The 72,089-nt window shown below is 39.0% G+C and overlaps 1 protein-coding gene across 3 annotated transcripts; it reads right to left on the minus strand.

Moving 5' to 3' along the window:
* Positions 1-720: 720 nt before the first annotated feature.
* Positions 721-55,081, minus strand: LOC115621121 (nucleolysin TIA-1). Of its 3 annotated transcripts, none has more exons than XM_030514665.1 (8): positions 54,045-55,081; positions 19,587-19,674; positions 15,756-15,831; positions 15,535-15,631; positions 7,915-8,104; positions 6,812-7,207; positions 4,935-5,088; positions 721-762 (listed from the first exon to the last, which is right to left on the minus strand). In XM_030514665.1, exons 1-8 carry the CDS (start codon positions 54,553-54,555, stop codon positions 721-723), a joined length of 1,554 nt encoding a protein of 517 aa, XP_030370525.1. In that variant the 5' UTR covers positions 54,556-55,081. The 3 variants fall into 3 exon arrangements, with proteins under 3 accessions (XP_030370525.1, XP_030370526.1, XP_030370524.1); XM_030514666.1 differs by lacking the exon at positions 721-762 and adding an exon at positions 3,126-3,257; XM_030514664.1 differs by lacking the exon at positions 721-762 and adding an exon at positions 3,190-3,278.
* Positions 55,082-72,089: the final 17,008 nt, after the last annotated feature.

Genomic DNA, 72,089 nt, shown 5'->3' on the forward strand with positions numbered 1-72,089 from the left:
TGCGCCAATAAGTAGGCAACACTTTCCATTCCATGCCTTAGCCCATTCAGGATTGCGCGCGTATGCGTGCCTTACTGCATTGCACTAATTATTATTTTATTATATTATTAAAACGAATGTCGGTACGTTTAGTATATATGTATGTATGTAAGCGTTTATTCTTCACATTAAAAATTATGTCTGCCATTTACAAATTAATTGATTAATGTTTTCTAACATGTCTATGTGTGCGTCTCCTTCGCGTCCAATATGTACGTGTGTGGGTGTTTGTTCGTTTTGCATTTGATGATATTTTGTGGCTAAGTCTGTTGTATTATGAGTATTTATGCTGATGACCTACACATTGAAACACGATAAATGAGTTTTCTCACATTGAACTGCGGCTGCTGGCTTCTTGCGACCTTTCAACATTTATTTTGCACTCTTATTTCATATTTATTTTAGTATTTATTTATTTATGGCTATTTTCCTTTAGCTAATATCAATTAATATCATTCGATGGCATACTTTGATTGTTTTAAAATATTTCTTGTGTATGTGTTTGTGTGTGTATGTGTGTGGGCGGCTCCTTCTTGTTTCTGTCTTCTGTTTGGGATGTTGCTAGTGTTTACATATGTATATATGTATATATACGCACGAGTTTATGTATATATACTGCTTGATCTATTTATTTTCTGTAAAGTTTGCTATATAATTTGTGTTTGGCCTAAGCAACGAGAACTAACACAATAAATTTGCAGCTAACCATTCATCTTCTGGCAACTGAAATAAAATAACGAATATTTTGTTCATATATAAGACACATATGCATATACTATATATGTTTATACGTATGTATGTATGTAGAAAAGATTGTTGTTTTTGTATAAATAGAAATCAAGGTAAAGACATATATATTTGTATATGTACAGCTGTACTTTGTGACAGATTTGTGAGTGTGTGGCATGACTATTGCTTTTTGTACATGTTAATGAGTAATAGGAAATCAAATTAAACCGGCAATGAGCAATTAAATGAACTAATATCGATGTACATACGAGTATGTTTAAAAATTGAGTATAATTAAATTATCAAAGCCTGCTAGAAAAGTTTGAACTGATAATAAGGCTGGGGCCTAGAAATCTGTGTGTGATCTGTGTTGGCTCTGAAACTTACGGCTCGAACTTAAACTGTAACTGGAACTGGACATGGGCTGGACTGGACTGGGCACTATAGGACTTATAGTATAGGTTTTTATTGTTGCAATTACGGCTTGCGTTTCGTTATCAAGTACTTTATAACTGCGAGTGCGTGCTTATGTGTGTAGCTAGGAGCTATGTTAGTTGCTGTGTGTGTTTGTGTGTATTGGTGACTGAGTGTAGACGCTTTAGGAACATGTCTCTTCAATTATCGAGTAATCACAAATTAAAGTTGCTAATAGGCTAATTCAATTTTCATTTTATCGTTTTATGTTTCGTTTTCTTTTATTTTTGTAACTTTCTGTTGCATACAATAGGAAAATGATAGCAGGACATGTTGATTTGTTTTACCAATTGTTAGGCTTGGCTTGGCATGGCAGTTGTTACTAAGTATGTATGTGTATAGGTGTGTGTGTGCAATGTATAGAAGGTATGACTGCAAGTGTGTATGTGCATGTTTGCAGCTAATTCGAGGCTAAGACAGTGCGTAGCTGTGTGTTTGTTAAAGTTTTAAGAGATTTACTTTTACCTCCATTATGTTTTGTTTTCTTTTTTCTTTTTCATCTATTATAATAGGCACTAGTGCTATATATATGTATATATATATATATAATCTGTTTTAGTTAGTTTAGGCATTATTTTATTTTATTTTTTTTTTGTTATAGAAAAGTGTCGTCTAAACAACTATATAACCCGCGCAAAAAATTAGGCAACACTGCTCATAAGAATTCGACCAATAAAAACAATGAAACAAACTTTCTCAGCTTTCGATGCACGGAGAATTAATCAAGGTGCTTTCAGAATAATTAAAATCAGAAACAAGGCTCGAAATTGAAGCGCACTGCTCTATATGTAGTATTAAATAAAAATCAGAAACAAAGGGATTTTTCAACAGACATCGAAGGACATCCCTACCACAGATCCAATACAGTAGCTAGTTAAAAAAATGCTGACAGAAAATTCGGCTCCATCTATTCAATAGTCGTCGTGGTTACTTATATCGGGCTAATGGCACACATACATACATACAAGTATGTATATATGTAAGAACACAAACACACACACGCACGCAGACAATCATAAATTTGTTCTGCGCATATACATTTATGTCTTTGTGTGAACGTGTTTGTGTGTGTGTGTGTGTGTGTGTGTATGCGCGTAATTAATTTTAACTCATTTTTAATTATATTTATTTTAATTTAATGCCGCACACTCCTCGCCATGTTTTCCGCTGGGTGTGCGTGTGTGTGTGTTTGTTTTGTGTGTTTCGGCCTGCCTTGCACAATACATACACGGAACACAACATATACTTATGTTATTTATGTTTTCCTGCCACCAACTTGTATTTGTTCTTTTAATTTATGTATGCATATGTATGTATACGAAGTGTGTTTTTATTTTTCTTGCTTCCTTTCTCAATTAATTATTATTATTATTATTTTTATTTGTGGCGGCATGCGCTATGCTTAAAACATTTATATAAAGTGTAAATTTATATGCCTATATATGCATGATATATGTATGTATGTATCTGGGGGATGTGGGCTGTGTGGTTGTGTGGTTGTGTGGCTGTGGTATTGTAAGCTTTTATATGCAGCTAGGGTTACAAATATGTAGGTATGTAGTTGTATTTTGTTGCATATTTGTATAATATTCGCATCTGGTTTTTGTTTAACGCTAATTCAACGGCCGTTTACAATTGTTTATGCCCTCTATATATAATAAGCATATATATATACAAATATATATATATATACATATACATATATGTATATATATACATGCATATATATGCGTGTACAACATATATATTTATTTTTTTTTACGTTTTTGGTTTTTTTTGTGGTGCTGCTACTCGTCAAACGCCAACTTTCCGTCGGTTGTTTTTTTTTTGTTTTTTTTTTATTATTTTTCGTCTGCAATTGTTTTCTGTTCTGTTTTGTTCTTTGGGCTTGTTCTGCGCTTCATTTATTTACAGCTCAGTTTGTTTACTTGTTTCTGTTCAGATATTCTGCTGTACTGTAAAAATTTGGTTTTGTTTTTGCATAGCAATTGCAAATTGTGTTTGTTTTACTGTGCCTGCAAAAGTAAAGGATAAACCTTAAAAAATAATATGGGTGTTAGTAAAAATTGGAAAAAAGTAGTAGTCGGAAAAAAATTATTTATAATGCAGAAAAAGTTTATGCAGCATTTTTTGAAAAAACAATTTACAGTATTTTATATGCAAAAAAGTGGATTGTGTGTTGTTGTTGTTGTTGTTAGGGTACTGTTGTTTGACAAACATTCTGTGCGAGCTTATAGTTAATTGTTTGGCTTTTTGTATGCAATGTGTGTATTACGCAGAAATCAAAAGCAACGATTAAAGCATTCAGGCTAAAGCTATCGCATGCATGCTGTAAAATATATAAAGTATTTGGATTGTGCGATTCACGATTAAAAACATGCATGATAAAGCATGAAAGTCTCCAATTAGAGAGAGAGCAATTTGTTTGAATTTGAATCTGGCTCGAAATTTCTTTTGGTTTTTGATAGTGGTTGATTGAAGCGTTTTTTCCAATTACACTCATTTAAAAAAGATGTAGTTATCGGGAACTACGGGAAATTTATTTCAACCGAACTTTCACTGGGGAATCCCAAAATGTGTTATAATAAATAAAACCATTGCCGTTTCAAGATAAAGAAAAACTCTATTTGTTTGTTTGTTTGTGAATACATTAATCTTTAATCCTTTCTTCAAAATCAATTTAAGCCAATTTAAGTCGTGTGTGCATTAATTTGTTTTATACTTTTCTTAAGTTATTTAAAAACGAGAAGAATCATCTGAAATTGTGTTTTTAATTTCTTAAATTAAATTAACGTTAACAAGCTTTCACGTCAATTCAACGGTATTTATTTTCAAGTTTCAAATCTAAGCTTACTGTGAAAATATATCTTCTAGAGCTGAATGGAAATACAAATATAAAAATATCTGTGTGGCTTAACATTTTTATTTTATTATTATTTATAAGTCACAGAACCTAGATTTAAAACTACAAATGCATTTTTTCTCACTTTTTCGTCTATGTTTAATGAAATTCCATCAACAACTCGAACAAATCAAACGTTTTTCTGGTTTGTGTAAATACAGCCCACATATGCACATATGTACTCGAATATTTCAATCCGAAAATAAAAATTGGCTCTGTGTGATGTTTTGAGCAATATTTGAACTATTTTGAGAACGCTGCATGCACAACACGAAGCAGGGAAACTCCAATTAACAAATTCTCAAACGAAGTTAATACATATGAACAAATATACACATTTGAAAATAGTATGTGAGAACCGCAATGCTCATGGAACATGCATGGAACATTTTCAAACATGCATGTTTTGTGTTTTTTGTAGGTATTATGAAATGCAATAAAATATTTTCGGTTTTAGCCAAAAATATGCAAACCAAAAACGATACCAACTAACAATGAGAGGAACAACAAACAGGCAAACAGAGTGTATGAGCAAACAATGTCGAAAAAAAGGAAAGATTCAACGAACCAACGAACGAGCAAATGAAAATGGAAGGAATACAAAATCATCGTCAATACAATTAACAGAATTGCATTCAGAACTACCGAACATCAAACATAGGAAAAATGTTTCAATGTTTTCTCCATTTTTTTTTCTCATGTGGTGTGTAGATGTGAGTGTGTGTTTGTGTGTGTGTGTTGCTTATGGTATTGGTTGAAGAACTGGAAATTGGAAGGGGGTGGTACATACCTGTGGGCTCACTTGAAACTGCTGTATGGGGTAGGCAACCACTCCGGCGGCCTGGGGGATGGCGGTGCCGGCAACACCCGTTGCCAATTGCTGTGCGGGCGATATCTGGGCCTGGGTGACACCCTGCCAGGTTGCTGGTATTTGCACGCCCATGCTGTAATGAGCGTTAGACGGGTTAGTTAGAAAGGAAGCCAGCGCAAGAGTTGATTGCATGAGCAAAGAATTGCCAAAATGAGAAACACATTTCGCCCAAATGCGTGTGTGTCTGTGTGCATGTGTGTGTATGTGTGTGTGCATGCAAGTCTGCGCCTGTTTGTGTGAAAGTCCCTGGAGCGTGGTGTGCGCACAATTATCACGGACAACAGACGCTGCGCCGATGTGCCCACAAAAAGCTAACGGCTGCCACATTTACAACGCCCTGCAGTAGCCGGCAATGTTGTTGCCTTTACCATTGTCGTCGCAGTTGTTGTTGTTGTTCTTGTTGTTCCCTCTGTTGCTGATGTTGCTGGCTGCTGCTGGTTGCTGCTGCAAATGTTGCCGGCATAAGCGGAAAACAAAATTTACGCGACGCAAATAGCACGTTATGTTGACAGCACGACACGCGGAAATATATTTCATGCGCCACGTACGCCCCACCGGCCACAGTCACAACTGTACAGACAAGGCGTGTGTGTGTATCTGTAAGGGTATGTGTGTGTATCCCAGGGCTGGTAACTAGTGAGCATTAACAGAGTGGCACAATAGGCAACCTCGAACTACTCTAAAAACGATTAAGTCAGACCTAAGAGCTTTTCAGACTTTCGAAATGACTTTAAATAAATCATTTTTTTGTTTAGAAGCCAAACGCAACAATAAATTATGGATAACTTTAGAAGCCTTTGCAAATTTTATAACGATTACTTCTGCACTAGCCATTACAAAATATATATATATTTAAATTTTGCCGTCTTTGCATACATATCTCAAGAACATTTTAAGTTGATTCTCGCTGTTTAACTACTTTTCCTCTTATATTAAGTATATTTCTTGTTAGAAATCAAAAATCCAAGCTTAAGAAACTTTGGTCTGAAGCTAACCAAAGCAATTAGTTTTAAGAAAATTCGTTAATTGTGCAAAGACGGCTGAGCGTCAAATTGCATAAAATAATTGAGCTTTGGAAAAGCATATTTAAAACTGATTCAATATATAGTTCGAAAATAGTTCAAATGTGCATCGAATCTCAGCAATATATAATTACCTTTTTTTTAGTTCTATAAATTAGTTGGCTCTATAATGATGTAGCATTTGAAAAAATATCATAAAGTCTCTTTTCAACTATTTTCAGTTTTCTGCATTTACTTAAGCTCCCACTGATTGAGTCTTCTTTTCAATATAAACATCACTCATAAATACTTTTTATCGTTTGCCTCAACTGCGATATGTATACTTATCACTTGGAAATGAAATTCTGTTGAAAATGCATGTTTGCTTTCCACCCCTGGTGTGTGTGTGTGTGTGTGCTCGCCCGCCACACAAATGAAAAAGTTTTGCAATTAGCAAATGAATTCACTCATCCGTCATGTTGTCCCTGCCGATCCCCGGTGGCGGTTCAATCATTTCGAAATGCGACACACACACACACACACATTAATATATTTATATCTGCTCGTATGTTTGTTGAACAGGTCGGGAAACGCGGCCGCTTAGCCGCACATTTTAGTGCAGCAAATGCCACTCGATGCGCCCGTTCGCAAACAGTCGACTCGCACGCAAATCAGCTAATGAAATAATTATGAATTTTTCAGCAACGCCATCGATTGAAATTGAATCGATGTCGAATTGTTTGGAGGATATATCCTCGTACCCGTACTCGTACTCGTATATGTATCAGAACTTACCCCATATAGCCCTGCTGGTAGCCGCCGTACTGGCCAAAATGATAGCCCTGGATGCCCTGCAGGAACTGATTCTGCACGGCAGCGGCGCTGGCGGCCGCGGGTGTGACTGCGGCGGCTGTGGCCGACGATGCGGGGTATGTGGGTGTGGGGGAGTACCAGCAGCCGGTGGCAGCCAACTGTTGGCCATATGCAGCTGCCGCAGCGGCAGCAGCGCCCACGCCATAGGGGAAGCCGGCTGCGGCCGCTGCGGCGCTGTTCAAGGCCTGACTGGCAATGGTCTGAGCATTGTTCGGATCGCCGCTCTCCTTTCCCCAGGAGCATTTCACGGGCTGTGCATTGATTTCGGTGTTGTGCACGCCAACAATGGCATGTGTGGCGGCCTCCTTGGTGGAGAAGCTGTGGAAAGAAACCAAGGCGAAAGAGACAAAGTAATGCATGCCCAGTAAAGCGATTATAATAAATATACTACTATATATGTATGTATTGTATGAATGGTTGGTCAAATTGAAGCTCGGCGGGACCCCTGGTTCCAAGCAAACCATATGGCTATTCCCAAATCAGATATAAGTAGAATAGTACAAGGTGCTGCCTGTTGTCAGCACATCGGGTTAAAAGGAGCTTGATTACGGAATATAAGACATTCTTACTATGCTTAGACGAAGCCAAAAATAATAGTCCCTAAGCAAATATGACTTACAATATTGCTTTCATGAAATTATAAAATTTTAAATTTTCAACTGAATATGGGGGGTCCTTCTGAAGATATTTGAGAAAACAAAAACATTAATGTTCAAGTCAATTTCCAGCTACTTCATCAGTCTAGAATTATATTTGTTTGTTTGTTTGTTTTTTTCCAGATACAATTGAATTGAAATCCTATACCCCGATTATATTGGCCTGCATTAAAAGTAAGCTCATTATTAAAAGAACTTTATCAAATCAAATATTAATGTTTAAAAATAAATATATATACATATAGAACGATTTTGAAAGACAACGTTTCTAAGCTGCATCAAAAAATTATTTTTGCAACAAGAACTTTGATTGTCTTAAATGTCATAAATTCCTATAAATAAGGAGGGAATTTTCAGTCTAATACGTACCGCACAAAGGCGTAGCCCTTGTCCTTGAAGACGCGTATCTCCTGTATCGCACCATAGGGGGCAAATGTCTTCTGCAGGACCTCCTCGCTGAGCGCGGTGAGGGCGCTGTTTACACCGCCCACATAAACGGTGCAATTGGAGGGACTGCTCTGATTGTAGACTTCATCGAAGGTCAATGGCTTGATGTTTTCTGCAAGGAGGAGAGAGAACAAAGTGTGAGAGAGAGAGAGAGATAGAGAGAGAGCGAGAGGATGATGAGTTAAGGGGCTGTTATTTTGATTTGAGGAGGGGAGAACGCTCGCTTGGCTTACAAATAATTTATGGGCGCAGTTTATGGGCCATATATGAATGTTTGTGCACACTTTTTACAACTGCATGATTAATATGCAAATTAATTAACGGTTTTTACCCGCAACAACGGCAGCAGCGCCAACAAAAACAACAACAGCAACATTAACAATGTTGGTGGCAACGTTGCCGTTTTTGGTAATTAAAACAACCGCATGCACTTAGTCCGTACTCGCATGGGTGTGCATTAAAGGTGTGTGTGTGTGTGTGTGTGTATGTATGAATGTAGGTGAGGGCACGACTGTGCGGTCGCGATATGACACCATTTACCGTTGCCTCTGTTGCTGTTGCTGTCGCTGGTGCTGCATTTTTAAAATTGTTGCGGCTGTTATTGCATTTTTTATTATATTTTGTGAATATATTTGTTGTAGTTGTAGTTGTTGTTGTTGCTGCTGTTATTTTTCGGCCTTTTGTAGTCAACAGCATTACCGTTCCTACAGCTGCTAGTGTATTTGTCGTTGGCTTGTTTATATCGTATGTATGCACGTATTTGTATGCAAAATTTACACTAATTACTTCCTTTGAGGTTAAAACAAAATTTGCACTTTTTTAAAATAATGTCAACTTTGCGTGTTTATGTCTTTGTTTAGTTTTAAACAATTTCAGCATTATAGCAATGCATTTTGAGACTACGGCAAAGTTTGTTAGCATTATTTTGTTCTATCTGGCCAGCCGTAACTGCGCCAAAGTGCTTGGCACCCTACTCGGTCATGTTCCTGCATGCTAATGACAGTTCATAATTTATTTATAGCCCCTTGTGTAATTTACATAAACTAACTTTGAAATGCACTCAAATAGGCGACATGCTGGTGAACTATTCCACGAAACTACATAGTAAAATATATTTGTTAGATGTTGGCTTTACAGAAATAAATGAATTCCAATTGCTTATACTGCACTAAAAAGCGAACTAATTGAGTTGCATTTTGATTACAAAAGCCATTATATAGAAAATGATACAAAAGTGAAAGAATCAGCGAACAAAATTGATTAGGAAATGTAATAAATAATACAAAAAATAATAATAAAAAGAAATTACAAATGTTATATAGGCAATGATTTATATTTAAAAATCCATCATTAACACATGCATCCGTATTATAAAATTATTGCCTAGAACACTATTTGTTGCTACTTAAGCAATCATCAAAGTTTCCCATTCTTTTCAAATAAATCAATAAAAAAATACACATTGTCATGAATGCCCATGTTTTGATTTACGTATTATCTATAATGTAGGAAATCTATTGGACTGCTCTCTCAGTTTTATTTAAAAAAACGATTTGCCAAAAAAAAACTGGCAAATAATAAATAATTGATTGCAATAATAATGATTATACATATATAATATCTCTATAATGCCTCTGACCACAATAATAATGATTATATATAATGTCTCTATAATGTCTTTGACCACATATGGCTGTGAATTGGAACACAGCTGGCTAAATGGCAGATAACTTCCCCCAAAGTATGGGAGGCATTAATAGACCTTATTGTGCAGTTTTTCTTAGGCTCTCTTATCTTCTAAGTTTGAATTATAACGTAATATTATTAAATATAAATATATATATATTAAACTAAATGTTTAATTTTTAATATAATAGTTTACATTATCGACCGCACTATTTGTTTATTTATTCGTATTTCTGTTTCCAAGTCAGGTTTTGGCACATTATGAAAGGAAACAAGTTTAAAAACGCACTCTCTATTTATATGGCTTTATTTTAATGAACTATATACAGCTATATGTCTATCAAAACAACCTTAATTGGAGCCCATTTCACTTGCAGAGCATTCCAAAACAAACAGCATAGTGTACAGTTGGAATCAAAACAGCCCAGCTGGAGTTGCGAGCCAAAGCACCCCTATCTGGTGCTACACCATTAAAGAGGCATTGAGAGAGCTACGGCCCCATGAAATACCCGTGAATATCTTTTGCTCGTTCGTTCGCGTTTCACTTAATTTCTGTGGTACACGGCCTGCTATTACAGCTCAGCGGCATGCACAGAGCATGCAAAACAAAACGTAAAAATATGACTCAATGACATGCAACAGGACCGCTATACAATGGCAGAACCCCAAACACACACACACACACACACACACACACACACACACACACACACACACACACACACACATGTTCTTGCATGTAGGACAATCAGTAGCTAAAGAACTCGGGTGGGGCGCACCAAAAACTAACAAGCTGGCAAATATTTTTGAAAGCTTTTGCCACAAATATATATTCTTTGTGTTATGCACTGCATGCACACACATACACACACACACGCGCGCGGGCACAAGCGAGCAGACAAGTAGTGTTGCATACTTTTGAGCGCCACATTTCACTAATTTGCACTCTGCTTTGTACCTGCGTTTTCTCCTCTCTTCTGCTAGTTTTCGTTTTTTAATTCCTTTTTTTCGCATTAGTTCTTCTTTACGCTTTTAAATACGTGTAATTAAATTCGAAAAAGAACGCCGCAGAGTCGCAAAGGGACCTCACATATTTTTGTACGTGCTTAGCCTTGGGGCGCGTTGCAGTCGGAATCGCAATCGCAATCGTCAGGTGGGTCTTGCTGGCTCAGCTGGCCAAAGGCGCTGCCTACATTTCAGTTCAGTTCAGCCTGAGTTCGTTTCCTTTCATGTCTGTGGCAAATTAAAGCACCCAGATGGTTGACCTGCCCTCTATTTCCTCGGCTCTCGGCATGTGTGTCCAAGTGGACATAATTATCGCACATTTTTGTCTGCGACAAACTACGACTAATGCACTTCTCTCTCACTCGTTCTCGCTCTCTATCTCGATCTATTTCATTCTATCCTTGAAATGACAAGCATCTAAATAAATAATGAGTGTCTAACACATGTATTCGTGTCCGATTCGTATACATACATATACATATGGCTGCTATTATACTATATAGTTAAATAGCTGCTTAAGGAGCGGGAACAGCATATGGGTGCATGTCAGCGCTTTTGGCCACCATCCACAACAAGGACCTTTTTTGGCTTACATTTTTAATGAGCAATTAAGGGAATGTAAAACTAAATCATAAAATAATCACAAACACATTAACATAAATTATTAAAACTCTTACATGGACCGACTCAAAAAACAGCAACAACAACAACAACATTTCATACACTTCAGCAAATTCTAAAGTAATTAATATGCATGAAATGTTCGGCCGTGCACGTTTATTTGGGGTGCACCCCTGTTTAAAAATTTTAGTCTTCCACTGCCCGTTCTGTTCAGCAATCCATACACACTAATCAGTTCTCTTGAAATGCTCGAAATTTTTATAAATAAATATACATAGTTGCAAACCCGTTTGTTTTATAATTCTAGTACGTTCAAGAAAAGTCCCAACGTTCAAAACAAATGTCCAGCTCGTTGAGACAAAGTTGAAACTTCCCACATTAGCTAGGAAGTAAAAAAGGACTGTCAATAGTATTATAAAATATCGCAAAATCCGCAAGTATTTGACTGAAATGGAAACAAATTGGACACCACTTTCCACCTGTCTGTACGATACTCGCGTTTATAATTCTTATATATCTATCAGCAAGTATTTCCAATAGCTCTTTCAGAAAATTATTGTACCTTTAACCATTTTTTCATCCATTTTTTGATTGGCCCAATTATTATATTATGATGTTTTTTAAATAAAATGTAGTTCAATGAAAACAGAACAGCTACAAAAAAATAAATTGCATCTCTGAAGAAATGTACAGCTTAGAATTAATGGAAAATAATTTTTTATTTTATTATAACTACTGGTCAAAGATATAACACTGATATCAAGATGCAAACAACATCGGGTACATTAGCTTATTACTTTTCTTCATTTTATATTCTTCATGTGACACAAAAGTTTCATCTACGAGTTTTCTTAAAAACATTCCAGGTAGTTCGTAATTGTGCGCAACTGTGCATAAAATGTTGATTTATTCCGTCGAGCCGACGACAACCTTAACAATTGTTACTCGTTACGAAACGACGCCCACAAGCCTGCTGCACCCAAAACTGTGCCTCAATCTAGCCCCCGGGCCAACCAGCTACCATTCCTCCACATACCTGAGGTAAACAATTTGCTCAAAGTTCCTGCTGCCTACCTAGCTAGGTAGATGGGGCTGCCATTTGCTCGCTACTCGTTGCTCGAAACGCTGCACTCAGTCAAAAGTCAAATAGTTTTGGCAAAGAAATTTGTCATTGCTGGAGCGGTGTGCATATTGTTTCAAGTTAATTAAGTTATTACCATAATGAGCTTGTTAGCATGTGCCTCGATTTATGGCATGCGCTGACACTAAAATAGAGCGAGCAACCTGTGCTCCCTCTCTCCACACCACCCCATCCCAACCCATCCCATCCGACACTCAAACATTCCGACATTCAACCGTAGTTGGCTTTGTGACATTTTCGTAGAAAAAGGGGAAAAAAGTTTTGCACGAAACTTTGCAAACAGCAGCTCAAAACAATAAAGAGCGACAAATGCGTTTGTTATAAACCCAAACTTTTGGACCACGCACGAAATTACAAAGCGGGCGGAAATGGGAAATTGTCACAACTGTAAAATGCGCAATTGCGCCGGCTCGTAAATCTTGGCACAACACAAAAAGCAGCAACGCACACACGCTCACTCACACACACACACCCATTTAGAGAGCGAACACACGACACATTTGAGTGGCGCACTAAACGTGCGGCTTGGCGCTCGACTGATTGCTCCAGTCGTAAAATGTGCAGCCTGCTTAAAACATAAAAAACGTTGAGGCAGAGCTAACCAACAGGGCTAGGCTAAGAAAAAAAGAAAAGCAAATATAAAAATAAAGAAAAATAGAACAGAAAAATCAACCAAAGTGGCAGCGTAAAACATCAAGTAATGCGAAATGAGTTGAATGTGTGCGCTGGAAAGTAAAATCGTAAATACGCCCAAAACTATGCAGCACAAGGCCTGCCGTAAAACATTTCGTAAACTCTTTGACAAAACCCATTAAGCATACGTACATACTTATACGAGTACAGTGAACCTGGCTAAAGCTGACCAGCTTGGATTTTAGGACATTTATTCGACCTGCGGTTTTAGATTTTGGTGAGAAATGTATAAGTGATCTTCATTCCACTATTACTAATAAAAGTAACATATATATAAGCCTATTCAGACTTGACATTCATTCTTTCTACCTACATTTAAATTTTGCAATAGAATTATACGTAAATAAATAGTTATTATAGATGTAGTATTAGCACAAATAGTTGATAGTAGACTGAATTAATTTTGTGTAAATTCTTATTTAATTAAAATTTCATTTAATTTTTGATGCAGAGATTGAAAAGATCTTTAACTTTTTACTTGATATGAATAACCGAAAATTTGTATATTTCGGTTTTTCTTTTTCTAATAAATTATATAGATTTTAAAAAGAGTGTCGCAACAAGGCGTTTTGTGCCGGAAACCATATTTTAAGAAACCTAAATAAATTTATAGTCTTTAGCTTAAGATTTTAAAGAATATAAATGATTGCCATAACAGAAGACGTTCGTAGGATATGGTTGCCGATCTAAATGCCTTTGTCTTAATGTCTTGATTAATTTGTAATCGGAAATTTAAACGGAATGAATTCACAAAACTACTGTGACTTACAACTGAAGCACAACAAAGATTTGTATTAATATTTTAGCTTGTAGTATATTGGGTTTTATTTGAAATCAATCTAAATATTGACTATCAGAGATTTCACTGTATATAGTAAAAGAACATGTATGTGTGTGTGCGTGTAACGTAAGGACATCTTCGATTTGGCTGCTGAGTCAGCGAAAAATGCATGTAAGCGCAGATTTTTTTTGTTTTGCCGTTGTGTCATAAAAGCCTCCAAATTATTTCGCTGCCAAATTGCTAATAATAACTTGTGTTATTACACATTCACACACAAACAAATACACACAGGGATTTCCACGCACACACACACACACAAACACAGACGCACATAGACTCGAAGTTAGACAAGCCGTGACACAAGCAAATAAACAATGAGACCAATAAAAATCCGCTTAAGCTTTCATAGGCGTTTTTTATGACAACAATATAAATGCAAAAACAAAATATCATAGTTTACTCCAAGTTCCAACCCACCTCCCCCCTCACCACACGGACCAAGCATTTGTCTTTTTACCTACCCTTACTGTTACTTTCGGGGCGAACCCTTCAACATTTCAGGCCCAAACACGATACATTGTACCTTGACTCCTTGATGGTGATGCCTGTATGCCTCTGTATGTGTGTGTGTGTGTTGGACGTAGGAATGCCAAATGTTTGTTCTATAACCATGAAAATTTCTGCTTATGCTACCCACACCTCGCTCCGCAGCCAACTTTTCTTTTGCCTTTTATGATAATAGTTTCGTGTTGGTAAAATTTATTTATCTGATTTCTACTACACATTCGTGTGTGCGTGTGTCTGTGTGTGTGCGTGTAATATAATAACAAATAAAAATTATGTTAAAACATGCAAATATGCGTTGGCTCTGATTTATGAAAGACAAACGGCGACTCAAACGCCCTCCTCCCTACAACCCCCGATGATTATTTTTGGGGGCAGCCTTTTATAGTTACAGTTAGTTTTGCGGTAAATTGTGACATTTGCGCAAAAGGGTGAAATAATGGCCGCCCCCTCCTCTTACCACCCCTCAGTATTGCACAAATCATAAATTTGGGCGTGTAATAAGCTCAAATGAAAATTGATTTGCCTTTGTGCCGCCTAATTGAATATTATTGTGGGACCGACCGACTGTCTATATCTATTTCTATTTCTATGTTCGGTGGCTGGTGCCGTGAAATGGGAAATGGAATTTATGCTAATTGAAAAAGTTTAAAGCTGCCGAAGAAGTTAAATTTGGCACAAACCATTACGGAAATTAAGCACATGCGGTTGTTTGCTTTTGGAAACACACAAAAAAAGCTACAAAATATTAAGAAAACATAATCTGGTGGAAAATTTTTGCGATGATGCGCTCAGACGCCGACATTGTTGTTGCTTCGACATTCATTGCCATAATTTCCTGTAATAAGAACGACGCGTCGCCGACAACAGCAAAGGCAACAACAACCACAACAACAACATATCATTATATAGAACAGAGTAGGAAGTGGAGGCGCAGGAGTAAGGACAAAAGCCAACGGCAGGTCGTCAGCCCATCTCCACGCGACTCGGGTTCGACTCGAACGCAGGCCGGAAGGCAACCCTGGCCAGGTGACAGTCATGATTTCCTTACCTTTACTCGCCGGCGGTTTCCGTGTGGCCCAATTCGTGCGAATGGAACGCGAGCCGAGCCACTGGCCGTTCATGGCCGTAATGGCACTTTCAGCTTCCTGTGAACGATAATGAAGAGAACAGACGAGAAGAGAACAGAACATTGCAAAATGAAATACAGATATACATTATACAAGTATGTGCATTTATATGTGTGCTTAAGAATGCATAAATTTTACTTACCGACTTCTTGATGAAGGACACAAAGCCATAGCCCTTCGATTTCAAGGTTTGCGGATCACGCACCACACGACAATCCCTGCAAAGATATAGGAAGGTGAAGAAGAAAGTCAGAAACAACGTCTTTAAATAAATGGTCTATTTGAATAAATAATTTCTTTTCGTAGGCTACTTTAAGACTTTATGCGGCCAACCAATATTTGGAATGCCACCAGCGTCCGCTCGCAAATTGTCAAACTTTAACATTTATGCAAATTTTTAATAAAGAAAACCGCCATCGGCAGCAGCTGCAGTCGAGGCCGAGTCTAAGGCTGGGGACGAGCCCACCAACTCAAACGTGCTCAAATATTTCCGCTTTAGTTTAAAACACAAATACAAAAACAAAGACAAATACTTCATTGGGCTGGACGCATTTCGGAAATTAGAAATCTGACCTCATGCTGAAAGTTTTTTTAAATTTTTATCACATAGTTTGCTTGTCTTCGGCATCAAATACTTGTATTGTCCAAAGGAATAGGAAGATCCCGAAAACATGGAGAAATACATAATAAACAATGCACGACTTATTTTTTGGGATTAAGATTTCGCTACACTTTAAATGCTTAAAATCGATAGATCTAGCAAAAAATTGGGATTGAAGTCAAGAAAAACGTTCAATATATTTAACAACTACTAACAATATCCGAGCTAATCCTAGCTCAAGAATAAACAATTTAAAATTGTAATAGATGCCGCAGATTTATTTGACTTTAATTCTTTTATACTTTCTAAAAAAGTACTAGAAGTCTCTTAAAATAATGGTACATTAAACCATTCGAAGTTGATGGACTAATACCAAACCAGCAGCCTTATATTTAAATTATCGATTTTGTAGAACTCGAATTTAAATTACTTTCAAATTATTTTATTCTCTTCGAACAATCCAGGGTACCTCCTCCTTTCGATTAACTATAATAATGAGGCACTTTAATGAGTCATGTGCTTTTGCTTGTCTAAAAAAGGCACTCTCGAAGCCACGAAGGTGCTGATAGCTCACACATTAAGTAACATTTGCTAAATAATTAAAGCTACACTTTGTAATTGGCGGCGACCTTTAATTCAAGTCGTATCTCATGCCGTGCCCATTAGCCCAGCAGCAAACTATTAACTACCTCTCGCCAGCCACTTGCCAGCCCCTTGCCAAACCCTGTTTGGTCAACTGAGGCATTCCGGCAGCCAGAAATTGATTTCCCACGGAAGTTGTGCAAAGGCACGAGTCCAAATGCCAATGTCCGTGCGGGAGCTAAGCCTGCGTAGAAACTTCAGCAATTACCCTCTCCCTCAGTCCAGTTTACTTTTCATTTATGAAACATAAACCACAGTGGCGGCGGCTAGCAACTTTTTTTTATGATTATTATAAGTAAACGCCAAAAGTTGCGTCTCACTGCCTAGCGACTTATTAAATATTCACACGCGCCGCGCATTTAACAAAACGAAACAAAAATGTGCAGGGCACATAATTCCAAAACCAGGCAACAGAGCCGCCAGCCAGCAGGAACAGCAACAGAAATAAAAGTAATAACAAAAATGTTGGCTAAAAATCCTCAGTCAGGCACAACAAGCAAAAAATAAAATAAAATAAGAAGAAGCCCCCACCCAGCCAAAAAAAAAAAAAAAAATGAAAAAGGGCAAACTCAAATAGAAAGCCAGCAAACAAGGACGCACGCATAAAACTTTTGACAAAGAACATGGAGGCGCTGGGGAAAAGAGCCTTGCAGGTCCCGCACGAATGACTTCTCCGTGCCCCGATCGCCATCCTACGCAGCTCGGCCACGGCTGTGCGCTAAGCGTTTTGACATGTTGACGCGCCAAAATAAAGCAAGTTATTTAAGCCCGAGCTGCAGACTAAGGCGTTTGCGGAACAGCCGCACAGTGGGTGGTTTTCATCAAACTACTGACGAAATACAATTATTTTCGCAGTCTAATTGACCAATACTTAATAATATTTTGACAGGCTCTTGTGTTAATCTATTATGGATAAGGCACTCGAACTGGATTATCTTCTAAATATTGACAAGCTAACAAGAAATGTATTCAACATATACGAGTAGAGTTCTATAATATCTACCGTGGGAAGCATCGCATTTAAACATTTCATGTGAGTTTTGTGAGTTTGACTTGCCCTCTAGCGAAGAATTTAAATTTACGAGCTTACATATGCATTTAATAATAGTTTAGTCAACTACCTTCCAAAGGTGTTGATTTGTTTTGTAACGCCTTTTTGTCTGCTCCGCTAAATTGCCTAAGCGGCCCACTGTGCAACACCTGGTTGCCTGCTCGCTCTGCTGATAATCAGCACGCGATGTGGGCTTTGTTGTTTCCGCGTCTTTGACTTTCTGTACTTTTTTAGCAGCTTTCTTTTTCTTTTTTGGGACATGTATCGGTGATAATGATGTCAGCGATATGTATCAAAGGTGGCAATCGATTGCTCAATAAAGCGTCAAAACGGCAACTCAAATGCGACGCAGCTGCGTGGCGTTATCGATACGGCTGATGCTGATGCCGATGTTGATGCTGATGGCGATACTTTGGGAGGTAGGGTCGACTCGATTTGAGTTGATTTCGTAACGCTCCGTCTTTTCAGCTGCCAAATGGCAATAGCGAAACGTGCACGAACTTGCGCATTCAAACGCGTGTTGATTTCGTTTCGCCTTTAATCTGGGCTTTATGTCTGTATTTGTGTATGTCAGTCGGTGTGCATTTGTGATGATTGTGTCTGTCAATTAAATTTTGTGGGTAAGCTGAGCGGAAAGGTGGCACTTTGATTTTTGGCTTGAAGTCATTCCTAATTAGGAACCATGCGCCGCTCATTAAACCAACTAAGAGGCTGGAGACTGGGTGGAGGCCTAAAAGCCTTTTAGCACTGTCAGAAGCATAAACATAATAATTATAATGAGTTCGAATTAAAATTCAAATTATCAAACTAGCAAATTGCCTGCTGTCTGATGAGGCAATGAATAGAATTACAGACTGGCTCACTGACTGACTAACTGACTGACTGACTGACACACCAATTGACTGACTCACTGAACGAGCGAAGTCAAACAAGCGCAAAATCCAAAAATCAAATACTTGAGCCAAAATTTTTGATAAGCGGCCTGCGGGCAGGATCTCCTGCCCTTCTGTCCATTCTAAAAACGTTGATGCAAAAGTTTTGCGCTTCAACAGAAGTTAATTAAGCAAAGTTTGTTGCCCATGCTACTGTTGTTGTACTTTCTACAATGTAACGATTGTTGTTGCTGTTGCTGTTCGTTGGTTGCTAGTGTCCCTGGCTAATATCCTTACGCGGAGAGGCAGGAACAGGCAGCACAAAAATATCCACTTGCTTGCTGTGGCAACATTTTGTGTCATCGCACCAGTTTTTGTATTGAGAGTGCTGGTGTAGCAGCTGTTTCTTCTGGCCAACACGCCAGCACACCTCTGGCCCCGCGACTGCCAACAAGTGGCGACAGTGGCAGGCAAAAGAGTTCGCCAACGTGAAATTTGCATAAATTCATTTTTGTCGCGCGGTTATGAATTTTGCATGCCCTGCCCAGGCAGCAAGCAGCTTACAGAAAGGAGCTTGAAAAGAAAAATGGTTTTCCATCTCGCCTCTCACACGCTTGTCAATAATCATAAAAGAACGGCGACGAAAGAAAGCACGACGATGCGTGCCCAAAAATGACTGATAAATTGTCAAAAAAAAAAAAAAAAATGAAAAGAAACAAGAAACGGCCTCCATGCGAGTCGCACACACACACACACAATGGCTGGCAACTTAACTGCAAAATGGAAAATTTGCATTTTAATACTTACGAGATCTCGCCGAATGGTGTGAATGCTTCACGCAATTGCTGAGTTTCAATTTCTGAACTTAAGTCGCCGACAAAAATGTGAAATTGCTCTGCAAAGAGAAGAATGGAAAAACGGCAATGCATGAGTAACAGTTTTGAGTGCAAAAGCATAAACAGAAGAACAAGCACAAGAATAAATTGGGGCTGGGGTGGGGTGGTATAGTGCGGGAGAGATTGGCTGCTGGCTTGGGAGCTGTTAAGTAAAGGGTTGTGTGTATTTTGTATTGTCATGGATTTTATTTAGAACGTCGCACACGCATCAAGATAAAAAGCAAAACATCCAAGTCATGTTCTTTTTGCTTCCCCACGTGTCGCTTACTTCATTATTTATTTACATTTATACATAAGTAAGTATTGCCATAGCCAGCAAGTTTCGATTCACATTTTTATGCCCCATAAGCACAGATAAGCCAATTAACCCAAAAAGCGCCACAGATTGATGAGCCACCCAATACAGCAAGAGTAGGTAGGTGAGTGGAGGCTATGAATTGCAGATCTTACAGCAGATTTCATTTAGCCCAGCTTCGTGGACTTCTTTTTATTTTGAAACCCACTCAAACCCTTTAGAAAAGATTGTTAAGCTAATAATATTTAGGTTCAAACGTGTACTCTGTGAAATTTTAAAGCAAAAAATATTTTGTTAAAGCTTTAAATCATCTTTGATGTTCAGTGAACAATTATTGAACATATATTCAAAATCAGAAAACTCTTCAAATGATCTCGAAAGCTTACAAAATAAATAGAAAATTTTACTAAAATAAAATATTAACTGTCTTATGAAAATAATGAACGGCTCAGATCTTTAGAATTTATGTGGCTTGTTATTTTTTTTATTCAAGCTAAAATGAAACTTTTTTTGCATTTGCAAACAACGCTTAATCTCTAAAGAAATATTCAGGATTTATGTTATTCAATTAATAATTTCAAATATTTATTGAAATGGGCACAGTATTCATCAATACTCCCACATAAACTCAAAGTCACGCTTTTGACTGATAATTTATATAACCAAGGCGGATCAATAAGTACTCCTATATTACAGAGAGCTGCTAGCATCTTATATAGATATGGATTAAAAGCTGTCATATTTAATTACAAACTGATTAGTTGATTACTTTTTAGTTGCACATTTTCCGCATTTATCGAGAAAATAGAAAAACCGCTATATGTGTTTGATATTTTGGTCGATGGATGGTAAGAGAAGCAACTACTAAAGCCAAAGCAGTGGTTGGACCGCTATGAATTGTTTTTCCATCTTAGTTTGTTATTCTGCCACCCAGCGCCTTTTTCTGTTCTTGGACTTGAACACGTAGCTTGGAGGAGGAAAGCATATTTTGGAGAGTAGGAAAATTGACATCTTTTCCAGAGGTTATACAAATGGGAAAACGGGGGAAGACGGTGTTTGAAAATAAAACATGAAATAACGTCATTTTGTCAATCACAGTTACTTATTGAGCAGCCCTCGTAGTAGTTTTACCCCGCAGAGGCTTCTAGCAGTTTATTGATAAAGAACTTATTCTTTCGGACTAGCCCGATTCCCAATGCTAAAGTTAATTCGAGCTGAACACTTTAATATTTGCTTCACAGATGTCTGAGACTAATGTCGAAATTCAACTTTGGTGCAACATCTGCTGCAATCTGGAATATATATTGCGTACATAATCTGAAATTCTTCTTCTCTGCCTGCCATTATATTTGCGACATTTGTTGTTGACAAAGTCCTACAGCCTTCGTGCGTAATGACACAGCTATTAATACTAATTAACCTATTTATTTGTGTAGACTTCTATATGCATATACAAAACGTACATACATATATAGAAATGCTTGTGTCTGTGTGCACATATGTGTGTAGGCACACTCAAATCTTGTAGAATTAAACCAAATATCATTTACAAAATGCGCTGAGTGCGCAATTTCAAAGCGGCGCTCTCATGCAGGCTGCACAAGTACAAATGCGAGAAGGACGATGCACAATGCACGCAAACACAAATACAACAGTCACACATTTATAATGCAAAGAGAGCACACATACACGCATATAAATATACATATATACTATATACAAATATATACATGTACGTACGTATGTACACAGCGAGAAAACGCAATCATTTATTATTATTTTTGTATGCTTTGTCTCTTTGACACAGAAAAAGTCGCGACGTTCTGGGGCTGTGACGACTTTGCTTTGCTTGCTGTTGTTGCACTTGCTGTTGTTGTTGTTGTTGCTGCATTTGCTGCTGTTGTTGTTGTTGCTATCGTTGTCCTTCGTGCGCTTTTGTGACAAGCAAAAAACCAAAGCGCGCAGACGCACATGGGGTGGGAAGCGTTTGGGGTTAAGGGCCATTGCAATGAGTTTTGGGGGTCGTCATACACACACACATACACGTATATTTATATATACGTATATAGAGAATCCTACCCTAAATAATTAGCACTATTCAGCAGGGGAATGATGACAATGACGAAGAAGAAGACGACGAAGAGAACGACGACGTGGCATGATGGGCGTAACTGCTGCGACTTTGACTACTGCCTGAGCTCCATTGCCAGCCTGGTGTCCTTCACGTCCTTCGTGACGTTCGCAAATGTAGTCACCATCGTCGACGTCGTCGTCGTCGTCATAGTCGTCATCGTCGTGGTCGTAGTCGTCGCCGTCGCCACGACTGCTTATTTTTCGCTTTCTGCACGTGCAGAAATTAACATTTCCGGTAATTTTGCGAAAATGAAAAGCAAAGCGAAAATTAAAGGCAGCAATGGTGGCGGGAAAATGCGGAAAGCTTTTGTGTTAAATAAATATTAAAAGGAATTTGCCAGTTACGAATGCGCGTCGAGGTTGGCTTTTTAAACAGCCAGCAATACGAATCAAGCCAAGGCAAGCCAAACGAAACGAACCCAAACGAGTAAATCTCTTACTCGTACGTGTTCTGATACTTCAACTGTAATGTTGAGTGCGTGCCCACTTTTTATTTAATTGGAAATTGCGTATACGCCACGCTAACGAGCCCATTGTAAAGGCAGCGTAGAGTCAGGTGGAGCAAGGCGCAATGCGAGAAGAGAGCAGTGGGGAGTGGAGAGTGGTGAGTGGGGAGGGAGGGGGGAGTGGAGTGCAAGCTGCTGCTTAGTTAGTTGCCATTCCGATTGCCTGACTGACTGGATTGTTGACGCTCTCGAGCGAGGCACAAAGTACTTGCTATTATTGTAAATCAATCGTCAGCATACTAGTAGAAGTTGTTGTTGTTGTTGCTATTGTCGCTTAAGTCAGTTTATTGCGTTCGTCCTTTACGCAACGTCAACTCAAAGGCGGCAATTGAGGCGCGCACGCAACATGCAAAAGGCAAAGGCTCAAGAGCCTGCATAACTAGTTGACTGGCTCAATAAAAGACAGACAGACAGACAGACCCACCGACAGATAGACAGAGGGACTACCGCCATGCACATTGGTTCGCATTGAGATAACATTACATTCAAAGTTTAGCAATTTCCTATATATTCAGGTCTTCTCCTTCTTGCTTCTGCTATTAGCAGGACGATTTTTGGCTAAAGGATATGAGGCCTGCTCGACTGTAACGCTCTATCTTGTTAATGTTGGCAAAAGAGCTTAGCTTTGTCTTTGGCCAATGAACCACTGTGCGCTTTGACTTGTTGTAATATTCATGAAACGTTGTTGCACACTCGATTGGCGGAGGGCAGGTGGAAAGGTGGAGAGGTGGAGAGGCAGGCAACCGGAAAATATTGAGCCTGTCAGTCAGGCTAGCAGGCAGGCAGGCAGGCGTCCTGGAGCTGCCAGGCAGACAAACCCGACCACTAATTGCAGTGAAAGACAGCAGCTTTAAATTTGCGCCGCTGCTTTGGGCATTAAGAAGGCTTGATAGGAGCAGGAGCAGGAGAAGGAGAAGGAGCAGAGTAAGGGCGCCATTTGGCTTCCGTGCTTTGTTGCCTGGGGTGTCAGCATGTCACGGGGTTGGCATCAAATTTTTCGCTGCCGCATGATCAAAACTGTGCGCCTTGTAATGAGTTATTTAAGGTTTCGCAACAACCCTCTCTTACACACACACACACACGCACAGACAGACACAACCACACACACACACACACACACACACACACACACCCATACTCGCACAGACGCACGTGCACACAAATTAATCATAAATCCTAGACGCGCAATTACACGTGTTTCCAAAGCACACATCGGCGAGTAGTGCGTATATATCTTTTCAAATGTTGATCTGTCTATTTGTGAGTACGAGTGTGTGCGAGTATGGAAGCATGTTATCTAGCCATCTGGCTGACTTCCCCGCTCGCTACACTTAGCGCCAATGGCCTAAGCAGCTTTATAGCTCTCAGTTCCATCTCTTAAAGTAGTACACACACATACTATATATATATACACGCATACACACACAGTACAGGAGTATGTATGTATGTGCATATATAATGACACGCTCCGGTTTGCCGGTAAGTGTGTCAGCAGTTGTAGGCCACGCCCCATTGTACCTTTTGATTAAAGACGGAAGCTTGGCCTGTTCACAGTTACTCTTCACATACATTTGTGTGTGTGCTTGTGTGTATGTGTGGGTGTGTATGTGTGTATTAGTGCTACCCATTTTGATGTCTTTGCCGCTTCTAAAGCTGCTTGTGCTGCTGTTTGTTGGTTTTAGTTTTGCCGACGCCGTAGTTGTTGTAAATTTTATGTTATCCGTTTTCATTGTTTGCATGGCTTTATTTATGTGCCAAGTCGTCGGCACCGTACCGTAGAGTATGTGCATGTGTGTGTATGCGTGTGTCGATTCAAGCATGTTATTTATGCGCCGGTGCTAAACCTTATTTCCTGTTTGTCTTACATAAGCTGCAACGCTTAATTACACGCACTCGACTAAAAGTTAAAGGACCAAGAAACTTTGTATGTAATTCAGAAGGCAGTACCTTCCACAAACTTGCCAATTACTTAATTTTTTTTGTTTCATTCAGGTGGGGGTTAGCAGCAACAGCCTCGATCTTACCTAACGAACTTAAATATGTTTTAAATCTGATACCAGATTCGATACATCAAACAACACAAAGAAATGGTTTTAGTTCAAGAGTTCAGTCTCTTCTATTCTACAAACAGTCTACCTAATACCTTTAAACGTATTATTAATGGATCCACTTCTTTCTGTCTTGTTATATTTGAAATCGAGATAAACTAATCTGTGGGATCTCTCTATATACCTGAAAAGTCTATCTTTCATTTTCAAAAATGTTAAGGGAAGCTTAACACTTATCCGAAACCTGTAAGACTTAATAAGTTTGATTTTTCATGTCCTGCTTTATTAATTCGACCAAAGCTAGTGCAAAATATCAAATCTGACTGTCTTTTATTTCCTTTCTCAATTTTAAAAGCTGAAGAAAAGTTCGATGGCAAAGTGAAATGTAATACATCAGTTTCTAATTATTTACGTCACTCCAACTTGTTCGAGTTTAATTGTCAGTTGGCATGAGTATCAACAACTTTAAACTCTACAATTTAAGCATTTAGTTAAAAGTGAGGAAAACGATTTAATGTCTAAGTAGCTGACTGACTGCTGAGAATCCCTGCTGACACATAAGAGCCAGCGACATGCCGTGGCTCAACCGCAACCAAAAGGCTCTCCCTTTCTCTCTCCCTAACCCAACAAATTGATGAATATGTAAGGACACATGCCCACACATATACACACACACTCGCACAGACAGTGGGGGGTTGGCCAACATAAAAAGGGATCAAAGCTTGGAGGCGTTGAAGGCGAAATGCGTTAATTTTGCTTGTAGTCAGCAGAAAAAGAAAAAACACATAGAAAAGAAGCAGCGATGGACCCAGATGAGCATACAAAAAGGACCTCTTGTCCTGCTTCCCCCTTCGCTCCGCATAGGACTGCCACGGAGCAGCCGCAAATTATATTGAAATGTTAATAATCCAGTTGCCAAGACGTGCTGGGCCGCTCGCCTGGGTGGGTCCCCGTAACGAAAAGGACAACTCAACTGTAAAAGGATATTTATGTGAAGATTTGTATGCGCGCTGACTTATGACTTTGATCAATGCCGAAGCCCAATTGATTGGCATTTGATAGTGGATGCGGGCGAGTGGGTGGAGGGGGGGGGGGGGGGAGGGGTTGCTATCTGTCAGATTTATTTGCTGTACATATTTGAGAGTCACTTATGCCCGCAATTTGGCAATGCGGTTATCCGCATATCTGCTTTGATATATGAGACTCACACAGACACTTCTTTCCCCAAGTGTTGTTGTGAATTTTTGCAGCTTTTGTTGATGTTTTTGTTGCTGTTGCTGTTGTCGCGAGAAAAGGCAAAGACTTTGGACCCCGAGTCGAGCTTAACAAATCTTTAAATTAAATTTGCTTGACACAAATCAGCGCGCATTATACTTTATAATGTGCTTTTAATTTCATTCATTTGCATGCAGCGTGCAAGGCACGTGAAGATAGCGAGACAGTGAGAGAGAGAGAGAGAGAGAGAGAGCGAGATAAAGTGAAGGAAGGGGGAAGTAAAAAATCTAATTAGCACTGCTGTTGCCCTGGCCAGGCTCTGGCAACTTAAAGCAAACTTTCCACTTTAATTTCAAGTTAATTACACTTAACTAAATGCTGGACTAGAAAATTAAAATTGCAAATGCAATGTTATAGCTTCAGCTGTTGTTATTGTTTTTGTTGTAGTTGTTTCGCTTATCTCTGCTCCATTCTGTGCAACTCAAAGCCAATCAACTCATTTAGCTTTGTAGCTTGCAGTGCAGCCGGCAGAAGCAGTCCCGACATCTAATGACACTGCAGTCTCCTTTGCTACCAACTGGTTTCAACTTTGGCCCAAAGCCGACGCCCTCATCCCCCATCCCATCCCATCCCACCCCTTCCCTTCTATTCCGTTCGTGGCTTTGACAACAGCATCGGCGTCGACGTTGTCACCATTAAGAGTCGTGGTCGTCGCCGTTGCCGTGGATGATGATAATGTTGATTTTTAATGTTGATTACCACAAGCTGCCGCGCACTTTCTATTCCAAGCCATTTCCAAGCTTTGCCAAGCATGCGAAGCTGCCGACTTTTGTCTGACGTATAAAGATGCCAGGAAACGAAGGCTGGAGCTACCCTTTTACCTGCTTACAATAAGCACAACAGCAATATGAAGCCAAAACCGCACAGTGGGAGCATTTTAAGATAAAGTAATCGCTCAAAAGTTAGGGAATAAAATTCTAGCTTATGTATTCCTCATAGTGAATATTCAATATTATATGAAAGGAATCTTTTAATTGTATGCAGGCTAAAAAATTTCGGATTTGAAATTCGAAGTTCTCCAAATTAATATATTAGCAGTACTTGGCCAATCTGTAAGAGATTGGCTCGTTTCTGCATCTGCTGAGTCACAAAAATATGAAACTATCCATGATAATTAAACAGAGTAAATGCTTACGAAAATGTATTGATTAAACAATCTCTATGTTCCTAATTTGGAAATACAAGTAAGACATCAAAGAATGGTGAATAGAACTTTTGAAAAAATAAACTTGTATACATAAGTGACAAACAAATTAATTTTCTTGTTATTTTAGGCAATTCGTAATATTTATATATTTTACATTTTTGCACTATCAGATTCACAGCTACTTTAAATTTATATCGATTGACTTTGGAAACAATCAACAATAAAGAGGATTATAAACAGTTAATGAAGCAAAATCTGTCAAGTATTTTTGAAAAAATCATCTATGCCCTGCCTGTGCTCGATGTATATTAAGAATACAGATTATCGTAGAATTATGGTCTCCTCGGATTTGTCTCATATATGTATTATCTTTTGGAGCTTCATAGATCTAGCAGGAGTAGATCAACTATCCAACTGGTGGATACCCACAATACATTTTTATTTATTTTTCAAAGTAGAAAAAAATGTAGCCCTTGCGACTGGAGTTTCAAAAACATTCAAATCATGCTGCGCTTGTAAATTAAATTAAAAACAGTGTTTAGTTTTTCGGGACCACTGTGTGCGTGGCTTGCCTCGAAAGTCGACACCACTTCCGCAAGTGTGCGTGGGATTTAAGTTGCCACTTAAATGGGGCTGCCGGTGCGGCGCCGTTGCTGTTGCCTATCCCTACCCTCCCCAACCCTCGTCCGCACCATTGCTGTCGTGGCAACAACCTTTTTCGTTTGAATTTCGAGAACTCTATTGTTGCCACTGTTGTTATTGTTGTTGCTGTTGTTGTTGCTAGTTGCCTGCAGGCAAGTGGCAGCAACATCTCCTCATCAAGAGCGACTCGTCGCACAGATCAAATGAAAATTTCATTGTGTTCTGTCGTTTATACACACAAACACATACAAACAAACCAACAACAAATATACAATGAGCTGCGCGTGTGTGTGTGTGTGTGTGTGTGTGTGAGCGTTTCTCGGTGCGTCGCAACTACAACTATAACAACAAGAATAACAACAGCACGAATAGCAAGTAAGAGAACGCGGCAAAGTTTTGCGCTACCTTTTCGTGCTTGGCGCAGAAAACTTTTTGGGTTATTGTACTACGACGTTGCACTATTCTTAGCTTTACAGTTGATTCGTGTGTGTGTGTGTTTAAGTGTGTGTGTGTGTGTAACTACTGTTGTTGCTACCGCCTGCCACGTCGCGCCCGTCTAACGTGTAAAACAATGACTCATTAAGACTCATCTAAATTCTAATGAGATTCAGTAACTATTAAAAACAAAACATGACAGCCAGCCAGCCAGCCAGCCAGCCAGCCAGCCAGCCAGCCAGCCATAGGGAAGGAAAAGGAAAAGGCAAAGGGTTGCTACCCTTACTCTCTCTCCCTCTCTCTGTTCTGTGCTGTTGTTATTGTTGGTGTCTGGTGCTTGGGGCTTAGACCATTTTGTGCTGATTTTGCGCTTTGTTATTGTCGACTTTAAATGCGTTGCCGTTTGCGTTCCAGCCTCAACTCTCAAACATTTGTATGCAAGTCACTTTTGTTGCTTAAACAAATGTCAATAATTTGATTTAAATTTTTGGACAGACAGAACAAAAAACAGAAAACAAAAAGCAACTAGCTGGCTGCTGTTTCTGCTTATAAAGCAATCAGCCCACACACACAGAATCACAGCAAGGACTTCGAGTACAGCACATGGCAGTTATATTAACTTAATTTGCACATAGACTTTGCCTTTGCCTTTGACTGGGACGGGGATGCGGATGGCGACAGGGGGAGGGGGAGGGCGTGGCCCAAGGCAATACTAAAGTAGCCAAGTTGTTGGTCTAAACAACAGGGCGCGTGCAAATTTCACATTTAAATGCCAGTCATAGGCGCTTGTTTTCCAATTTTCAAGCGTAGGTACACTCAAGAAAATCACGAAGAGCTGTTTCCTTCAAATTACAAAATAATCACCTTTTAAATGAACTAAATGATTTCGTTATTTAAAGGAATTGTTTGTAAGCTTTGCTTGCAAGTTATATGCGATAAATACATACTTCTTTGTGTTTAGCATTTTTAAATTTTTAATTATCGGTAAAACATTGTTCTTTTGAGGCCAAATTCTAGAGGGTCAAATGCTAGGAAATAAGTCTAATAAAATCTAAAACGATGCTTTCAAGAAAAATAATTGAATGTTTTGGTTCATACAAAACAACAGGAAGAAAATATTTGCACCCGCAATGATTGGGAAATGTACATATTTTTTAAAATTTATCCTTTTATACACTCTTTGAAGTTTATTTAAACAGAGTTTAGGAAATTTGCCTTCTCATTTCAGTAATATTAAATTCCTATGGACAGAATTGTTATTGGGTTTTTCTGAAACTTTTTTCCTGAGTGTAATCTTAGGTCTCGTCGCATTTGCATTTGCTGTGTTGACAATTTTGTAGAAAGCCTCGCAGTCAAGAAAACTGCAGCAGGAGAGTGTGGACTTAAGTTGAAAGGGAGGGGTCAGGAAGCTAATGCAAAAACAAATTTGCGTGTCAGAAATCGAAAACAGAACCGAAGAGAGTAGAAAGCATGGTCTAAAGAATGCATTAAAGAAGTCCCAGGGCGAGTAACCGAACATGTAGCCTTATAAATTAGAAAGTACACAAAGACACACACACACAAACACACATGTGCATATACAAGTATATGGGAGTATATAGTATTTATAAAGCATACACAACAACGCACTCACGCAATTGCATTGAGGAGCACAGAAAATGAAAATGAAATGGAAATTGCGTATATTTGGTTTTTAAGGGGCAGTTCTACAAAGTCAACAGCAACTGCCACTGGGGCTGTGAAGGGCAGTTCGGGATACGGTGTTGGGTGTTAGAGACAAGCGAAAGCGCTGGTAAACAAAACAAAGCCAAATGCAAGCTCTACACAAACACATGCACATATCAATGGACGCATGTGTGTCTCCGTATGTGTATATATAAAAAAAAAAAAAACAAACAACAAACACACGCGGGTCAGAGACAAAGCTTAAGAGTCAGTTTGTGTGACCATGTGTTTGCTTTGGATTTTTGGGTAGTTATATCAAGCGCACACCCAGCAACCAAACACACACACACACACAAATATGCACAAACACACAGATGCACGCATCCCCGGCAACGAGCATTTAACATTGTTGTAAGCGTTTTGGGAACGAGGCAGACACACACCCCGACTATTGTAGTTGTTGTTTGTGCTGATGTTGTTTCTGTTGTCGTTGCTGCCGGCAGCACATGTTTGAAGTAAACGCGAGGCAGGTGGAGCGCTCCACCCTCACACATACCCAGAAATACACTGAGAAAAATATAATCACATAAACAATAAGAGAGGAGTACTTGTATACGAAATATTTCTAAAATATTCAACAAAATAGCGCTGTTTTCATACAGCCAGCTTATTTCAAGAGCAAATTACTACATAGTTCTAAAATAAAATATTGCAAATGAAATGAAACTAAATTGAAAACAAAATTTACATACAAACAATAAAAAGTTCAAATGGTGAAAAACAAAGCCATTGAATATTAAAAATGTAATTCTTTCTATTACATTAATTATATACATTTTTAGTTACTTTTCTTCTTTAGACTCATTTCAACAATTTTAATCTCCAATGTCTTGCATATTCATTCAACACTTTCTTTGTTTTCAGGTTAAATTCTTAGGAAACAAGTAATTGGCTCGATTAACTGTATCCGATCAGTATGTTCTGGTAAGCAGCTTAATGTCTTTATCATAAAATATCGATGAATGCAAATTTTCGAATCTTGCAAACTTTTTTAAGGTGTAGATTTAGTTGTTCACAAACCGCGTATTTATTAGTTTTTCTCCGAGTGTATACATGCAATCTGCATATTTGTCGGGCGCCACATAATGTAAAGCAGGAAAAAACTTGTGGCTTGGGTCGAAAGTGCGGTTAGACTCGGATTTTGTACGATCTCCCAGGAGGTTATTTTTTTGTGTTGTTCTACAAACAGACAAATACAAGTTCACTCTTTCATACTATCCCTGCCAAGTCGAAGGTGTTGATGTACACACCTACACACCTACACACACACACACACACACGCACACACACTTGCATACGTGTGTCACTCGTAACGTGCCTAAAAATGTGCTCTACTTTTTTGTTTGCAGGGGCCATGACATGACTGGCATGTACATATGTATGTCTGTACATAAACCTTTGTACACACATACATATGTATGTAAGTTTGTACGCATATATGTTTGTATGTACGTGTGGGTGGCTTTCTACACATGCATGTGCGTTTGGGTTGGCGGAGCTCGTGCCTCGGCGTTGGCACGTTAATTGTAAAGCTCTACCCCAAATTTGTGGCTCACATGACATGAGGGGTAGCGAATTTTCCAGGAATGTGCGCCTGCAAAGTCACTTTATTTAGTTTTGCACGTTTACAGTTAATTAATTTAGCCAAAGGCAAAAAACATGTGAGCCAAAATAACGAGCCGAAAAGGGAAATAATGGTCAGTCGGCAGCGCTGGGTGCGGTGCGTAAGACAAACGATATGGGTTGCACTGATATGCGAAAGTAATTTTTAACTCTCGCCAACCGTGTGTGCGTCCCTCTGTGGGTGTGAGTGTGTGAATAGGGAGAATGGCTTATATACGCATTTATGTGAACTGTGCGCAATAGAATATGCAGAAGCAACAGTAAAGATTTCATTGAAACCTTGATATAGAGTATATTCAATATATTTTATAGATAGATAGATAGATAGATAGATAGATAGATAGATAGATAGATAGATAGATAGATAGATAGATAGATAGATTTATAGATATATTATTTTTGGTTTCATCCCCACCACTCTGGTAGCACCTCTGGTGCATCTATTTTAGGAAAATTTGAATTTTTTGCAGTTGTTTCATGCTGATAATTTAAACTTTTCCAATTTCTTAAAACATTTTACAAAACTTTCCTTGAGGATCGTTTGGAACACTATTGCATGTGGTTCACTTTCTAATTTAATGGAAACTAAATTAAAGGAATTAATATCACTTAAGTAAATAGTGCTCTCAATTGGCTTTATTTTAAGCGAGCTTTAGAACTGGATTTTTCAATTACTTTGTCATTGATTAAGTTTTATAAAAGTGTGTAGTAATTTAAAGAGAAATCCGAAATAGTTGAATTACTTATAATCGCAATTGTTGTTACTGAAGCGATTTTGAAATCATGGAAGTGGCAAATATTACATTAGGAAAAATGTAACGCTTTCTATTGTTTTAAGAAATAAGATGGAAAACTATTTAAAGTTGCATTACCCTGCGTTTTTCTACGGCACAGCTCTGACATGGCATTTGATTGGAATACCTTAAATGTGTATAGTCCTCAGCTTCTATTATGTTTCTATATTTTCCAATTTGTTGCACCTTACTTGTAAGCACGGGCAACAATGCATTAGTATTCGCCCCCTCTCGAACCTGAGCCCTATCTAATATCAACAAAGCCCGATCCCCACAAATCGATTCAATTTTCAACACTGCAGCGTGAAAAACATCAATAGGCCATGTCATGTGTGTTATGTGCGTTTAGAGCGTGCATATCCACAGTCCCAGTGTATAGACATGCTCGTACTCTTACATAAGGGCACAAAAGACCGTTTGTTTGTAAATGTGTGTGTGTGTATGTGTGTGTGTGTGTGCACAATAAGCACTTTCAATGCACGGAGCGAAAAAACTCTAAATTCAAATAGAAAACAAACAAAAAAATTGTCGTTTTTGCTGCAGTGGCTGGCGTTGAATGAAACATTCGAATTGCAGCCCTGCGCATTCACGGAGTCCCTGGCAACAGCAACAACAACGACGCCTGTCACTAGCAAAGTGTTCTCCATTGTTGCTCAGCACAGCAGCTCGCAAGCACACACACACACAAACCCATACACTCGCACCACGAGATTCCACCCGTACATATATGTATGTATATATACTTCGTATTAAAGGGAGTAACAGCTTTGGCATGTTGCGTGCAACTTCACAGCAAAGGTATTTCATTCACCAACCAAATATATAAACGGGGGCTTATTTATAAATCGTATGCCTCGTATATTTATGGAATCATAGACATCACTATACACCTAAAGATATTGCAAAATAATGTTCTCAAAAGTGCCGAGAAATGCGGCAGCGCTTCCGGTTCTACCAGAATCGGGAATCGTGCAGATCGAGAATATCTGCAATTTTCCTACATGGGAAATGTGTGGGTTCAATTTTGATTAAATAGCTATCTGGTTCAGACATTAACGATCTACTTATACCAAATAATCCTATATATACAGATTAAGAGCAATTGCCACTTTCAATTGATTCTTTGCAGATCTTTCCTCACTTAAAGTGAACTTTTATTAATCTGTTCAGAGCTTATCAGAAAATGATGTGCACTGCAATCGATTTTAAATATGTATAAAGAAATGATCCCAAAAACTATGCTCGTAAGCAATTCAGAATATAAAGCAGGACGCTCATGAACCAACCAAGCTCGAATTAGCCAAAAATAAAACGAAGGTATTTAAAAATATATAGACCATTAATAAATAAACGTATGCATTTTTTATGAAACTACAAATTTAAGCTAAAAAATAGTGTATGTTGCTGTCGTTGTGTGTTAGTTGTTTAGTTGTTGTTCCTTTTGGCTCAGCAAGCTGCTGCGCGGCTGCATTTAATTTCAGTCTCCACATTTTTTTGTAGCAAATCCTTTTTTTGTTGGCCAACTCCCGTGGCTTGTTTTTGCCGTGTTTCAACTGTGTGTGTGTGTGTGTGTGTGTGAGCCGCGCTTTTGTGTGCAAGTGCGGTCATTTAATTTCGATTTGTGTTTTAGATTGTTTTGCGTTGAATTTGTTGATTTTTGCCATTTAAATAGAAATTTTTATTTTCTGCACGTTTTTTTCAGCGGCAGGCAGCCAAGCACAGCCATCGTTGTTGCCGCAGCCACTGCCACGGCAACGTTTTGGCCGACAGTTTTTTGCGCATTATTTTTTCTTTTATTTTGTTGCTGTCTTTTTGGATTTGTTGTTTTTGTTGGCTTGCAGTTTTACTTTTGTTTTCATTAACGCATGTCCATGGGGCATTGCCAGCGAACGGGCCTGGCAAATTGGATTTCTTTTTTGGACATTTGAAACGGACGAGTGCCGGCTGCGTCAAAGCTCCAGACCAGAGCAGAGCAGAACAGAGCAGACCAGATCAGAGCTGAGCTCAGCTCAGTTGAGCAGAGCAGAGCAGAGCATGTTGGCTAGAATGCGGCGCTGATGGCACATGCGTTTCTCTTTCTATTAGCTATGCGTATTCATAAGAGCGGAAATTTAATCTGTGCGGCTGCTGTTGGTGCAGCTTCCAGCTTTTGTGTCAATTTAAGGCCGAGCTGCTATCAACTGCGAGTATAACAACATTAAGTTGAAACGTTCGTTAAATATTCAAATTGGCACAAAGAGAATCAAATAAAAAGCAATGCGACCGCAGCCAGAGCCAGGCCGTTGCAGGTTCCCAAATGACTTGACTTGCTTACAATTGTGCTGCCTGGCTGGTTGGTTGGATGGTTGGCTGGTTGGTTGGTTGGTTGGTTAGTGTTAGTTGAATGGTGCATGGATCGTTGCCTAATTGGAGTGGATGAGTGCCTGATCTGCATGTATTTGGCTTAGCAGCTTTAAAGCCATTTGCAAAAATGATTTGTGCAGCCAACGCTTGGCATCACTCATCACTCATTCGAAACGAACAATTGGACGATGAAAGCAATTGGAAATTGATGTTACAATCGATTGCAAAAGATATATGTAAAGCTGTGCATATATTATTTGCATCTGTTTGTATGACTCTCTAGTTTACTAGGACTACTATTTACTTATAGAGATAAACATTTACCACAAGAGCTGATTAAGAAATGTCTTATATATGCAAACATGAAATGCTTAGTTTGGTTTTAAATAGAAATCCTGTATTTATACATGTGCTTATTGCTTAACTCTTGAACTAATTGCTTAACTCTGGACTAAGATTTTTAGAAAAAGTATAGCACTTCAAAAATGACAATAAAGGATTACTATTCTTTATGACATGCTAACAATGGGAAAGTCGTGTCAGACGTTTTTAAAATTATTTGTTATATTTAATTTTAGGCAGAAATATGTATGTGTAATATATTTTCATGATTCAAAACCGCCCCATTTTCAAATAAAAGAGACGAGCATTATTTCAAATAGAAACCTTTTGAATTCATGAAACTGTCTTGGTATGCGGCACACGTAGCCTCTTACTTTAAATGCTTAAATGGAAGAAAGTGTGCAAGAAATCAGGAGCAACAACAACAACAACAGCAGCAGAGGTTGTAAAAAAGCTGAAAGACATGCTCAAAAAATTGGCATAAATAAGTAAATACAGCGCAGGCAGCGGCTTCAATTCGCCATATTGCGCGTATAGCTGTTGGGCGCGCTTCTCTTTCTCTCTCTCTCTCTCTCTTTCTTTATCTCTGTGTGTGTGTGTGCATATAAGTAAGTGAGTGTGTGTGTGTGCGTTTGCGTGCGTGTGTATATTTACTCAACTACTGTACCCAAAGCACACTTGAGTGTGTATCATCATCAACATCAGCTGCTCTTCATACTCACTCGCAGTCTGAGTTGCCGAGTGTGCGGGACACTGAGTCAACCACTGGCCCAGGCCCGGGTCCAAGCCCAGACCCAAACCCAAGCCCAAAGATTCACAGGCAAGCCCATGATGCGTCCCGTGCCGAGAGTTCAACGTCTACAGCCGCCAGCACTAAAGATACAAAGCGACAGATATAAGCGATGTTGAATGTGTGCTTGTCTTCCCCATCTGCATGGCTGTAACCTCTATGGGTGAGTGTGTGTGTGTGTGTGTGTGCGTGCCCACTACAGTGACAGTATCTTTGGCTGCTTAACAGCATTACAAGCTGACTTATGAAACAGCCGGAGACCATGGCCCCTGGCTGACGGGTGAATTTTTGGCTGGTGGCTTGTTGGGTTGGTGGCTGGTGGCTCGCTCGCCTGCAATTTGGCTTGACTTTTACGTATCGTCAAGTACTTTTCTGGTTTTGCCCACTCGGGGGACATTTGTCAGTCAAGAGACAAATTTAATTTTTGCTATTTTTCGTACAGCCAGCGCGTGTTGTCTGCATTGCGATATGAGTTGAAATGAAAGTCATAGTTGGCATCTCTGTGTGACGATGGCGACGACAACGACTACCTTTCTCTTTCATCAACCAGCCTGTCGCCCTGTCGGCCTGTCTGCCTGCCGGTCTGCTGTCTGCCTGCCTGCCTGTAGGTCTGCCTGCCCTGTGATTGTATTAGGGCCATTGGTACTCGTTAGTGCATTACGCAGTTTTCAGAGCAACTCGTTTTTAATATGCAGCACTCGGCAGCAAGCAAGTGACGCACACTGCGTATGCGTAATTTTATTACGAGTACGAGTACAACTGCCGGCTGCACAAATGAAATGAAATGAAGTGAAATGAAATGAAATGAATGGGGCGAGAGCGTAGAGCGTAAAGAGAAGCAGCAGCTATTTGGCCCTGAGCCCAACCTACCATGCAGGGCACAAATTCATTTCGCATTGGAATTGCTGTTCAGAGAGCAATTAGCTGAAATTATTGTTGCTACGTGTGCGTCGTCACTTAACTAGCCAGGGGAGTGGGCCGAGAGGCTAATGCGTGAGTGCGGCCATTACTTAGGCAAGCTGGTTGCCCAAACCAATGGCAGTGGCACGCAAAAAATGCTGATTTGCGGTTTACCCACCAACAAACAAACAAACACACAAACCAACAAAAAAACGAAGGGCCAGACAAAAATTCACAATAATTTACTGTGCCAGCAACAATAGCAGCGACTGGGAAGCAGAGCGAGGCAAAATTATGCCAAAACAAATCAAGCAAATGAAAATATCACAGCCACAAAATCAAGGCAAAGCACACGAAGCGCTTCACAACGCTCCCAAGTTTGGGGCTGTGGAGGCCTGTGCTTCAGGGGTGCCACAAATGCTGTGCTTAATAGGCATCAGCAGGGTATTAAGTTGTTGTTGTTTTCTACTTTTTTTGTTGTTTAAGTCGTCAACATTGGCTCCGCGTCTTGGCAACATGACAACCTTTTTTTGCTGTGCCATTGCTTTGTTATGTGGGCCCAAGGATTTTGACAAGCGTTTGCCCAGCTAGCTGCTGCTAGACATCCGCCTTTCGCCATCGCTGCTTTCTATTTTCTTCTCAATGGTTTCTTCATTTATCCCGGGCTTGGCATGCTTCGGCAAACAATTCGTGGAATGCCATTAGGTGACGCCTACTGCTTCAAATTATCTGAGCTGCTGTTTTTGGCAGCCCCAAGGCCCCAAACAGCATTCGCGTCTCTTCGTATGAAATTCAATCACATCCTCATCATCATCGTCATCATCGTCATCCTCATCATCTTTTGCAGCCACAACACAAAAGTGTTTGTACTATAATAATAAGTTGAGGTAGCAGCTAGAAAATCAGGCGCTCCACTTGTGCTTCCTGGCAATGTATTATAAAAAAAAAGATAACCCCACGAATTGCTGACTTTTCAGATGCCTGTGTGCTGTTGCTTGTTTAACTGACAATGTTGAACAAATAATTTGACTGTCAAACTAAAGCGGAAGGGGCTCCCAAACAGGTATCTCCCTAAGCTTACTTTTACAAAATATCCCTATTTAGGTATTTCTGAACAATACTTTACTATACAGTACTCTATGTTTACTCATTGGTACCTTAAATAAGTTTACGAATATTAAATTAATAATAAATTAAAGGCAAATTAAACTTTTGCCATGAATCATAAGTGACTATTTTGTTGTTTTATAAATCAGCATTGATTAGATGAAAAAAGAAATGAATATGCAATCCCTTAATAATAATGATGATATTTCTTTTTTAACAATACAAGAAAATATATTTGTATTTGTGGGAAACTTGTACTATAATGAATGAGTTAATGAATTAACATTTAAAATATTACGAAATCGTAGCCGAACATGGTGTTTAAGGCTTTTACTATATACTGCAAAAGTAATCTTCATATTTTTAATTGCTGAACTCATTAAGCAATTGTTGTATTATTGTTACAAGTCTTGTTTGTGTTATGCTCTTATAAACAGACCTAAAACATAAACCACACTAATTCATAGCACTTATTACTGTAATCTTACAAGTCATCGACACGTTTTTGTCTTGGGAAAGTAATAAAGTTCTAACCTACATACAGCTCTAGAAACATAGCATTGTCTGCCATTATTTATAAATGTGCACAACTTAAGTTTTCCTTTCAACTCTTTATTCATTCAAATTTCTAGTTCCTGCTTGTCTTTTATTCGCATTCACACACACACACATACACGCCCTTTTCATTAAACATTTCACCAACCATTTCCTTTACACAATTGCATTAAAAAGTTGTCCCAAACTTGTGCGCTTTATCAACGCCTTAAAATATGCCAGCCACAAAACAGTAGAGAAAAAAAATTAAAAATTAATAGCAGCTAGCGAGTGCCAATAAAAACCACAATACAACAGCAACAACAATAACAACAACTATTAAGAAGAACAGCAACAACAATAACTACAACTGTAGCAAACAAAAACTAACCAACTATAAAAACAAAACAAAGCAAACCGAAAAAAGTGTTAAAAACTATTGAGTGCTGCCTCTGTTGGTGCTGCCGACCGTTGCCACTAACAAAAATTTCTAATTTAAAAGTTTTTGCAACCAACCCCCACCCCCACCCCCACCACAACCCTCGGCCGGCAATTCTCAAATGCAGAGCAGTGCTGCAAAGTGAACAAAAAACAAAAACAAAAAAGCCGAAACTGTAAAATGGAAAGCAACAAAGACACACACCAGCACATGTACAAGCTACAAATAAAAACGCAACAGCGGCAACTGCACAAACACACCTACACGCGGACACAGGGACACATATACACACACACACACACACACACAAACAAGCGTACAATCTCCCAATCCTAAGCGTCAAGTTGGCTAAGCAAAAAACTTGGCCAGCTGCAATTTTGTTGCGGCGCACGCTTGGCATTTGCTGCTGCCGCCTGCCAACCGCCCGTCGCCCTCCTCTCTCTATATCCTGCCATCCCTCCATCACCAGCACCAACAACGACGATGACGATGACGACGCTCTTCGGCACTTTTGTAGGCGCACAGTGTGTTGTTCTTGCCCACATCGTTAGCAAGGCGCATCGGCAACATTTCGTCAGCTTCCGCTTTTCCGCTTTTCCACTTTTCCACTTCTCCGCATTGCCAGCCAGTCAACCAGTGAGCTGGTGAGCTGCTGAGCTGGCGAGCTGGTGAGCTGGCGAGCCAGCCGGCGCTTTGAAGCTACCGCCGCGTCATGCGCGTTGCCGCTTTTCCTCGGCGTGGGTGTGCGCTCGTCCTCAGCATTGTTGTTGTCCTAGTCGTTGTCCTGGTCGTCAAACTGCTACTCTGCTCGTTGCAGGCATTCGTCGGTTGCACTATTTTTATATTTTTTAGCATGCCTCCCCATAAGTGTGACTGTGTGTCCGTGTCTGTGTGTGTGTGTGTGTGTGTGTGTGTGTGTGTGAGGGGGGTGGGAGCATTTGTCATTGTGCATTACTTTTACCATGCGTCGTGTAGTTTACTGGGTCTCTGTAATACCGCGTGTGTGTGTGTGTGCGTCTGTATGATGCAATTTAGAGATGTGCAATTATTTGTAATTGCTTTTTGTCTGAAATGTTTTATTTCTTTTCTTTTTCATGCTTGTATTTATTGTTTTCTAAATCAGTAAACATTAAAATCAGCTTTTATTTTCAATTAAATATTCATTTTTTATATTTTCCAATTAATAAACTTCTTGATCTATTCTATTTGATCTTTAGTTGAAGCAGTTAGTACTTAGAGTGTTATTTCTGATTTTCTTTCTGATATAAATGCAATTTTTTTCATTATTTCTTTCTTATTCTAAATGAATCTCTCTAAATTATTGTTCTTGTTTTTATTTATTTTAATTAATATGCAAGCTCCTTGCATTGTCTTAAGTTTTGTCTAATTTTTTATTCTTTAGAACCCATTTTAGAATTTTTTAAGCATTTTCCTACACTCTTTTTTGTACTTCTATTTTCATTCATTTTGCTTAATTAGTAAATTTATTTCTAATTGCTGTCTTAGAGGACTTTTTACTTTAATTCTAATTTCATTTCATTACTTTGCTTGAATTTTGAATTAAACTACATTTAATTTCCCCTCCAATTGCTGTTTTATATTTACTTTATTTTTACATTTTCCCAAATATCCAATTACCCAGTTAGTTACCCAGTATTAAAGATAAACTAGATTTGATTTCATCTCCAATTCCTGTTTTATATTTACTTTATTTTTGAATTTTCCCAAATATGTGTTACCCAGTTCTTTTTTTGATTATTTCTTTTTTCATTTCATTACTTTGCATTAATTTTAAATTCAACTACATTTTATTTCATCTCCTATTCCTTTAAATATAGAATTTTACTAAGATATGTGTAACCCAGTTCCTTAGTTGAATAACCGTGGCCAAGGATGCTCATCTCTAGTGCTGGCTGTGCATGTAAATAAGTGTGTTTGATGCAACAATGTTGCTAACATATTCTTGTAATTTGCTCAGCTGTTTCTGCCGATACGTTCGTTGTTGCCAGTTTGGTTGCAAAGTTAGCCATTTTTGCGATTTTCATATTCAGCTTTTGTCGCATGGACGTGTGTGTACACGTCTATGAATATATGAGTATGTGTTGCAAATCGAATTATATTTGCTGCCACAAAGTAGACAAGGCTTCGTGCCACATTACAATGCTTCCACCGCCCCCTTTCTATATTCGTATTCCACTGGGCCCTCCACTCTCTGACACTGTCTCTACATTGGCCCTTGCCTTTTTGCACTTTGACCAACACTTTGGCTTTGGCTCTTGGGCCGTTTGGCTGTTGTGGCTTTTGTGCTGAGGGCCAGCCTCAAAGCTGCAATAAAATTGCCTTGTTTTTTCAATTTTTCGTTTCAGCTGCAGCTCGTCTCCACAACTTTGGTACGAAATTGGCAGCCAAAAATGTGCAACCTATATTTTATAGCAACTTTGTTGGCTCGCTTTAAATCTTCCCGAAATGTGTCGCATGTGTCTACACATGTATGTGTTTGTGTCTGTTTGTTTGTGTCGCTTAATGTCATATTTCACTTTTTTTATATTTTGCATTAAACTTGTGCGCTTTTTAAAATGTGTTTTTCGTGCATAATGTTGACATTTTGACGCGCTAATAAACATAATTTGCTCATAAAATATTTTTTATTGCTTTGGCTTTTATCGCGCATATCTCCTCATTTATGACAATGCCATATATATGTGCATATATACATATACCCGTACATACAAGTCTGTGTGTGTGTGTGGGTCCTTATTGTATTCGTGCGTCGACATTGAGTTAATGGCGAGTTGTCGGTGTCTTGCACTCGTACTTTCCGGGGCCAAAGCTCACTCAGCTCATTTGCTCAAGGTGCACAGATAAACTTTTACTTTGAGTGGCTGGCTGTGGCTATGGAGTGCAAATCGGCAGCTGACCTTTTGCAAAATGTCAGTGGGGGTCAGAGCTGGACGATATTACGAGCATGCATAATGCAATATAACCTGTAGCTGGCTCCAGACTTTAATGTAATTATAAATGGAACGCACAATGAAATTTGCATAACTTTCCTATAAGCGATGCTTATGCTATATGACTGATTGCTCTACCAGGGAGCAGATTATTAGGAGCTCATTAACATCACTGGCGAAAAGTGCCTTTGCGATGAGATGAATTATGTACATATATAGATATGTTCAACAACTAAGTCCTAGTTAATTGTGGTTTATCAGATTATGAGAAATTTTTCTGTTGTTTCATTTAGATTGAATTTGAATAGAAAACAGAACCATTACTCGTAAGTGAAGCAGCCTTGTTCAATCTTGCCGGAATTAGGCAGAAACGCTTTTGTTCATTCCCCAAGGCTAGTACAGTTATTAAAGCTACTTGTATTACATTCATTTGAAAACTATCGAATATTAAAATCTTACCATATTAGTTACTTGTTTATTTTATTCTGAAATGCTCTGCCTTAATTAAAATCATTTGCTCATACGGAAGGAGCCAGCACTCGTATAATTCACAATTTTCGCACAAGCGCTAACAGCAACCTATATCAACAATGTAATTAAGCAAGTTGGTTAGAAGTTGCACTAATATTTCAACACTAATTGCAAGTTTACACCACATGTCATGCTCCTGGCACCCTCTATGCCGGGAGTATGCTCCAGGATCGGGCTATCAAGCAGCTAGACACCAGCAAAATCTCATTTTCTCATTCTTCGCAACACACACACACACACACAACAAAAGGGAACAAGAAAACATTTTTAAATATTTATTAGCAACAGCTTACAAGCATCATCGTATTTTCTTTCTGCTTCCACGTGCCCAGAATGAATGTGTGTGTGTGTGTTTGTGTGTGCGATAAGTAATTTTGTTATTTGCCAAACATGCGACCGCCCGAGCGTTGCACCCACACCAGCTCTTGGAACCGACACACATTCGAGTAGGTTGAGGATGTGGTGGAAATGGGAGGGGCTTTGGCGGGTGCGGGCAGTCAGCAGCCTTTGGTGTACGCCATTTGTCTGCCGGCTGCTCGTTGATGCCATTATCTTATTCAGCATCCTTGTCATCTCATAAAGGATGCCTATTATAAATTAATTTTTGCCAGCCGACGTTGCCACTTTTTCAGTCGCTCCTTTCGTCTGCTATCACTTTTATCTGGGCCCACACCTAAATACCAAACATGTTGCTTATGTTTTGCCAATGGCTGTGGGTGAGTGTGTGTGTGTGTGTATATGGGTATTTGTTTGGCTATATGACTATATAATTTTTTGATTTAAGGCTGCTGTTGCTGTCGCAATTTTTCAAAACACCCTCATGAATATTTTTCTCCTCTCCTCGCTTGCTCGTTCTTACTCTGCTGCTCCGCTGTGTCGCAAAAGTTCAAAGTTGTCAGGCACACACACAGACACACTCACACACACACACAGATACATATCCCCACATGTGTGTGACATTGATGGTTGTGCTCTGTGCTGTTTTATTGTTATCATTAAACTGTAACACCTCCCAAGCTGATGCTTTCGAGGCAGCAAAGAAGGCTGAAACTTGTCTGTCCTTGCGTTGCTGTTGTTGTTCTGTTGTTTTCTTGTTATCCTGGTTGTCGGTATGCGGGTTGTAGGAACAACTTAAACATGGCCCACTTGTAGGCGGGCCAGTCGAGAGCACCAGCGATTTGTTAAACAGCACGATTGATCTCATTATGATTAAAAATGTTGTTATCCCTGCTTCGCTTTGTGGTTAGCTGGCATTGAACGCATTGATGAAGCACCAAATGATGCAAATTAATAAGCACCAGCATAAGGGCGTAGAAGCCGTGTTATGGAGGGCAGATGAGGCCCATAAAGCTGCCCAAAATTTACGATATTCGAGCACGCGCGTCGAGGCAGCCAGCGGCAAAATTCGATAATTTGTGCAAGAATTTGGAGTAGACCCCATCCACACAAAGCTCCTAACCTCTGAGCCAGGGTCGTGATTAATTGGTGCGCCAAAACGCGTACAAGATGGCGCCAAAGCGACAAATCAAAAGCAATGCCAGGGTGCTGCCACTACCACGAGGTGTGGAGAGGGCTTTGAGTCATGACAACGAACACTTTTGGGTGTTAACTGCATTTCATTCATCAACGCTTTGAAACCGCAACGAGCAACAGAAGAAAAACAACAACAGCAACAGACGCTTCGACTACAATTACAGCAACAGCAAAAACAAAACCAGCAGCTGTGCTGCGGCAAGCCAGGAGCTGTGCTGCTAAAGCAGAGCAGTGGCAGGGGAGCGGGAACAGCAGACAGTGGGATTGCCACTGCGGCGGCTGCATTGCAAATTCAAATAAAATTTACCACAGTTTCGTAACTTTGTCAACGATGCGCAACGTGAGCCAAAGCGACGCGGCCAGACATCTTGGGGCAAGGCGGGAGGGGTGTCTCCCTCTCCCTCTCTCTTTCTCTTTTTGCTCTGATCTGATGGCAACGAATTGCAATTTGCAATTTTATGGCAACAGCAGCAGCAGCAGCAGCGACAACAACAACAACAACGCTGAGAGTTCGCCAAGCCACAATACAAAACAAACCAATTTAAATTTTCAACTGTGCAGCATTTGAAGCAGCATTTCAAGGTGTGAGAAGCTGCATGGAGCGGAGTTGGGTGACAAATATAGTTAACAACAGAAAGGAACTGGCGAAAAGAGCAACAAAGCGTAGCTCAAGAAAATCAAGCAAAAAACAAAAGCAATGGAGATGGAGAGAAATACTTGTATGCACAATGACAATCCTTTGCTGCTGGTCCGTTGATTGTTTATTGGTTACTGACTTGAGGTCTGAACGACTGCAGCCACGACGATGCTGGCCAAGAACTCAATCAATAAATTATGCTGCACAAAATATACAAATCAACGAAAGGGAAGTGTGGCACAAAGTGCACAAATACACAGCGCAACAAACAAAAGGGCAGATGATGAAAATGGTGCTCGCCAGTGCTGCCATAGTAGCCATTATTTATGTTGGCTAAAAACTCAGATCTTTATTCAATTTCTCACCAATTTCTGTATTATAATAATTTTCTCACTCTTTTTTACTTGTTTTAAAATTAAGTAATTATTTATTATTTATAATTTATATTTCTATTTTGTTCAAAATCATCAAAAGCTGGTGAATTTTCCTTTGAATAACAAGTATTCAGCTGAAAAGAAGAAGAAGAAGAGAACCACAAAATCTTTTCAAAAATCCCCAAAACTTTAGAGCTCACTATATTTGAAAAATGGAACTTATTCAAATATCATATATCAATATGATCACCACAAAAGTTTCTTCAAAATGCATTAACTGTTTAAATGAAACATTGTTAATGTAACATTTTTTAAAAATGCTTTAATATTTCTGATATTTTATTTATTCCTGATACGTAAGGTAAATTCAAAATGTCACACGATTTTACAGATTGAATACCAGTGGTTTTTTAGCGGATTCTTTTCGCATCGAATTCGGGAGTTTTGCATTTTGTTGTTGTTGTTGTTGTTGTTGTGAAGCAGCAGCTGAAGCATGGCAAGCGTGTTGGTTGCCTGCTTTCTGGATGCTGGCCGCATACAAACAAACGTGGCAACAGACGAGCTGTGGTCGCAGCACCAACACCAGCAGCAGCAACAGCAACAGCAGTCGCAAGTTGCGGAACAAAGGCTGACCCGAGCGCGGTTGCAGAGACAGCAGAGACGGCACAGACGGATGTGGCTTTGTGGGTTTTTTGTGTGACCCTGCCCCACCGCCATTCTCCGCCACCTCACCATCCTTACATGATTGCCACTGCTGCTGATGTTGTTGCTTCGCTCATTTTAAAAACAGGCTACGGCTACGCTTTATGGCTACTAGCATGACCAAAAGATAGCGCATGGCGTCATGACAATGCCACATGAATTGTAGTGTTTGTTGTTGCTGGTGTTGCTGCATTTGTGCATGCACTAGCGCCATCTAGTGGCCGAGGCGGCGTCATGTTGCTGTGGTTACTGGCAGACAAAGACAAAGCCAAATGTCAAAATGGCCGCCACGTTGCTTTATGCGCGGCACTTTGTTCTTGTTGTTGTTGTTGTTGTTGCTGCTGCTGATGCTGCCTCTGACTGTTTGTCGCCTGTGTCTGTCTCTGTGTCTCTGCCATTGTCATCCCACAGTTTTTGTTGCCTGCATGACCCTCAGCTGACCCCGGGCGCTCTGGTGCTGCTGCCTCTGATGTCAGTTAGACAAGACTCCATGCATTTATATGTATAAGCATATACATAAATGTTTGCAGTACATATGTATGTATGTTTGTCGACGGGGTAGGCATCAGCGGCCGGCTTTAAAAGACGACGGCCAACCAAATGACAATGGCCAGCATCGATTTTCCAGCTACAAACAGATGAGGAGCGATAGGTATATACATCCCGTACAGTACAATCTGCTTACACTGGACAATCGCAATTAAACATTTATTCCTAAGATTGCTTTGGAAATGTGTCCTTTTGTCAATATACATACATACTTACATACATATATAAATATGCTCATAATAATTCAATTAAAAAGTCAAAAAAAAGTGCTCAGCCGAAAAGGAACATCGGTTGTCTATTTTCGGCAGTTTCACGTAAATTGGACTAAAAAACTGTCTAAGCTTTTAAAAACCAATGTTGTTAAGATATCACCCGTAACTCAATTTGTGGCGGCAACAACCGTTCATGACAATCGATTATAATTACATTTTGGACACGTTCTTAATATCATTAGTGAGGCATAAAAATGTGCTTAACAATAAAGCAACCGCGCTTTTCTTTTTTCCAGCAATTTTTTTTTAATAATAAAGTTAGTTTATTGCGTCTCATCTCTTCACTTTGAAGGAACGCTCATTATTTTTGTCAGTATCGAGTCAGTCATGAAGTTGGCCAACATTTTGAAGATATTCTGTTCTGTCAGACATCATTTGCATTGTTCTGTCACCTGAGTGTGTCTATGTTCGACCTTTTTGACATTTAAAATTCTTTTGTATTTAAAATATTGATCATGATTGACGATTGCAATGTTGCGGAGCCACAGTTCACAGACAGGCATTCCAGACATCGCCAGTTGTGATGGTCTGGCAAATATGGGCAACGGGGGGTTAAAGGTAGTGCCCGCAGCAAAACCAACACCATGACAATTCTGCGTTTTATGGAACAGCTGCTGACACATATATCTCAAGTTTGTGTGTGTGTGTGTGTGCGCCTGTGTGCCTGAATGCTGCGGTAGAAAATGTTATCTCTGACCGCAGCACATAAAAGTATGCTATGCTTTTGGCAAATGTTTTTATATTCGCATGCGATTTTCTCTCACTGTCTATGTTGTTGGTGTTGCCGTTGTTGTGTTTATAACTTTTTGTTGCAGTTCCTGCTGCTGCTTGCTTGCTGCTGTCACCGTCGCTCTCCCAAACGTACTAAGGACATATGTGCAAGGACACAGTCGTTGCCTGCAGCTGCCGCCAGCGCCCAAATGCCACATGAGAACTTTCACAAGCCCTCACATAGTTGTACATACACGTGTATATAGACAGTTATGTATATATGTGTGTATAATACATGCAGTCGACCAAACTGTCACTAGAAAGTCTGAATTCCTGCCTTTTTATGCTGCACTTTCTTCTTACTGTTGTTTATGATTTTTCCTTTTATGTGATGGATTTTTATTTTTACATGGCAAGTCTATAAACTTTGTCTGCATATTTGACAAAATACAAGGTCAGTGAGGTTTTCTTATGTCGGCCCATTTGCAAGGCAAGCCTAATTCAAAAGTCACAATACCATTAAAGTATTATCTTTCTGTATATGAACTTTTTGCAAATTATAGGTATCTAATCTATAAATATTTTTAACCAAACTAATTTTTTCCTGGATTTAGTTTAAGTTTAAATCACATTTTGATAAAAAATTGTGCAATCTTGCTGAGATTTTTCTGCTTAGTACATAGGATTTCTCTTTTTGATCATCTGAAAAATTAGTATCTACCAAGAAAAATCACTCAAAAAGGGCTAAAGTCGCTTGCATCTTAGTCGTAAGTCTTTATTAGCGTGACCTTGCTTCAGTAATAAACCTAAAGACTCAAGTGTGATGCTAAAGCCAGGAAACTTGATTGATTTCTCTAATCAGTACCAACATTTGTGCCTTAGAAAGGGAGCAACAACGTGCACCTGCTACGCACACACACTCACACAGACAAACACACACACACTTGTACGCTCTGCGGAACAAATGCCGCCTCTTTGTCCTTACAACTTGTCCAAAGTGCAACTAAGCGGAAGCTGTAGGAATTTAGTAACGTTTAAACTTTAATGCTCTGTACACAGATTTTTTATTGTTCTTTCTACATCGTACTCTGTATCCAGTATCGTATACTTGTATGAGTATTTTGTTGTTGGATGTGTGCGTGCGTGTGGCATTTTTTCTTAACTGGACAACAAGGGCTGCCTGCTGCGCCCGTTCCAATTGAACTTAATCCGGCTGCTAAAGTATTAGCTACGTCGTTGTATGCTCATCCGTGCTGTCTAAGCTGCCTTATGCTGCTTTTGTTGTTTGCTTGGCATTTAAAAAAGAGTGGCCTGAGCAGTGGCAGAAAAAAGGACAACAAAAGCAGCGGCAAGCTTAAAACTTTTCCCTGTCTGTCTCCATACCTCTCTCACTTCCCACACTCGTCAAACTTTCCAACTAGCTAGTGACTCTGTGAGGCTGCACAACCCACTTAATAACAAGGCGTCAGTTGTTTTACGTCACACTGTCGTCTGCATGAAATGAACGTCACTTTGCTAAGAGTTCCAACAGCGACAAGCATACTAATCTGCCTGACCATGCACTGGCAGACACAGCCCTTCGAGCCCTCAAGCCCCGCAAATTATGCAGCAAGCGGCTATAGACTGGTCTGGGTTTCCAGGTTCCTGGGCATTGTGTGTTTGTCCATTTTTATAGAGAGTCGGGCACTAGTAGGACTTCTCGAACTATACTTCCCTTTGCTGCTGCTGTTGTTGTGTGGCGCTTTTATGGCCCTAAGCTGCATTCTATCATTTAAGTTGGGGCAAGGTGATGATAGCAGCGATGGCGACGACCAACAAAATGACAGCCAACATCAATGAACGCCACTTTTTATTATTAAAAAATTAATGCCAAGCGACAGCAATAAAGCGAGCGAAGGAGAGAGAAAAGATACAGGTGAGTCAACATGGCGTATGATTGATTTTGAAGTCGTAAACTAAAAGCACTGAACGCGCTGCAAACATTGCTTTTTCTTCAGGCAAAAATATTAAACCGCCAAGTAAGCTTCAATATTAATAATAAGAGTTATAAATCGTCTGCATTGTGTGGTGGCGAAGGGATGCAGGACATGGCTGTGAAAGACGACAAGCTGCAATGTGGCGATAATAACAATTTATTGCACTCATGCACACACACACACATTTATACCTACACACATACATACGCAGTCCACATGTGCACAACTGCCAAGTGCCGGAAAATGCCGCGGGACACAACGGCAATGCCAGCAACAACAACAGCAGCAACAAAAGCAAACAAAGAGAGCGAACGGACGAAAGTAAAAAACCACACAATAATAAAAATGAACAATGACAGGTTAATAGCAAATAAATGAAAGCCCATAAGAAAAAGCGCAAAGCAACAGCAACAGCAGCAGCAGCAGCAATGGTCAAAAGAGCAGCTGCAGCAGCTGCAACAATGCTTGTCACAAAGAGTGGAAGCGCAGATGGAAAGGAAACGACTGCCCAGTCAACCAACCAACCAACCAACCAGCCAAGCAACCAACAACAACAAAGACTACGACGACCCAGGCGACAAACTATCCCCCTGGCCTAGGCAATTGATTTATGGTTTTCAATTTTAAAAACCATTGAGCAGCAGACGCCACCAGCGCCATCGTCTAAATGGCAAAAAAAGTGCCTGCCTGAGTGCCTGCATGGCTGGCTGCTGAACTGAAAACGTGGCAAATATTTAAAGCATAACTACAGGCGTCCGCCATTAGATGATGGCAGTTGAGGTTGCTCGTTAGTAGCGCATGTGTGTCGGTGTCGGTGTGGGTGTCTGTGTGTGTCTAGATAATAGAGCAAAGCATACTTAAAGGCTACAATAATGACAATAATGGGCCAAACGAAGGCTGGCAGTCAGGCAGGCAGTCAGCAAACAGGTTGACAAAATGCATTCAGTATGCAAGGAGCGCCTTGCACGTCTTTGGCATTCTACTACCACTAGTATATAGTGGCATTCGATTTGTGTGACGTGCCGACTGCCAATAATAATAATCATTATAAGCATCAACGGCATTATCATCGTTATTGTCGGCACCCACATTATCGACATCATCGTTCAAGCCATTATTTGTGTGGCAAGCCAGTCAGTCGTGCAATTGTCGATGCCTTTGTTAAGTCCTTGATTGGGGGAAAGGGAAAGTATTTAATAGTTGTAGTTTCTTTAATTTTTTGTTGCAAAATTATATTTGCCGACTGCAGCAATCGAAATACAATTAAAATCAATTGCTGTATAGTTTGTTTGCACTCGTTGCGCAAACGAAAAGTGAAATATTTATTTAATGTTGATTAATTATTTGATGCTGATTGAAGCAAACAAAGGATATTCAAACTTTTGCACTGAAATTGCCAAATGCTACAACCAATTGTTTTGTATTCATTTTACAGAACATTTATTTTAAACACATGCTTTTTGAACTGTTAAAGCTATCAGTTTGAATATTATATATGTATTATAGCTAAATACCTTATTACTAACATAATATTATGAGACTCAGAGACTCCGAAAAATGAGAAGCATTCCTCTAAAAAGCTAACATATTTATGCTTTTATCGTTCACACAACAAAAGTAGTTCTTGCATGACAAGTTTATATTTCTACAATATTTAAGTACAGTTTACGAAAAGAGATAATGCTAAGCTTAGGAAATAATAATACTTCTTGAGTTGCCTTGCAATGCTAAGGATATTGTTAAATAAACATATATTTTTAAATACTTTCTTTGCTCTGAAAAAATGGCGTCCAAATATTTAAAGTAATTCTAAATTGAAGCTATTAGCTGTTTTCAAGCGCCGTTTATGATTTTAAACAAGTGGCTATTTCTGAATTATTATAACAATATTTTAGAAATCTCTCTATTTTCTACAGCTTTACCATCAATTATTTCATATTAAGTTCCAGCTTTCTGTCTGATATTATGCAGCCAGAATTGTATAGGAAATCCCCCAATTTTCTGTGAAGCTTAACAAATTTCTACACTTAGCATTAAAGCTTCATTTTTTATAATCCAATCGTGCGTTGAGCTTAAATATTAAAATAATTTTCGTGCTTGTCATTTATGTTTGTGTGTGGATTCTGGGAATCAGCCGCAGACACGTAATCATTATAGCCGTAGCTATAAATTGAATTTGGTGTTTGTGTTGTGAACGCATACCCAACGTTGAAATTTAATAATATTTAATATGCTTATTTATTGAATGAATTAAAAATGCGCACAATGTCAAAATTAATTTACGCGGCGACAAATGGCAAAAATAAATAGAATGCACCTTATATAAGCAGCCATTAACAGTGTATATATTTAAATAAATTAAGGTGACGTTGGTTTTTTATCGTTTTATTGTTAGGCGTTGTCGCTGAGCCGGGGCCGCATTAAAATCATATTTTTTTATTGTGCTTTAATAAATTTGCTCTTGTCCTCTGATGATGGCGAGGAGACGGAAAATCGATCACCTGTTTTTAAGTTCACCTAAACAACTGACACCTACGACTGGCGACAACAACACCAATGCCTGGCAGCTGTGCCAACGCCTGGCAATCGCATCAGTCAATGTCCTTAGACTTTAACAAAGGGCGGCAGGCCAAGGCGCGGACGGAAGGAATTGCGAGCAGACGGCCACTTTATAAGCCAAATTCTTGGTGTTGTTGTTGCTTGCAATGCGCCTTTGTCTGTTTGCCTTTAGTTTCTTGCCACCCTCAGTCGCCCGTGTCGTTGTTGTCCTCGACAACTTTTTCTTTTTAGCTTTATTTTCGTATTTTTTTTTCCATTTTTGTGTTGTTTTTTTTGGCAATTTGTTTTGCCATCTTACAACGAATTCAATTGAAAATTTCAACAGACACTCGACTGTGCTGCTGTTGTCGTCGTCATTGCCGTTGCAAATTTAAAAACAAATTTCCCAAACGCAACAGCAGCGGCAAACTTGAAAAAGTTCGATTTTCAATTTTCTCTGCGATACTTTTCTTTACTTTTCTTTTCCTTGGCTTAGCTTCAATTCTCAAAACTATCCGTGCGCTATTTGCAGGCTACTTTTGGTCAACGACTACGACTACTGCTGCTCACTGCCTGCTGTTTGTAGTCTTCCAGACAATCATAGTGCTACGTGTGTTGCGCGTTACGTATACGTCACGTTGCCTGCACTTCAACTTGGTACAATTGGCATTGTCGTCGTCTCGTCGACGTCGACGTCGACGTCGTCTCGTTTAGTTTCGTCTCGTCTCGTCTGACAGACTTTACTCGAATTCAGTTCTTGTCGTTCTCTATGTCTTGGCCTGCTATTTGCTTAGTGGAATTTTCACTGTGGGCGTTACACACACACACTCCCACACACACTCCCACACACACATAAACACTACAAAAACAACCTGCAATTCGTTTGTACTATTTGTTTGGCTCCCACGCCATACTAAATGTTTGTTTGTCTCCCTGCTCTGTTTGCCTTTCGTTTAGTCGCAATGCCAACTATGACAAAATCAAAATCAAATCGTTGGTGTTGTCGCCCGGAACTCGCTTCCCCGCATCCCCGCTTCACCACCCGCTTCACCACCCGCTTCTCCACCCACCACTAAGCTCAATGAAGCGCGCCATGGCAATGTGGAAATTGTCAATAATTTCAAATTGATTTCTATTTGATTTAACACAACAACTACTCGTACCAACGAGACCAGCTATAATAGCAACAACTACAACACCTAAACCCTATAATTTTGATACGCTGTGTTAGTTTTTATATTTCTTTCTCTTCGTGGGGCGTAAGTAAAAGTAAACTTTGACAAACATGCCATCCAACTAGTAGTGGCATCGTTTGGTGGCCGCCTTTTGAGGCCAACTAGCGCAAATAGCATTAGACAGCGATTAGGCATGTTTGCTTCCTTGATTGCCGCCCATAAAAAATAGAAACAAAAATAACATTGTTCCATCTACTACTTAGTCTAATTCGGAGTTGAAACGGAAATATGGTTAGGCCGGCACACGCATGCCTCAATAACAAAAGCAGCGGAGCAACTAAACAGGCAGTAAGCCAACAAATCCAAAAAAAAACTCTCATATAAAAATATTTTCTTCCTTAAAGGAGCTGAATAATATAACTTAACTGTGGAGTTGCGATCATGTTAAGCCTCATGCGAACAGTTTACAATTTATAGCATTAGACTATATTAGCTTTAATATAATGATTCTTTTTTGTCATCGCAAATACATATTATTTAGGACGATGTATGACAGAAATCATTTAAAAAAACTCATCATTACGTTTTTTGTAAATGTGGGACTTAATATAATAAACTAAAAACATAAGATTTCTCAAAAAGCAATGTTCATAAAATAATTCCATTAATAATAACGAAAATATTTAAATAAGCCTAATGTATTCAATTATTAACAAATGAATATATATACTTGTATCATAACAACTAGCATTCAATTTTATTATTCGTTACAATGTTTCTGAATTGTTGAATTTGAAATACTTATTCTTTGTACTCCTCTAAAACATACACCAGACTGTATAGTATATACTTGTAATGAAGAGAAAATATACAAATATATTATATACACTTTTTTGGACAACCAGAAGAGGCATGCATGTACAACTATTCAAATAAATACTATTTTCCTCTATATTTTTGAAATTTATTTATAAACCTAAACTAAAGAAAACTCGTTTAACTCTTCCATAAGAAATGTTTTCAGTTGCAACTATGCTTTATACTTTATTTGATTTTATTCGCTTACATCTTTTATATGAAAATATGTTCATCTATTCTTTTATTTTTTAAGCTTGTTAAAAACAAATCAGTTCTGGAATATGGAAACATATTCAGCTCATAAGCTCGATTCTGAATACGCTAGCCCTATAGATATTGATATGAATTCCCAAAAACCAATGCCTTGCTGTACAGGGTATAGAGATTGTGCACATTGTATTTCAAAAATTCATGTTAGGTTTAGGTCAGACCGTGCCTTTTAAAGTTATACTAAGAATCAGAGTATTTTGATTGGATGGCTTACCCTGCTTCGGGGAGGCGCTGAGCACCTGCTGCGGCGACTGCTGTTGCGAATGAATCTGATATTGTTGTTGCTGCACGGCAACTGCCTGTTGTTGGGCGGCACAGACGGCGGCAGCAACTGCGGCCTGCTGTTGCTGCTGCTGATGATGTGCGGCTGCTGCGGCAGCAGCGGCAGCGGCCACTGCCTGTTGCTGTGACTGTTGCTGCTGATGCTGATGCTGATGCGGCGACTGCGACTGCGGATGCTGTTGTTGCTGCTGCTGCTGCTGCTGTTGCTGCTGAGTTGTGACGATGGACATTTGCTGCGACTGCTGTTGCTGCTGCTGCTGTTGCTTGCCAGTGAGCGGCTGCTGTTGCTGAGGCGCCTGTTGCTGCTGTTGAAGGTGCGTCTGGTGGATCGCCAGTAGCTTCGTTTCGTAGGGCTTCGCATGCGCTGCACCAACCGACAGGGGCTGACTGCTGAGCGTCATCTGTGCAGTTGCTGGCATCATTAGCGTGGGCATTGCCAACATCTTTTCAATTGCACTTTAATGGCGCGCTTTTCCACTCCAAAAACGTATATATATGCGTGATGGGCCTGTGCTTGTGTCCGCGGTTTTTGTTGCTGTTGCTATTACTGCTGTTGATGTTGCGGCTTTGATTTGCACGTATTGCGGTCTCACGCAATTCTCTTTGATGTTTAATGAAGTCTGCTTTCAGTTTATATATAGTATGAATCAAAATATTTTACGTGTTATAATTTTGCTAAATTATTTTCTCAGCTGCTGGCAAAATGTTCATTCCGTTTATGTGTGTTTGTGTGAAACCGCACTTTGTTGTTGCCGCTTTTGTTTTATTGGAACAGTTTATTCGAGTTTTCGCACTCGAATTGGTTTTTGTTTTCAGTTTTATTTGCTTTTTGCTATTTTATCTGGAAACTCATCTGTCCCGTTCTGATAATTTAAATTTTTCGCTAATTTGAAAAGCTGCTTTTTGTGGTTGGGTTGGTTTTTCGGTTTGTTTATCTTTTGTTTGGTTTGCTTGCTTGTGGTTGTTGCTGTAGTTTAAAATTTATCAAAATTTAGCTTGACCTTCACTTATCACAGACCAATGAATAATTTTTGTTTTCGAAAATGTTCATATGCCTCTCACACAATGCCAGTTAGTTGTGAATATTTTTCGAAAATACTGATGGACTGTAGTTGAAAAAAAAATTAATCCTATAGGCGCTGTCATAAAAACCAATTCAATTTTGCTGTGTCTAACAAAATTGCGAATCATTTAAATGACAACTTGTATTGATTAACAAGAAAATGAAAAAAGTGAAAGAATATAAAAATAAATGAAGATGATTATCATTTTCATCAATATTTAATAAAACATAATTTGATTACTCGCTCAGATTTTATTTTTATTTTTTTAATATTATAGGTATGTTTTTGGTGTCATTTCTGTTGTGTATGACTAGAAGGTTGAATGAGCCTTAACAATGCAATCAAAAACGTAGTTGTATATTAGAAGTAGACCTCTCGGTTTATCAATTATATGAACAATTAAATCTCTACAAAACTTGAGGCTGTTGCAGAGCGAAAATTTATTTACAAATTTCTATCATTTCCTCAGATTCGTAAAAATCATTACAATGGATAATTTTTCCAAATTAAGCTGAGCCACAATATTTTCAATGTTTCATCGATTCTGGTAACTGAAGCCTTTTCTCTACAACACTCACACATTTGTATTGTGAGTGCGTTTTCATAATTGCAATTCGCACATACGAGTATACTCGAAGTATAACAAATTATGCCGCGCTGAGTTATTTTTTATGCCACCAAAGCAGAAACGAGAGCGAAGCTGAACAGCCATTATCATATATCAAGCCTAAGCCATTCACACATCATTTGAAAAATTAAATTTAATATTTTACGATTTGCGTGCGTTTGTTCGTGCGTGCTCTTTCTCTTCATGGCCTGCTTGGGAAGGCCGAGAAATAAAAAGTTATGAGCTGGCAGTTCGACAGGCAACAAAAGCGGAACAGGAAGGCAGACGAAACGCAATGCGTAAGTGCCAAAAACAGACAACCAAGAACATGCCAGTCGTCAGCTAGCAACAAGAACAACAACAACAGCAAAGAAAAAATTATAACAATAATAATAAAAGCAGCAAACACCAAAAAAAAAAACACACACACACAAACACACGCACAGATATGCACGCAGCGTTTTTATGGGAGCAGAGAACACAAAAACTCGCACGCCCCAAGTGTTGGCAAGTGTCAAACACAGCCACAGAAGCGTCAGCATCAGTTTTGAGCATCGGCTTCAACTTTAGCCTCAGCGCCGTCAGTCTAACGCTTCCGGTTTTTATAGCAAAGCCAAAAGGGACAGACGGACAGACTGACGAAGAGACTGGCAGGCAAGCTGGCAGGCAGTCAAACAAATGTTATGTATAAATACGAGTATAAACTTATATTTTTATTTCTAAATGCCAAGACACACAAGCACACATGCTCTACAAAAATGCATGAAAAACGCCGAAAAGTACACAACACACAGCATTCGTTGCCATCCAACTGAACTGTGTATGTGAGTGTGTGTATCAAATCCATGCCCACACACATACGACTGCACGCCTTTTTATGTGACTGCATGAGTGTGTGTGTTCTGTGTTCTGTGTGCTGTGTCGGCTGGCTGGCAGCATTTATTGGCTGCTCGTTGTCGGTTTATGTGCCACATAAGCCGAAGAGTGGCAAAAAGCGGTGTTGTTGTATCTATTGCTATTGCTGTTGCCATTGTACATTATGTACAAAAACAGCGACAACGAAAATACATACACGCAAAAGTCGTCGTCTATGTAAATAAGACAAAATCGATGCTGGTTGTGGTGGTGACGATAAAAACGATGACGACAACGAGAGGCGAATGCACAAAACTTCACTGCAATACAAATTTTCAAAAGTAAGGTACTTTTTTTCGATAGGTTCAACTTTAAAAAATTGGAATTTAATGGATGTAAGAATCTAAAATAAAAAAAATACCAACAGCAAGCGGCATAAAAATGAAAGTCCTCAACAGCTGCGCACAAAACTATACTATAAACTTTTTCAAACACTTCAATATCACTTGCCCAAAAATGTATGCTAACAAATTGTTCAAACACTTCAGAGTATTGGAAACATTGAATAACTTTCAAACCAAACTGTCCATGCACTGAATTGTACACAAAAAAAATAATTATATAAAGTATAAAATTATATATAAATGATATAAATACAAATGTTAAACAAAATATTCACTGTATTGTTGGGAAAGAAAATCGAGAAATATGGATTTGCTTGCGTATAAAAATATTTGTAGTAGCACTTGCTTTAGCTTAATTGCATTATTTTATAATTACTTTGTAATTACTTTTTTGTTTTAAATTTTGATTATATTTAATTCAATTTGCAGCCGCTTAACTCGTTCAACTGTTTATTTATTTTTTGTACGCGTCGTTTACTTTTCGCTGCTGCTTCTTCGGCCTTTCTTTGCGAGTTTACTTTCCGTTTATTTATATATTTTTCTTTCTTTCTTTCTTGTGAATGACTGAAGAGCGCTTTTCTATGCTTTTTATGTTGGATATTTTGTATGTGTGTTGCTCGATTTTGGTTTCTTTTTTTTAGTTGTTGGTTGGTTGGTTTGTTTGAGAAATTATAATAACAACTTAACAACAATGTAACGAATATCCTTTCTATACGAGGACACAATTCAAACTGAATGCGAAGCGCGTTCGTCCGCTTCAAAAATAGTCAACACATCGGTCGCTTACCGTTATTCTGCCAGCGTCGCAGTTGCGTTGCGGCCGCTCCGAGTCCTTCAGTAAGCGAACGATTCAGGTTCGTCCCCAAACACGAACCGTCTGCATTGGGATGCCTGACTGTCGTGCTCGCTTCGCTGCTTCGTGTCTCAACATGCTCAGGCATGCGCGTCGCACAACTTCGAATTGGTTTGTGTCCACGACAAGCGTGTATTTTTAGAGTTTTATGGCAAACATCAGATTTGTACAGCATTTATAGCAAGTATTTGTGTTATACGCGTGGCTGTTAGCAATGGTGGCTGCCACTGTTAAGATTTGGAGGTCCTTGCAGCGCTCAAGCTACCACAAATATCGTCCATCATCGCCTGTTAGGTATTCGAGTGGAACAGCACAAATTCCTCAGCGGCTTTGCAATACTCGTAATGTCCATAGCATGGGCCGAGCAAACATACTCGTCCATCTATACACACACACGCACATACATACTTTTTTACTGTAACATGTGGCTTTGTTTATGCGCTCAAGAGCCAATAATCTACTTTTGTTTTGTTATCATTTGCGCGCCCCGTAGCCACCCACTCACCACCCAACCACCACCTTCAGCTGTACAAACAGACACACACATAGACGCACACACACAACATCGTCGCCTTTGCCCGCCACCACTTAATTTCTACTTGATTTGTCGCTTAAGAAAACTAATTGTCTGCCTTTTGTTGAGCGTGAAAACAATAGAAAACATTTTAGCAACTGTTACTTTGCCCAAAAGCGTATTAGAAAGGAGCAGCGTCGTCGTCATTGTCAGCGGGCGCGGTGGTGAAGGTGCTGGTGGTGGCGTTGGTGGTGTTGGTGGCAGTGGCGACGGAAAAGATGGTCGCGACTATGGCAAATGTGAAAATGCAAAGAGAAAGCCTGAAGATATTTTGTGGCCAAGTGTTGGAGTGTTGGCAATGGCTTAAGTTTCATTGTGGGCAGCTCCTTGGGAAAACTCGTATCTATGAATGTACTCTGTAAGGATGTATGTGCGAGCAACTGAAGGTCATCGTGAAAAGAGCACGCAAATGAATTTGTTCAACGATTCAATCGACAAATAACAAATAAACTGAATAAAGAGTTATTTGTCAAATCATGTGGATTAATGTTTGGTGCTCGAAAGGCGCGAGCCTTTATAATAAAAACTGGGAAACAATAATAGACTCTTTTTTGGAATATTGCAATTGAAATTCAAACGAACCTTCAATTTTATTTTACTGCTTGTTCTATACGAGTGGGTATAATATATAAAATCTAAAACATGAAAATGCAAGCTTGAAAATGATTCAAACAGCTTTATATTGTGCGAAAGCTCAATGAGTGTTCTAAGATTGATCCTCATCTAGTTCTTGAAAGTATGTATAGTACTCATATTGCTGCCATGGGACGCACCACCAATTATTTTTTGACTTGTGAGAGAAATTAAAAGCCAGTTGCTTTATGGCTTCAGTGGCTTTTAAATAGATCTACTTGTATATAGCTAACAAATTGTTGCAACTTCATTTTTTACAAATCTGCTATATTAGCAGCATTTGATAGAATAATCTCAATAATAACTACAATACATTGCAAGCTTTAGGCGCATGCTACTTTGTATAATTCCATTAAATTGATTTCAAATATTACAAATTTGATTTTTTTTATATTAAAAACATAAATTAAAGAAGTCGAAGCTGGCATTACGTGGACTATTCATAGAAAACATCGGTATTATGTTTCTGATACAATTAATGAAATATTTGACAAAGAACTCCTAGAGAAAAAATTGCTAAGTAATGAATACCAATTTATTTCATTTAAATTGATTAGAGTCACATGAGAAATTATCCATTCGCTGCAAGATTTCTAAAATTGTAACAGCATACTAGTATTACTAAAATGAAGTTTTTAATCTTTAAAAATGCATTTCAGTATTAATTATTTTTGCAATTCTGCAAAAAGTCAAAGTGCACCTTAAAATATGTTCTTATATTTTTTATTGAGCCTCCAATAAGCTCTTTACAACCTTTCTAGGAATGTCGATACAATTTTTAATCAAGCTGGGTGTGTGGGGCATGCAGTTCGAGATAACGCGTAAAACTTGATATTGCATATTCATGCAACAAACGGAACCAGCGAGAGCTGCACGCATCGCAGGCTTGTGACGTCTTTCTGGCCGCGGTGACGACTGCTGCTGATATCAATTTCAGTGGCAAAAGTTGCATGCAACAGCCAGCACTTGTATTGGCAGGAAGAAATGCAAAAATAACAACAACTGCAATATGAAAAGTTGTTTCACGCACGCTCCAAACGAATTATAAATGCAAAAGTGCTCAGCAACAACAAGAAGAACAACAACATGGCGACATATTATATGCTATGTGACTAAATATGCAAAATGCAAGAGAAACAGCAACACAGCAGCAACAACAACAACAGCAACAACAGCAGACATATGCACACAGAAGGACTCACGTGAGCGATTAAAATCTAAAGGAAAGTATTTCTGTTTTCCTTTTTTTCCTGTCGAGCGCTGTTGTTGCTGTTGTCGTTGTTGCTGCTGCCGCACCAGCTGAGGTGTAAATGAGTTGAGCGACATGGCAGCAACATAGAAGAAGGGTTGCTATTGCCGCTGCCAGCGGCAACGGCAACGGCAACGTCAGCAGCAGCAGTGGCAGAGACCGAAACAGTGGCAGTGGCATAGGCAGTGGCTGAGACTGAGACTGAAGCAGCGACAGCGTGTAATTGGAGGCGAGTGTCGTGTAAAATGTAAAACTTGCGCCGTAAATAAATCAAAACTTTCTGACTGAACAAACATTCAGGTGAGCGAAAAAATGCAGCAATGCAGGGTGGGGGTGGTGCGCGGTATTTACGTACAAAATTGGAACAGCTGCAAAGCGAAACGCTTACAGCTGCTGGCGAAAGAGGCTGGGGGTGGGGCTGTGTAAGGACTGGCGCCCAGCTCTTGAGCTGCCCCACCCACTGTGCCATTTGCATGCACCGCTTTCTGGCTCTTCGTTCGTTTCTTTATTTTTGTGTATACCCTGCACCCAAAGGGCAGTGAGTGGTTCTACTCAAATGTCCGGAATGTATGCAACAGGCAACAGAAAGCGTAGGGGAGAACCTTCTTAGGCACATACCTTTATGAATTTTCCGTCCGTCCGTCTGCATGAAACGCGAGACATATGTGTAGACAAATCTTATTCATAGGCACACAAGTTTATTACGAAACACATACACCCTCATTGCTTATGGTAGAGTTCAGGGTAGAAGCAATCGGAAAAACTCAATCTCTGCAGTATAAATTATTTGTTTGTTAAGATATCTCGACTAAAAAGCAACATTATTCTTATCTTACTATTTATAGGTAAAGAGTATACATAAGTGTCCGAAAAACTATCTCACTTTCTTCTTCAATTGTTTTAAGCAAAAACTGTAGATTAAAGGGACACTCAGTCAACCCAACTGCTTGGACTTACATATATAAATAAATATATTCGTATATGGGGTAGGCTTTATCGATTTATTGCTGCTAAGTTCTATTGTTTCTTATTTCAAAAAATGAAATGTAAATCTCGACGGCTTACACGTTCAACTACCTTCTATATATTAATACAGTTACATATTGTGCCAAGCATTTCAGTTGCGACCAAAGTTTTGTGCCACAATTTGCGGCACTGAGCTGAGAAAATAAAGTAGAAAAAAGGCGTAGGGCAAGTGAATCCCCCAAGCAGCTGCGCCCCTGCGCCACATTTGTGCTGCGGCAATAAAATGATAAAAATATTAATATAAATAAACAGTAGTATAAAAGAGATCTTAAAACCATTTGCCAGCTTTTTTCCTTTCCTGTGGTGGCTCAAACGAAACTTTTTCATATCTTAGGCGAACAAGCTGCGCGCAGCAACTGCCTTAAAAAGGCGCACAAAAAAACGCTTGATGCGATATTAACCCATGCTGCACAATTATTTACATAAATAATGACAAGAAAATTAAGAATTAATATTAAATGCGTTACAAGGCTGTTCTTAAAATTCCATGTAAAAAGTTGTTTATAAAAAGCGATTAATAAATTACAACAACAGAAGATCTTTTAGAATAATACAAAAATAAACAACGAAACTGTACTGCCCCTGACTCAGTAGTGGACATTTATTTACCAGTTGCGGAAGCTGTATATAATACTTATTTAGGAAACGGTCTCTCTTATTTAACAAAAGCAATACCCTTGCCAATAGCAGAAAAATAGCAGTTGCTAAATAAATTTCATTGACTGGAAAGTCAGAAAAGTCGCTTCTTCTACCAGACATAGCTCGCATCTTCTACCGAGAAATGTTTGCAGGCAGCCAACTGACTGCTTACCCTAATAGAATTAAAGCTCTCTAGCAATATGAAATGTATATTTTTTGAAGAGCATGTGCTTGCTTTGTGCTTTAGAAGACTTTAATTATTTCGCTAAAAAAACAAAGCTATTAAAACAGTTGAGGTTAAGAATCAGTTGAAAATTTTAATAGACCTCTCTAATAAGTCAATTGTAGCCTTTCGATAACGCAATTGTTTGGTAATTTGAATTACTATACTTACTATAGCAATTTTGGATCAGCAAGAGAGAAGAGAGTTCTGGGCATTATAATATTTTGACTACACAGTTCAATCGTATGTGCAAAGGTTCCATGTTCAAGATAAGAAAGCGAATTTTTGTATATTTTCTTAACTCTCATTCAATTTATTTATTTTTTTTTTTTTAATTTTTCACAGACACCCACACCGTGTCACTTTGGGTTAAACAGGCACTCCCAGCAGCAACAACAACACCACCCACAATGCATAAGTTGACAATTTTTTGCCACCGTGCTTAGTACTCATTGTTTTTTGTTTTCTTTTATTTTGTTTTGCTTTTTTTCTGTGCATATTTTGGTGCTACTGCTGCTGTTGTTGTTGGTGGCAGCATATAAATATATTAAGTCTTAAAAGTTTTCCCATTTGTGGGCCCGGAACATGACAAGGCCGCTTAGACAATGCCACATTTGTATATTTTCCCCCCGCAGGCACAATTGATGGTCAGCGTTTAAGTTAATTGTAAATGTGTGTGTGTGTGTGTGTGGGAGTGTGTGTGTGTGTGGGAGTGTGTGTGTGTGTGGGGGGGGGGGGGGGGGGGGAGTGTGTGTGGTGTGTGTATGTGTGTGACACTCTCTGGTACGCAGGCTGATTGTGTCAAGATTTCATTTCAATTTGCGACACGATAAGGCAGCGGGACATAAAAGTAAATTGAAACAGCTGGCCAGGTAAGAGGTAAAAGGTACCAGTTGGTCACCCGTTTTGGCCATTTACTTGACCAGCACGTGCGTGCAGCTCTCAGTCGAGCTTCAAAAATTTTTAATTGAATGTCCACAGCAATACTCACTGCTCAGTGGTGGCATGTAGTGCATCTCCTCCTCGTCCTCGGCTTCCTCAGCCGCTTGATTATCATCGTTATCCGCATCCTCCTCCATATCCTGTTGGCCTCGTGCCCCCGGCTGGGCGAACGAGTTGGTACGGAAAGCCATTTCCATGGCACGCAAAGCGGGCAAGTTTCGAGGTAATTTGCCATTCTGCAAAGAATTTTTATCATTTATAATTATTTAGCATATTACGATTATAGAGAAATGGGGGGGAGTGGCGATCCCACTTGAAATGAGAATGGCAACTGACACGTGCGGGCAGAAACTTAAGTGAAATTTATAACTGACAGCAGGGCGTGTGTTTTTGGCAATTGCTCGACACTATTTCTAATTGAAACATTAAACTTCATTACGAGCAACAGGAGGACTAATGCCAAGGGCACCATATACAACAACGGCAAGGAGCAAAGCGACAAATGTGCGTAGCCTCGCACAAATCATTAAAAAGGATTACACGTAGTACATTTTAGAAATGGAGACAAATTCGCTTAACTTTGCAGCTCACCTGCTCACCTTTCCTTTCTCTTACCTGTCTTCTTTTTATTTCATTTTTATTTTTTGCAAAAAAAAAACACCAACAACAACAACAACGACGTGCCAACAACAGCACTAACAACAACATCATCATGGGCCCAAAATCCAATTTCAGCAAGTAGCGCAGCATAAATTTGTGTGTCACATACAGACAGACAGACAGACAGACAGACGGACGGGCGGACGGACGGGCAGGCGGACAAACAGGCATTTGGATGGACAAACAAACACACATAGACACATACGATTACACACAAAGCGCACATTAAAGCCATGCGCTAAGGGTGTTGGTGGGCTGCATGAGTGTGGGGTGGGACTGGGGGGGTTGGCGGTTGATGTTGCTGTTGCTGTTGGTGTTGGTGTCCAACAAATGAATTCTGTTAATGCAGACATTACTCCAGCATATTAAAAGTCCAAATGGTCATTTCGTATAGAATTTTATAGCAACTAGCCAGAGACACACTCACACAGACATTGGCTAGCAAATAGGCACATTTGTGCCACCCATGCAACCCCCTAGCCAACCCTCAGTCCCTCACTTTCACATTCAAAGTCGAAGCTGCTGCCAATGGCCAATGTACGAGTAGTTCGAGGTACGCATATTTGTTTACCTTGGCACGACAATTGTGGCTGACAACAACAGCAACAACAATAATAGAAGCAGCATAAGCTAGAACCACAGCAAAAAAAAAACTATTGCAATAGCCACTATAACACCCAGAGCCGGTTCTACACCGAAATGCGCCACAACCAAGTTCAATTGGGCGCCCCACTCAAAATTGCTGCCAATGGCCAACTTAGAAGTATTTTTGCACGACAATTGGAGTTGAGAGCAACGCCAACACCACAAAAAACAAAAAAAAACTGATTTCTTTGCTTTCAATTGCAAATTATTTGCGTAGAATAAAAAACTTTTACTTATTTTTATAAACTAACACGTTCAGACAGACTTACGATGACTGTATTATTAAATTTTCAAAGTAAGACAAATTGTTATGGTACATTTATTTATTTATTTATTTATTTTTTTTTTGTGACGGCGTCTTCATTTAAAATCTGTACTAAACGGACAATTATTAACTAAAATATTTAAAGATTCTTCGAAGATGAAAATTAAAAGTTATCTTTAGAGTTAGTAAATAGAATTGAGATCCACTCTACATATATTGCTTAAATGTCTGATAATTTCTAGTTCACCTTTGCTTTCTATTTAAAACAAGATTTTATAAATGATATTGACGCCCCTTCAAAATTTTGGCGCCCAGGTCAAATGTGTTCTTGGAGCGGCAAATCAGCCACCGAAATTTGTCCGTTAGAATAACTGCAATAACACAGGAGGTAGGAGGAAAGATACTGCTTTCATATTTAGGCACAATCAAGGATCGAAGTGAAAGTTTCCCCCGCCAGACATGCGTTTCCACCCCCTCCTGTACTCTGAACACCGCACACCGCTCTCGTTTAGTTTATTTGATGATGCGAAATGAAAATTGTGACATAAAAGGGACTAAGAACATAATTAAGTAGTATCCTAATGTGAAAATCCACAAACATAAAAAGCGAGCAGGCAAAAAAGAGAGAAAGAGAGAGAGAGAAAAAAAACCAATTGTAAGTATTTGCTGTACGACTGAATGCGTTTATGTTTTTTCTCTGGCCAGCCCCCCCCCCCAAGACTGACACCGAATGACACTTAAAGGATTTGCTTGGCTTGGCTTTAAATATGTTGCTGACCAGCAGTTGCGCTTTTCTCTGCTCATCTTCTTCCCTTTTTTTTTGGCCGACATATTAACAGAACCGCCGCTTCAATGGCGGGCGAACGTTATTTCCTTTTTTATTTCCAGCCACATGTCCCTAGTCTGTGGCAATAATTTTTAGTTGTCGTCTCTTATAATGTCCGGCTGTTTTTTCTATGGGTTCTGTGCGTCTCTGAGCCACGTGTTGGCCACAAAGGGTCATGATTAGTTTGGCTAATAAACGGACACGGTAGAGGCCAAAACAACGACATAAAAATGCGACTGCTGCAAGCAAATAAACACGAAAAAAGTTAAAATAAGAGAAAAAACAAAAGTAAAAAGCATAAGGCACACACACTTTGGGAACGCAGGAGCGGAAAGGCGGAAAAATTCGAATTATGTGCCGCTAAATGGCACTGAAATTATTTTATTTATTAATATGCCCCACATAAAATCATTGTGGCTTGCGCCGCTGCTCCCATGTTTAATATTAATGCTGATGAGGGTTCCTGTAACCAGCTAGCATTATTTGCTGTCTGGACAGATGCTGAAAACAATTTAAAAAGTATGCTCTATAGAATGCTTTAATATGTCTTGGCTTGGATATTTGCAAAAGAAATGAGCAGACATTTTTAAAATTGTAGACAGATATCTGATATGGTCTTGAAATGGAGAAATTAGATAGACCTTTATTCATTATTTTTAATGAATTATAATGAATATTTGAATAAATTGATGCATTCTTTTCTATTAGAGACTTGTAGTTAGTTAGTAATAGTTAGTTAGTTCTTGGTATTACATTAGCAATCCACAAAATATCGAATGCAGGCAAGCAGTTGAATAAATTTATAAATACATTCGGAAATTATATTAAAACTTATACTTCTAATAAGCTTCTAAGGAAAAGCAGAGCTTCTTTCGCAAACTGTAGAAATTAATGCAAACATTGAAGACATTATTTATTCAAAGTTCTATTATAAAAATTTCTTTAATAAATTTGTCAAGTCTATTTGAAGCTGGTTTTTCTTTGAAAGAAAACATGTTTTAAAGCCGACGTCCAGCTCTCCATCAAGCTCCCCTTTCCTACTGGCCAGTCAGAAAACATGTGTACTCTTGTTGGCTTTTGTTTGCAAATTAAATAATAGTCACCGAGAGAAAATAAGAGAATAGCACGCCCAACAGCAAAACACGACTAGGATTTGGCATAAGAAATTAAAAAAATTTCATTGCCTTGACTTTTGAAGAATTTGGTATAGTCCGAGCGCATGTTTCTAATATTTGAAGGCCCTCTGGGGATATATTGTGGCTGCGATTCCGGCTGGGATTGCGATTGTGATTGTGAGTGCCTGTTCTGGTGGGCTGCCCTCCGAGGAGCGTACTCGTTTGCTTTTAAGTATTTCATTTCATTTTATTTTATTTCTTGTACATTTGTGTATGTGTGTGTGTGTGTGTGCCATTTTTTAATAAAACAAATTCAACGAACGGACGGACAGCCTGCGGCGTAGAAACAAAATTAAATTATTTCGTTGTTTTGTGACAAGCGCATTTGATTTTCAAGCTCGCGCTCATCTTTATCATTTGTTGCTGTTGCTGTTGCTGTAGCTGCTGTTCAGTGGTGTGGGCGTTGGGGGGGCGTGGCCGTGGCCAACAGGCCTGTCAACCGAATGGCGAAACATGCGTAAAATACGTCGCATTCAACGCCAACGTCTTGTTTGAAATGTAATGGCCACCCAACATATCAAAGATTGCAACACTGTCGCGTCCAGTTGAGTGTCGTACTCGTATTATTAATGAAATTTTTTTCACTCCCAAACACACGAGTATGTACATCGAGTGCTGTCCTTGAATGTGTGCTATTTCGACCCTTTCGCCCCCCCATTAACATCCACGTAATACTCGTACATGCAAATGCCATTAGGCATTCATTTTAATGTCAAATATCGGGTAGAGTCGACTGCATGCTGGCAAAATGAAATGTTGTGGCTGCTATTGCGTATGCAGGGATCTGTTTACCATAAAATTGGACTCTCGTCAATGGCGGTTTTGGTAAAAGTTCTCTTTTCGTTTGCCGTTTTGCGCATATTATGCAAATATCTAATTTCTGGGCCAGCCTTTAATGCGCGCTCCCCCTCTTTTGTATCAAAATTCAAAGCAAAATCAAATTTCAGTGGAAATTGTTTCAGTCATGAAACGCGTGTTTAAGGCCTAAGAATTACTCTCAATAACATTCGAAGTATAAAAGAGTTTGAAATGAAATGAAAAAAGTAGTTGAGGGCAAGTTTTACGGTTCAGAGCATTTTAATGCCGATACAAATGTTTTCCCAGACCCGTCAGCTCTAGACCAATTGCCAATTGTTTGCGTAGAGCCGTTGCATAAATGAAATCAGAAACATACTACTATATTCGCTTAGTGACTTAAAAATTACACAAAATAGTACAGACTCTTGTCCATTCAGACCTTCATCACTTAACATAAAACAAAGCCACACCCCAAACAATTGCATAATGATTTTCCCGAGTGTATTCTTCTTCTTTTTCTCTCTTGGCATCGATTTCTGTCATGTTACTACACAATAACAAATTGTTCAACAACAAAAAATGCATTGATAAAAGTCACCAGAAAGTAATAGCACACAGTTTTTTTATTTCATCAAAGTTTCAATTTGGTTATTTTTTAATAAAATTTATTTTTATACATATTTTAGAAGAAGTTGAAAAAATAGTGAAACGAAAACAAATCTCAGAAAAGTCGAAAGAATACAAAATAAATTCAATGACTCGAAACTAAGACATAAACCAACTTGCGTAAAATAAGATATAAGATATTCAAATCAGTGGTAAAACGACCAAAGTACAACATCTACTAAGTGTATGTTTTTTACATTTTCCAAAACTTCTATTCATTTAATTTGATTCTAGCAATTGCTTTCACAGTAATTCCATTCCTTTCTACCACAAATGAAATGAGCAATCATCAGACAACCTTGTTTTAATCACAACAGTCTCAATATATACAAAAAAAATTTACTTTGTTAAATTCTTTCGAAAATATTCTCCTTGTTAAATGTAATCAAACAAAAAGGGATACCAAAGCATTTTCTGAAAAGCATAAGAGTTCGTGTAGTCCGTTGATTGCAATAAATATACATATTTATTGAAAATAAGTTCTTTATTAAAGAATGTTTCAAGAATTTGTGAAACCAAACTCAAATAAATTGGAAACACTAAAGAGTACCAGAATTTAGTCAACGACGCCACCAGATATGCTAAAACAAAAATAAGCCCCATAAGCCTCTGCCTGCAACTGAAAACCTGAACCTCTGCTACAAGCCAGCCGGCAGTTATGATTGGCAATGTAGAGGTATGTCTGTCCATTGAAAGTTTGCTGGGAAGCAGTCGGCCGAGAAGCGGCAACTATAAATTAGACTTGGTTGCGACATACCCACATCACTCAGAAGTTGACGCTGTCCGGGCATACAAAACATGCCAAAGGATTCGTCGGTAGCATCAATCGACAAAACTGCGGAAGTGCCATAGCAGCAGGAGCAGGAGCAGCAGCAGCAGCAGCAGCAGGAAAGATACGCAACACTGCATATTGAGAGCACACGGCTGTGAGGAATGGCCAGTTGAAGCTGCGAGCATGCCAAATGTTGCCACCATCAGCTGGAAACTGGCAACGGGCAACTGGCAATTGGTAACTGGCATCTAGCAATAGACAATTGGCTCAAGGCATTCATTGACATTTCACATATGCAACAAACAAAGGACTGGCTGCCTGACATGCCTGGCAATAGCTCATAATTTCGATTCCAATATTGCGGTTTTGAGCGTCCAAGCGGCACAATGCGAGCACAGAACATGGAGCATGGAACGCACGAACGCAAACAGTTCAGGCGCAAGTCCTGCCCAACTGTCTCAGCTTTTGCATATCCTGCCAATACCATAATTTTCTTCGTGGTTTCTTTCCTCATAGACGTTATGCGGCTGTTTATGCAATTGTCGCCAGCATTGAAGGGTTTTATAGAGGACGGCCCCCAATTTTATTGTCTCATAAAACTTTCACATGCAATTTTCTCAAACCAAATTAAATGTATTTATTAGTGCATGCCAAAGTTTCTGTTGTCCTTTGGCAACAAAGGCTGCTGCTGTCAGGTAGAAATCTTGCAGTTGCATTGCTTTTAGTTGTGCAAACATTTATCTTCTTATCACTTCCACAATATTTATACATGCATGTTAGTTATGGACACACACGCATATGAAAAATGCAGACAACAGACGCCAGTCGTCCAACATTTTGTATCTGTATTTGTATTTTGAGTGGTCATTAGGGACCCAAAGGCCAATTTCAAATTCCAGTCTGCATGCCGTCGATGGCACGGCGCTGTTTTGTTTATTACGCCGGTTCGCAAAAAGATCCTATAAATCAAGTAAGAGGGAATGCGGACTCAGAAGGAGCTACATCTACCAAAGTGGCTTCTGGCCAGATGCCACACAGTGGCTCAGAATATACAGACACCTTGTCTTGAGAAAAATGTATGTATATTCGTAGATCAATAGATACATCGATTGTCCAATATCGGATTAGAATGAAGCTGCCTATGGTTCGAAAATTTTGACACCCTTGATCTGTGGATGATGGATTAGGGAATAGGGAAATTTCGTAGCTGCAAAAAAAAGAACAATAAACAACTGGAATATGAGTTCACATTAACTTTTAAGTCAAGTATGTGTAATTTATAAAATATTATACGATTGTATTTCGATTAACATCGCGCAAATAACCTATGAGAAATACCAATGGGAAAAGTTTTGCAAAAATGCCAATAAATATAAATCTTTAAAACTAAACTAATTAAAGAGTCGTATTTCTTCCTTTGAGGATATAGTTACAAAAAAAAACTGATTGTTTTTTATGTCCCTTTATCTACTCTACTTGGAATCATAAGTTTCAAATCATATACGAAATCTACTTCTACTTAAAGCTGGTGTTTTTATTTCTTCTACTACTTCCCTGGGGATTCCTTTCTAATCTAGCTCGGATTTGCCAAATCCATCTCCATTGTCGTTCTCTGATGGTAAAAGCAACAGGATCTTGATTTTTCAATTACAATCATAGCGACGTGTTGCTTTCCTTAATGGGCCAAAAGAATTTGCAAATGTTTCTCAAACACTTCTTATTGAATATCTGGAGTTTGTTTAGTTCTTCTGCATTTAATCAGATTTTAATTATCATAAATTACTTAACTTTACAAATAATGGGAAATAGAGTTAAACGTAAATTTCAATTAACAAAAATCTGAAGTAATTAAAATTTCAAGAAATTGGCTTAAAACTCCACATAAGCTCAAGTTCCATCCAACACTTACTTCCTCAGACTTTTGTTCAGCTCGCATTGATTTAGTACCACTGTGCACTGCTCGCATTCGTTAATCTATGGTGGAGGCCATGGGTGGCTTGCAATTTGCCAATTATCGCAGAAGTTGTTCATTTGTTTGTCGTGCATAAATTTGATGTCAGAATTATTTGAAATTTGCTTCCCCACATTTGTCTTGAAGAAGTTCTCAGAGCCCAAGTGCTAAAACGAACAACTTAATCTGAAAACAAAACTCTTTATGTCCAGAACAATAAAAGTGCAGCATGTTATACTTGTACTTGTAGTGTCGACAGCGACAACAGCAACAACAACCACAACGATATTACGCGTTGGCAACATTTAATCGAAGCCAAAAGCCAACTAATTGCCCCATAATTGACAGTTTGACTGTTTTGGTAATTTGTTTTTGCATGTTGCGCTGTCAGAAACTTTTGTTTGTTTTTGTTCTATATGGTGCCTGGTTGAAACGAGCGAGCAGATGCCTGATTATTGGATGGACACGCTCCAAACCAGAAGCCCAACTACACATCAACAACGCCAACAACACTAACAACAAGTTAAAAGTTTTTAAGCAGCTTTAGCTGCTGGCTAGCTCTGCGATTTTAGTTCAAAAATGAGGGCATTTTTCATAGATTTGCTTGGAATTTCTATGCTATATGGTCTAAACAAATTTTGTTCGTTTCTGCAATCATGTCGAAATGTTGCCCATTTTGATGCTTCAAAGCGCTCGTAAGTATTAGTTAAGCTGCTAGTTAAGCTTGGGGCTTATTAAATGGACAGCTGCAGTTTCTGATTGATAGACAAAAGAGATGGCAGTAGATGGAGCGAACAGCTGCTGTGGAGTGATTACAAAATGTATATTTTGAATTAAACTAGACTTGATCTCACCGCGTTTGTAATAGCATTTTACGAGCATTTTTACCAAAAGCAATAATTTGAAACTTCCAAGAGATTCATGTAGCCCTTTGAAATTTTAGTTCATTCCAGACACCTGAATACTAAGACACAAGTTCCTCAAACTTCAGTGGAATTCAGATGGAAATCGGCTTCGATAATACACTTGTCCTTTTTAATTGAAATTCTTCTTGAGGTCATCGAACACAAATGGATTGTTACTTATGTTAAATGTATAAGTTGAATAAAAGCCGATGAGATGTAAATATAGACAAATTAAATAGACAATT

Source organism: Scaptodrosophila lebanonensis, unplaced genomic scaffold (assembly GCF_003285725.1).
Source record: "Scaptodrosophila lebanonensis strain 11010-0011.00,11010-0021.00 unplaced genomic scaffold, SlebRS2 tig00000024-arrow-pilon, whole genome shotgun sequence".
Classification (NCBI taxonomy): domain Eukaryota; kingdom Metazoa; phylum Arthropoda; class Insecta; order Diptera; family Drosophilidae; genus Scaptodrosophila; species Scaptodrosophila lebanonensis.

Coding starts and splice junctions, on each gene's coding strand:
- LOC115621121 (XM_030514665.1), bottom strand. CDS start 54,555: ATGTTGGCAATGCCCACGCTAATGATGCCAGCAACTGCACAGATGACG. Junction 15,832..19,586: donor ACACCATTCGGCGAGATCTC/GTAAGTATTAAA, acceptor ATATCTTTGCAG/GGATTGTCGTGTGGTGCGTG. Junction 763..4,934: donor AGTTTCAAGTGAGCCCACAG/GTATGTACCACC, acceptor ATTTTATTTCAG/TTGCCAGAAGATGAATGGTT.